At 32.8% G+C, this 72,089-nt stretch overlaps 2 protein-coding genes across 2 annotated transcripts; both read right to left on the bottom strand.

Annotated features, from left to right (window-relative positions):
- Positions 1–16,670: 16,670 nt before the first annotated feature.
- LOC146994078 (uncharacterized) lies at positions 16,671–23,148 on the bottom strand. The gene is made up of 2 exons (XM_085826811.1): positions 20,457–23,148; positions 16,671–19,975 (listed from the first exon to the last, which is right to left on the bottom strand). The coding sequence occupies exons 1-2, from the start codon at positions 20,607–20,609 to the stop codon at positions 18,779–18,781; spliced, it is 1,350 nt and encodes a 449-aa protein (XP_085682937.1). The 5' UTR covers positions 20,610–23,148; the 3' UTR covers positions 16,671–18,778.
- A 2,832-nt stretch (positions 23,149–25,980) lies between these two features.
- Positions 25,981–39,957, bottom strand: LOC146994077 (uncharacterized). The gene has a single exon (XM_085826810.1). It carries the CDS (start codon positions 38,546–38,548, stop codon positions 36,746–36,748), a length of 1,803 nt encoding a protein of 600 aa, XP_085682936.1. The 5' UTR covers positions 38,549–39,957; the 3' UTR covers positions 25,981–36,745.
- Between the last annotated feature and the right edge of the window lie 32,132 nt (positions 39,958–72,089).

Genomic DNA, 72,089 nt, shown 5'->3' with positions numbered 1-72,089 from the left:
TATATGTTCAGATATTTCCAAGTATATTACACAAACTTTTGCATACTAATTTTTAGTTTTTGGTTAAAAAAATAAGCTTTTATTTATTGAGAGACCTGATTGATTATATTAATTTACAGTACTGTTTATCTAATTCTTTTCTTCTAGATAAATTTTAGAAAAACTTCTCAGCATAATAATTCAAATTTATTTACAATTTATACGTCAGTGATTCAAACGCATAGTAATGTTGTTATAACAGATTTAATGCTAAGCTTTTTTTTTTAATTTAACTATTAATTTCTGCAAACATTTACGTGATTGCTTTAATTAACGAAAAATATTTCTAGCACACTTTAACACACTTTGATATGGAATAATTTTTTGCACTCTATTAAATTTTCCAGTCTAGTTCAGACATCTTGACTATTATTGATGTAATTTATTAAAAATATAATTTGTATGCTTTATAATTATTTAAATTATATTATTATCATAAATGAAAGATGTTTGTAATGCTAATATGTATGTTTACCAATACCTTTTATTTTCTTTGTTACCTCTAGCTTTTATTACTGTTATTCAAGTAATTAGCCTGCTTGTTAGATATTTTTTACTTGTTCTTGTAATATGTAAGTCTATTTATTTATTTCTATTTTCCTCTTGGCTACAATTGGCACGAAAAGTTAAATTGTAACCCTGTAGGCAGCAGGGGCGAAGAAATTGTGATTGGCGCAGTTGGACATGGATAAATAGAAGGGCTAGGTCATTCCTTTATTCGACTCCTCGCCGACGCGAGCCTCATGGAGGGGGGGAATCAGAAGTAATCTGATGTGTCTCTGTTGCACCTGCTCTGATTTCGCGCCTTTAAAACTGTAGTTTCATTTAGTTGCAAGACGGTCTTCTGGAGATCGCATATCCCAAATTAATTTTAATCATACATATTTGTTTTCTAATAATGCAAATATTTAAAATAATTTGTGTGTATATATATATATATAGTTTTAGTCAGTTTTCCTTTTAAATTCTATATTTAAAGTATCCTTTATGTAATATGACTTCTTGTGCTGTAGCAACGTGCCGTAACACTTATAGAAATACGAAAGGAAGAGATATTGTATTTCATGCTTTCCCAAAGGATAATTTGCTTTTGACGAAAGAATGGATACATAAATGTCGAAGACAAGATTCTATTAATGTGAAAAACGCAAGAATTTGCAGCGAACATTTTCTGTGCAGTGATTATAAAGATAACATGAGAAATCGCTTGCTTATATTGCCGCAAAAGAAACTGTTGAAATGCAATGCTGTGCCGAAAGTAAATTTATCATGTGCAGTAAACGAAATAACACCAAGAAATCGGAGATATTTGAAAAGAAAACTAATGCAGAATGCTTTTGAAAGACTACACGAATTCAGCCCAAAGAAAATTTATTTTGAGGCCGAGAACGAAATTGAAGCTGACAATAATAAATCAAATGTGAATGATTTTGAAATAATGACAATGCCCAATGTGACAATATCCCTGAGTGCCCTAAGTGTAAGGATAAACAAGAATGTATTGATAATTTGAAGAACAAAATAATATCCTTAGGAAATTGTAATAAAATATTGAAAAAAAAAAAGAAAAATTTTAGAGTGTTTGCTCAGCGACAAAGAAGGTGGAAGGTGGACGACATCTAGAAAGAAATTTGTATCGGAAATTCAGAAATTAAAATCCCAAACAGCGAAATTTAGGAAAAAAACAGAACAGATCGAAGAATTTGGAAAGACGTCTAAAGCATATTTTTACAAAGACGCAGATTAACGCATTGCTAGAAAAGAAGGAAAAAATCAGGTGGACTAATGAAGATATTTCACGTTGCATTGTCATAAGAGCTCTGTCATCTAAAAGCTACGAATTTTGGAAAGAAAAAATGGGAATTCCTTTACCTAGCACTAGCACATTAAAGAGATGGTGCGCTAAATTTTCATGTATTCCACGAATTCAGAGTGATGTTCTTGCTGTAATGAAGGAAAGATGCCAATATTTGAATTCTGTAGGAAAAATATGCGTTCTCAGTTTCGACGAAATGCACATAGATTCTAAACTCTGCTATGACTCTAAACTGGACCAAATTCTCGGTCCTTTTCAAAAAGTGCAGTTTGTTTAATCAGAGGTGTTTTTCAAATCAGAGGTTTGATGTTGCAGGTTATATTGCCTATCGTGTGCGAGACAAAGGCCCATCATTGGGAACAATATCTAAAAATAGTGCTGATGAACCAATATTTAATTCAGAATGGATTAAATTAGGAGGTTTGACTACACCTTCTCATTCATGGATGAATACAGTTTATGAGTTCGAAAACATATTTTGTGCAGTTCATGGTACAACTTACTATAAAGGGAAGCATGTGATTGGCTCTTTAATTAATAAACTGGAGAAACATTATCCTGAAGTTAACAGAGAAACAATGCGTTTATTTTGCAGAGTGAGAACTTTTATTAGAATACGTTTCTTAAATAGAAATGCATATAATTAAGACACAATAACACGCCGAATAAATACTAATTCAGAAGTCAAACAACAAAAATCAGCGTTAATTTACAAAATTTTCACAGGACTAGTTTCGATGGTTTTACCGAACCATCATCTTCAGCTGCAAAACCGCAAATGAACAAGATAGGAAATAATGTTTAGATAAGATAAGAAAGCCTGGACAAGAATAAGCAAGTGGCGCCATCTGTTGTCGAAACCAGAACTAAAACATAATTTCTCTAAAAGCCGAAGGCAAATTTGGATTGGAATTAGGATCGTTAACTAGAACAGAAAGATTTTTATGAATGTGAAATGCCTCTAGAAAATCCAGTTCTCCAATGGAAGATGTTTTTTGAATAATTTTGGCAGCAGAAAAATTGAAAGTGTGATTTTCGGACCAACAATGTTGAGCAAGAGAAGACTTCTGTGTTTCCTTTTTTCTAACATATGCCTCATGTTCTTTGACGCGAAATTTTAAGGCTCTCTTAGTTTGGCCAATGTAAATTAAACCGCACTGGCAAGGAATCCTATAAATACCCCAGGAATTCATATCCGAAATGGAGTCCTTGAGTATAGAAGTTGGAATTTTATTGATGGGAGAGTAAACAACCCGATAGTTAAATTTCTGCAAAATATGTGCAACTTTATAGCTAATTGATGGAAAGAAGGGAATGACAACAGAATTTTTATAATCTCCTAAAATAAGAGTGTGGCTTTTAGTGTGTTGAGATGAGAATTTTTTAACTGCTTGATTAATAATGTTGGATGAAAAGCCCCTGTCAATAGCTATTGCTTTTAAATAATTTAGTTCTTCATCAAGGGCTAGTTTGGAGGAGCAAACTTGAAGAGCACGGAAAACATAGGAATAAAATGAAGCTAACTTTTGTTTAGTCGGATGACATGATTTAAAGTGTGGTGGAAGGCAAACCGATGAAGGTTTACGGTAAACTGTAGTACTGAAGTTGGATGTGTTACGTGTGACCAGAATGTCGAGACACGGAAGAGAATTGCAAGTCTCAAGTTCAAAAGTGAACTGAATAGCAGGATCAATAGAATTCATTGTTGAAAGAACTCTATTTAAATCATCTTTATTACCTTCAAACAGGGTAAAAGTATCGTCTACGTAGCGGAACCATGCCGGGAAGTTTAGTTTCAAATAATTTTGATTCATAATAATGCATGTAGATATCAGCCAGGATGGGACTGAGGGGGCTTCCCATGGCTAATCCCTCAGTTTGCTTGTAATATTTATTTTGGAAAACAAAATGTGTTTGTTTTAAACAGAGTTGAGTGAGAGAAATTAGCTCATCAATTTCGATGCAAGAGAAATGAAATTCGCGAAGTCTGGTTTCTAGACATCTTAATGCACCCTCCACTGGGACATTGGTGAATAATGATTTTACATCAAAAGAAACCATGAGTAAATTACGAGGAGAAATGTTTTTAACCTTTTTTACAAACTCTATTGAATTTTTTATGGTGTAAATGTTATTGTCTAATAGAGTGGAAAATCTAGAAACTACTAATTCCACTCTATTAGACAATAACATTTACACCATAAAAAAGTCAATAGAGTTTGTAAAAAAGGTTAAAAACATTTCTCCTCGTAATTTACTCATGGTTTCTTTTGATGTAAAATCATTATTCACCAATGTCCCAGTGGAGGGTGCATTAAGATGTCTAGAAACCAGACTTTGCGGATGGTTTTCCTGATGCACCGGATGGTTGTACTCCAACTGCGCTAATGAAAATATCCCCCCCCGGGTGGAGCTATAGTCCAACTGCCAGGACTAAAGAGAAGGGCTAGCTCATAGAGCGTTTCCCCCTGAAACAGGCAGTGAGGAGTGATGACGTAGCAATGATGCCACTGAGCGCGGAGATGCAATTGACAACATAGAAATTAGTGTTTTAAATTTGAAGAACCAGCGTTTAAAATGAGCTGTGTGTGAAAGATAGCTATAATTTGGAAGAGAAAATGTTACTGCATTATGCATTTTACACTGAACATTACAAAATTTAATAGTACTTACTCAATTTTAAAATAATAGATAAAATGCGCTACTCTTAGCATAAAGTTCCTTTTTTTATTTGCAGGGATTTTTTTTTCTTTAAATGCCTGTTTGTTTCTAATCATTTCTTTATCTGCATGTTAACTAAGAGACTGTAAGATAACTATAATAACAGCTATTTAAAATTAATCGAAAAACAACCTTAAATTGGCATAGTTTTAAACATGTATGGTTATATATGGCAAAATTTCTGCTAATCTAAGTTTGAGTTTCAGCCTAATTGTAAATTTTACATTGGCATATTTTTCTCCCGATTCAATATAATAACATATATTTTTTTTAAATAATTTTGTAACTTAGGCTTACATCAATATTTCATTTAAATAAATACATGTAAGATTGTTATCTTAATTTAGACAAAACAACTTTACTCACAGTACCTAAAATAATTATTTCAAAAGTGGGGGTTAAGGGGGCAGGCCTTCTTATACCAATTTCTTTAATATTATACTTTATATATATATTATCTAGAATGCTAAGCTAGCACAAAATCGAATCAATAATAACAGAGGATACAATAAAAATAACTGTAATAATAACTTAGCAGAATTAGTTCTCATTTGAAATATGCTTTACGCTATTAACTTATAAAATGCCATCTAGAAATATTTCAAATCAATACATATTATGTATGCTTACTTGTACAGTCGCAATGCAACTACAAGTTGTTGAAACATTATTTATTGGCTGTCACATTCGAAGCAATCCATTTTTTTACCTTTTGTGTTGCTTTGCTTTGGGAAAAAACATATGCATTTCTATTTAAGAAACATATTCTAATAAACGTTCGCACTCTGCAAAATAAACGAATTGCTTCTCTGTTAACTTCAGGATAATGTTTCTCCAGTTTATTAATTAAAGAGCCAATTACATGCTTCCATTTATACTAAGTTGTACCATGAACTGCACAAAATATGTTTTCGAACTCATAAACTGTATTCATCCATGAATGAGAAGGTGTAGTCAAACCTCCTAATTTAATCCATTCTGAATTAAATATTGGTTCATCAGCACTATTTTTAGATATTGTTCCCAATGATGGGCCTTTGTCTCGCACACGATAGGCAATATAACCTGCAACATATGTTAATGCTTCTTTTTCGGCTGTCGAAATATGTCTGTCGGAATTCAATTCTAATTCCCAAGCCATAGGAGAAGGTTCCTCTATGAAATCCAAATCCAAATCATCAATAGTATTTAATGGAAAAGCATCTTCCTCCTCAGTTTTCAAAGCCCTTTCAAGTATTTCGGATGTTAAATATGAATCAATATTTCTGCTTTCTTTAGTCATGCATACTTTTGAAGATAAATATGGCAGCTTATTAGCGAGTATTAATTGCTTTAAGCGGCGTATAACTTCACTAGATGATGGATGGTCATTAAACGTACCAAGCTCTCGAATCTGACTAAAGAGACTTTCAAGTGCATCCTTAATTAATCTAGAGGTTAAAATATATTTGATACGATAATTTCAAATCCTGGTGTAGGCCAAAAAGAGAATTTATTGAAATTATTATTCCTTTCTGTAAAGGCAGTAAGTTGGCTTTTCCCGGAAGTCTTAATCCACCAATGACTTTCTTCATTAATTCCAAAGGGCCCACCAGCGGCCGAGCGGTAAAGTCGATGAACACTGGTAGTTCGGTCCGAGGTTCGAATCCCGCGAACGGGTTGGCTGCATGGGTGTTTTCGTGGTTTTCCCCATGTGTAACGTGTATACGAGCCAGTTTCTCTTAGAAAGTTCTCCACGAAGGCATCCCTCGCTTTAGGCAGATAGCCCTAGTGTGCTTTGCCATAATTAAATACACCACACCACATACACCACAGCATTAATTCCAAATTTTAATTTGTTATTCATGATGTTCATTTAATACAAATGCTGCTTTAAGTATTTTATCTGAAGGAGGGTATGTTTTGGTACTATTCATAATATCGAAAAAATTGTCGATTAACTCAAAGAAGTCGGATGCTTTTTTATTTCCTGTGAGGTGGAGTATACCTTTTGCTGTAGTTCTTGAAAATAATGTTTTCGCTGGAGCGACTTTTTGTCTCTCGTTTCCCTTGACCATTAAATAATTTGGTTTTAGTTTGTGACACAATTTAATTTCTCCTGAATCTTTATTTAAAACCTCTTTAATAATATCAATATTTAAAACAGTTACATCTTCTAAAACAAATCCTTTATCTAAAAAGTGGTTTCTCAGTAATTTGAGGCAATGCGCTAAATCTGCAAAATCCCATATTTTTTTCGTTTGGAATACTGGATTTGGAAACTGAGAACTATTAATCGAAATTTGTAACTCTTTCCACAAAGTAGTAGATCCTCCTAAATCAGACACTATTGCCTTCACTTCTACTCCAGATGATTGAATATGTCTTATGAGTGGAAAAAGAAGTTCTTTCTTCATTGGAATGTTAAAATCAAAAAATATTGGTTGTTTCCACTGCGAAATGAGACCTCTGATTGAAACAAACTGCACTTTTTGAAAAGGACCGAGAATTTGGTCCAGTTTAGAGTCATAGCAGAGTTTAGAATCTATGTGCATTTCGTCGAAACTGAGAACGCATATTTTTCCTACAGAATTCAAATATTGGCATCTTTCCTTCATTACAGCAAGAACATCACTCTGAATTCGTGGAATACATGAAAATTTAGCGCACCATCTCTTTAATGTGCTAGTGCTAGGTAAAGGAATTCCCATTTTTTCTTTCCAAAATTCGTAGCATTTAGATGACAGAGCTCTTATGACAATGCAACGTGAAATATCTTCACTATTCCACCTGATTTTTTCCTTCTTTTCTAGCAATGCGTTAATCTGCGTCTTTGTAAAAATATGCTTTAGACGTCTTTCCAAATTCTTTGATCTGTTCTGTTTTTTTCCTAAATTTCGCTGTTTGGGATTTTAATTTCTGAATTTCCGATACAAATTTCTTTCTAGATGTCGTCCACCTTCCACCTTCTTTGTCGCTGAGCAAACACTCTAAAATTTTTCTTTTTTTTTTTCAATATTTTATTACAATTTCCTAAGGATATTATTTTGTTCTTCAAATTATCAATACATTCTTGTTTATCCTTACACTTAGGGCACTCAGGGATATTGTCACATTGGGCATTGTCATTATTTCAAAATCATTCACATTTGATTTATTATTGTCAGCTTCAATTTCGTTCTCGGCCTCAAAATAAATTTTCTTTGGGCTGAATTCGTGTAGTCTTTCAAAAGCATTCTGCATTAGTTTTCTTTTCAAATATCTCCGATTTCTTGGTATTATTTCGTTTACTGCACACGATAAATTTACTTTCGGCACAGCATTGCATTTCAACAGTTTCTTTTGCGGCAATCCAAGCAAGCGATTTTTCATGTCATCTTTATAATCACTGCACAGAAAATGTTCGCTGCAAATTCTTGCGTTTTTCACATTAATAGAATCTTGTCTTCGACATTTATGTATCCATTCTTTCGTCAAAAGCAAATTATCCTTTGGGAAAGCATGAAATACAATATCTCTTCCTTTCGTATTTCTATAAGTGTTACGGCACGTTGCTACAGCACAAGAAGTCATATTACATAAAGGATACTTTAAATATAGAATTTAAAAGGAAAACTGACTAAAACTATATATATATATATATATATACACAAATTATTTTAAATATTTGCATTATTAGAAAACAGATATGTATGATTAAAATTAATTTGGGATATGCGATCTCCAGAAAATCGTCTTGCAACTAAATGAAACTACAGTTTTAAAGGCGCGAAATCAGAGCAGGTGCAACAGAGACACGTCAGATTACTTCTGATTCCCCCCCTCCATGAGGTTCGCGTCGGCGAGGAGTCGAATAAAGGAATGACCTAGCCCTTCTATTTATCCCTGTCCAACTGCGCCAATCACAATTTCTTCGCCCCTGCTGCCTACAGGGTTACAATTTAACTTTTCGTGCCAATTGTAGCCAAGAGGAAAATAAAAATAAATAAATAGAATTACATATTACAAGAACAAGTAAAAAATATCTAACAAGCAGGCTAATTACTTGAATAACAGTAATAAATGCTAGAGCTAACAAAGAAAATAAAAGGTATTGGTAAACATACATATTAGCATTACAAACATCTTTCATTTATGATAATAATATAATTTAAATAATTATAAAGCATACAAATTATATTTTTAATAAATTACATCAATAATAGTCAAGATGTCTGAACTAGACTGGAAAATTTAATAGAGTGCAAAAAATTATTCCATATCAAAGTGTGTTAAAGTGTGCTAGAAATATTTTTCGTTAATTAAAGCAATCATGTAAATGTTTGCAGAAATTAATAGTTAAATTAAAAAAAAAAAAGCTTAGCATTAAATCTATTATAACAACCTTACTATGCGTTTGGATCACTGACGTATAAATTGTAAATAAATTTGAATTATTATGCTAAGAAGTTTTTCTAAAATTTATCTAGAAGAAAAGAATTAGATAAACAGTACAGTAAATTAATATAATCAATCAGATCTCTCAATAAATAAAAGCTTATTTTTTTAACCAAAAACTAAAAATTAGGATGCAAAAGTTTGTGTAATATACTTGGAAATATCTGAACATATAATTAGTTCGAAACATACAATTAAATTAATAACAAGCTAATTAACAGTAACATTAAGCTTAATTTCATTCAATCTAAAACAAGCAATCGAACAGGAGCTCCACATAACTGAAGTTTTAATGCTATTTTACGTAGATTTCCGTATAAAATAAAAGTTGCAGTTGTGAAACAAGTGTATAATGTACTGATAGCGAACATGAATTAAAATACAGTGGTTAAAAATATAACAGCTTGTCAGAAGGTATGCAAAGTTGCCATGGCTAGAGAAATTGAATGATTATACAAAACTCATAAAGTTAAGCGCTACAATGTGAAAAGAAAATTCTGGAATAAACATGTTAAGGAAATTAGATGGAGAAATAATCCTTAATTTATTGATATTCATATAAACTCTATGCTTTTGGAAAAATGTTACATATAATTTGCACCGAGGTATCAATCACCGAAACTGAGTTAATTTCTTTCCTTATTTTTTCTTATTAGAGGGATTTGTAAAAAGATATGCTAAGGTAAAGGTAAAAATTTTTGCAATACTTTTAAAGAGTAAATTAAAAAAGTATTTTTACTTCATGAACTGAAATTTTTACGCTACATTTTTATACATTAAATAAGTACAAAAAAAAAAGAAAGAGCTGGGGGATCACTGGGACTAGAAACTCGGGTTGAACTACCAATGTTTAGTGACTTTCCAAGACCTTTCGAAATTAGGCTGAACAATATATCAAAGAAAATAGAAGATACAACACACGTAAGAACAAAAGTGGGCTGAATTAGAGATTTACATGTTTGGTGAATGAGCTAAAAATGGAAAGTTTAATATGGGAATATATTGCAATAATATTAGTGTGAATTTAGAACGACTTAAGAAGTCCAATTTTTAGATTTAATAAAGAATTTTTATAATTAAATTAGAACTGTTTACCTAAAATGGTATATTTGAAAGTTAAAACCATTCTGCTATCGAAGAAGATTTGTTAATATTTATCGAGACAAGAAACTTATTTAAGGTGAGCTACAAATCCGATATTTGATACGTTGATTATGTATCAGTTTTGCGTATGTCATTAATCTATCAATTTTACTATTCAAAACTGATGTATATATATATATATATATATATCAGCGACTAAAATCTACAACTTGAAAAGTTTTAATTCTTACAGAGAGTAAAAAAGATCTGGCTCGTCATTCCTTTAAGCATCATAAAACTTTAAAATGAGTGTAAAAGAAATTTATTTTTTAGCACACTCCAGACTTTAAATTAATATTTGTTTTACATGCACAGTTTTTACAATAATGATAAACGAAAATAAATGCTTGCAGTCTCACCAGAATGCCCCATTAATGGCGATAAACGACTTTTTGTAGCACCCAATTTTTCTGAAAAGAAATGGGGGACAGGAAACGCCGCGCAGTTGGTGCATTAGAAAAGAGGAGGACGGGGATTTTTGATCAAATTCGGCGCAGTTCGTACCCTACCCACCGGATACTAGGATCAAACCAAAAATTTGTGTGCTGTTAGACATGGTAATGCTCTCAAGTCTTAATTGTTCAAAATTCGACAAAATGCAATGGTATTGTATTTCATTTTTTAACTGCAGTATAAATATAAAAATTTTATTAAACCTGCTAGAAGGATACATATTTTGTAGTATTTAAACACATATTTAGTTATATGCATTATGTAATGGAAAGAGTAATTTGCATTAAACATTTCTTCATCTTTATAGTATTTTATATATATAACATTATGAACTGAGAAGTGTCAATAAATTTTAATAAATTAATATTTCCTGATGTCATAAAATAATGCTGTATGCAGTTAATAAAAGTGGATTTAAATGCTATAAGAATAAATTAAAAATATTTTGTTTCATTTTTGATTTTAATTGTCATAAATATAAATCATCTCCAACTTCCAGAATGTGATAGAGAAAATTTTGCAGTATTTCCTTCATGATTTATTTAATTTAATTAAATAAACCGAAGTCCTTGGTCATTGTTTACAATTACAGCAAGATATTTGAGAATTATTATAAATGAATTATACAAATAGATAATGCAAACTTCATGCATTGCAATGACAGTGAATCTTGTTTATGAAACAGAGATTGATTCTACTGCAGACCTTATCAGGCAATTAGCATCACTGCAGCAGAGACTTGCCGAATAGCTTTCAAAGTATATGGCATTCTCTTCTTTGTCATTGTGATGCATGTATTGCAGTTAGTAACAGTTCATCTGAACAATTCTGATAAATATCAAGCATTATTTCTTGTAAATATCTATGATTAAAATGGCATTTTATTCTTTGTGTTCTTTGCACTTAATATCTTTCTGTATTCATGTTTCACATTCCACAATACATTGTATTGCGAAAATTATTACTTAAGCCATGCTATATTTTACCTTAGAGGGTTGACTATAGAGGCAAAAAAAAATTAAATTCTATGTATATTAGGAATAGTATTTATATGATAGTTGAATATAGAGTTCATAAGTCATATACATAACTACCTATCAAAATGTTTTGCAATGAAATTTATTATCCTCCTTTTTACTAAATAAAAACAAAATGAGGCATTTAACACCTGTAAGCTATGTAAATAATGAGGCATAAAAAATTTGTAAAGCATGTAAATAATGAAACATGTAAAATCTGTTACTCATGTAAGAGCAATACAGTTATTCAACTAATATGTTTAACAATAATACTGATTCTAGATTAGCTAATTGCCCCACTTCTTGCAAAAAAAAAAAAAAAAAAAAAAAAAAACATATAATGCATAGGGCATTTTACAGAATTACAGCTAAACTCAAATTACATACTTTTTAATTACTTATTTAGTAATAGTTTGACTTATTTTATTGTGATTTTCATTTTTATTTTAATTTGATTTGGCTTGGTCTGCATGATTTGTTTATGGCAAAGTATGTGAGAGCTATTTGCATAAGCAGAAGCATGCTTTCATAGAGGACTTTCTAAAAGTAATTTACTCATATCCTCATTACACATGCAGCCAATCTGTTTACCTAGAATTGCAGTTAGGTCAAACTACCAGCTTTGAACAGATTTACTACTCAAGCACTGGTGGGCACATTTTTGTTATGATGGAATAAATTTTTGCATTGTATTTTTACATTTTTCTTTGAAACAGTTATGGACTTATTTTCTGCTTTTAAGCTGTGATATTGAGACTATTGTGGTGTCATTTTGCAAATGACTTGTATTCATACATGTGCCCCCAATAATATGTGTGTAATTAAAAACTTGCTCAATGCTTATTATGCCAAGTATTCAGTTTAAAAGTGTACCCTTCATAAAAATCATAATTGTACACATTCATAAGACATACCTTGTATATATCATACATTCAGGTTTCAGCCTTAGAAGGCCAGCGAGTGATGTTGTTCCATTTGAAAAGATTGATTGGAATGAGACTGTGCATAAATACTTCATAACAAGATAGATACTTCATTTACTGAAGAATATTACTGAATTATATAGATATTGAAACTATCAAAGTGGTAGTACAAGAATTGGATCAGAGTATAGAATCATTAATCAAGGGATACTATGTATGGCTCCATAGATTGATCTTTGCTTAAATTCACCTTTGAAAACTGCCAAAAATATTTAACAAAAAAAAAAGGGGGTAGAACTCTTAATGTTATGCAATGAAAAGAATGGGTTTTTATTTGTATAGCAGGCTACATTTCCTGACAATAGATAAATTAGTACACAAAGTAATGAAATCTTGCATCTTAAAAGGAAACCAGATACTTTTTCTGGTAGTAATGAAGAAAATCTGAAGGTATTCCTAAAGGCTTTCTAAAATTTCCAAAAGAAAACTTCCAAAAAATGCTACTAAATATGTAACTAGTAAAAAAAACGTTGTCATCTTGCTTCATCTAAACTCCAAGATAGCAGTCAGCCTTCTACAAGTAACCCAGATAAACCTAATAGCCAAACAGAATTTGTCACCTCAACCTAGTTCAGTTTCATGTATCAAATCTCAGAGAAGACGTGAATGTCATATTCTTTCTGGCATGTAGGCATTTGAATTCTGCTGAAGCAAAAGTTTCCTAGAGCAGCCGATGATAGAAAAAGATAAATACAAGACCATTGGCTAATGAGTTGCACTTTATTTTGCATACACAATCTTATGCTTTCAAATATATTTTCATTTCAGAGCACGTTTGCCAAAATGGGACCTTCATTTATTACTTGCTTAATTATTACTTATCATTTATTATTTTAAAAAATTGTATTTATTACATAATTTCAAAATTTTAGTGATCAGTTTATTAATTAAACTTACTTAATTTTTACAAAAGTAATTATTGAGATATCTCAGACTGTTATAAATCTCAATATATCATAAATTTTAAGCTATGTATATATCTGAAACTGTTAATAAGAAATTAGGCACATTCACATTATGTAACTAAATTCATTTCATAAACTTGGTATATTTTTAATATATTAGAGGTATTTTGAACTGTGAGTCATAATTGGTTTGGTTTAGTTGATTATTGCAAAGCAAACTAGGGTTCTCTTTCTAAGGAAAGGATGCCTTCGTAGAGGACTTTTTCGGGAAAACTAGCTCATATACATGGTACAGGTAGGGAAAACCATGAAAACATTGCAGCCAACCCAATTCTTCTGAAATCGAATAGGAACTGCCCGTATTCAGTGATTTTTTACCACTCAGCCACTGGTTACCTGTTAGTTATAAGACATGTGCTGTCATTTACACTGAGTAAAATAAATTCTGCTTTTTCATAATTAATGACACTTTTGTATGTCTTGCATTAAAATCGCATTTAAAATTCTTTTACCGTAAATGCAAAATTCAAGGAGGGGAAAAAACTATTTCTTTAAAAACATTGAGATTAATAGTTTTAGAAATTTTTATAATACCAAGAGTAGTGAATTACAAATTACAATGTTATATAGAGAAGGGAATGAAATTCTAAAATAAAATGCGTTATAGATAGATTGTACAGTATAGATTACCTTGTCTAAATAAAGAAACAAGAAGAAGAAAGTTCACAAGGCTTTCAACTTTACATGTCAGTATTGAAAAACATTCTACAAAAGGATGAGAAGTTTTACACTGAATTTTGGCTATGTGATTTAATGTTTTATTAATTATAAGCATATGCATTTCAAGTGCTATCTGCCTAGAACAAGATGCTTCTTAGCACCAAAACCATCGCAGCAGTTCAATTGAAAGCATCCTTAAATATTCCACAGATTTAAAGATGAAATTATATAACTTCTTCTAAAATTACATGCACAGTATGTAAAATTCAAAACAATTTAATGCCTTACTTTCAGATTTATAGGCATCTTTATCAAGAACTGCAAAAGAGGTTAATTTGATTGTCCTATCAATGGAAAACTGAAGTGTTATAGCAAATAAGAAAAGTATTGTAAATAATCTTTATTACAAAAAGAAGATAGAATTTATATAACTAAAAAGTATTTTTCATAAACAGCTGATGGACACTGAAGAAAAGATCTGTCTTAATATGGGAGAAATTGCACTTGTGTCCCTGGTATTTAATGAATAATAAGAGGAAAGTTAAGTATTTAGGTAGTGAAGGAATTATTTAATGTAGGAAAAACCAATTTATGAAATCAGCCTGTGAAAATGCTCTATTCTAGCTGTAAGATATATAGCACTCTATGTAAGATTTTATTAGAAAGACACACAAATAAAGGCCATTATTGGTTTTCGTGGTTTCCCCATGCGTAACGTAAATATGAACCATATTATCTTAATAAGTCCTCCATGAAAGCATCGTTCCTCTTAAGCAGATACTCCTTGTAAACATCGCCATATTCATAATTTAACCTACAATTTCAGTTCCATTTCTGTAACATATAAAACGACACACCAAAAAGGCGTTATCTGAATGAGACGAAAATCTGTAGATGGATTGAAAACGAAACTAGTATGATAGGAATTTAATTTTTTATTTAGGAAATACAGCTACAAAAGCAAAATAAATAATTCAATGGCCCACCTTTAGCCCTAATGCAAGCTCTAATCCGGTTAGGCATTGACTCGTAGAGTTGGCGGATGTGCTCCTGGAGGATTCCTTGGCATATACTTTCAAACTGGCAAGTTAGATCGGCGCCATCCAGGGAGAGTCGGACATGGCTCCTCAGAGCCCAAACGTGCTCAGTTGGGGAGAGATCTGGCGATCGCGCCGGCGAGGGAAGTGTTGGAGATGCACGAAAACAATTAGTAGAAAGGCATGCTGTGTGCATCCGAGCATTACCCTGCTGAAATGTAAGCCCAGAGATCCGTGAAGGAAGGGCAAAAATAAAGGGCTAGAATCACATCGAAGTGCTGCCGTGCTATAAGGGTGCCACACCAAACGAGGCCGGCTGTCAAATGAAATGGCACTCCATACAATAGCTCCTGGTTGTCTCGTTGACAGTATTCAGATCAGTATGCATTGCTGTTCTTAACGTCTCCAGACATGTCTTCGCTAGTTGTCGGAACTCACTGCGAAGCAGGACTCATCGCTGAAAGCAATTATATTCCAGTCTGTTAGATCGCAGGTCGAATACCTCCGGCACTGCTGCAAACATGCTTAACGGTATGCAATGATGATGGGTAGTGGGCGCAGTGCCTTCTGTGACTTCAGCCGCCGTTCCCAGAGTCTCATTATCACTTGTCATTGCACTGATGTTCCGGCTACACGTCAGATTAAAGCATCAGAGGCTGAGGTTGAGAGCGTGTTCGGACGATCACTTTGTCCTTGCGTTCTGTCGTCGCTTTTGCTCGACCGTTACATTCTTGACGCTCTCTACAACCATGGTTCACCCATTCCTGTCAATATCATAGGATGGTCGCATCGTTCGGATCCAAATATCTAGCTATTCTGCGGCCACCCTCATTCCTTAATAGCATGGGCGTAGCTAGAGGGGGGCAAGCGGGGACATCTGTCCCCGGGCGCAGCATCCAAGGGGCGCCAAATTGATATTACGAAATTTTAGAATTAAATGTTTTTCATCCTTGGCAAGCAGTAGGGGCGCGAAATCTTCAGTTGTCCCTGGGCGCTGAAAACCCTAGCTACGATTCTGCTTAGTAGTGACATCTGGTCATACTTTTGACGAACCCGTCTACGAGACATTGGTACAGTCGTAACCATCGAGACTCAAGGCCTCCGCACTACTTTATGACGTCACAGTCGTCGATCCTCTAAAAGCGAACATCGCCCGATAAGAACTGTGCTCCCTCCCGTATTTCCCTAAACTTTGTTTTTATATATATGTTTCATTCCGATGCTAGTCAAAGAATAAATTAGCAGTGATATTTCAATTGCAATAAATATTTTTATATTTTATGATTTCCAAATAAATTTTTGTGGCACTTGATGATTATTTCATAAACAAGAAAATTGAAAAATAACATGAGAATTACCTTAAGCAAACATAGAAGGAAAAGTAAAGGTTTAAACATAAATAAACAAACAAATTTCATTCAAAAAAGACTTTATTCAAAATTCCCTTTTTATTTTAAATAGATTAAATACAAATCATATACACAGATAATTAATCATAAATAAAATTCACTCATGTTGTTTAGGTTATGCATATTATTTATAAAAATGAACAAAAAAATTACTTGAATAAATATTTGAGGAAAAAAATAGCAAAGGCGAAAATGTACAGAATTTTTCCTAGGTTTAAGAATTTCCTTACTATTAAATTCTGAAAATGAAATAGCAATATTCATATGCATTACAATAGAATCAATATTCAGTTTGTAGAATCAAAATACTCAATATAGTCTTACATTTAAAATAATGTATGTGGATAAATTACATTATGAACAATTTGTAAAAAAATAAAAAAATCCACTGCAATTTTTACATTCAAAATAAATATTAATAATATTGTACTTTAACAAAATTAAATTATTTTGTTTTGTTTTTTGTCCACTGAATAAAAAATAAAGAATTATATTTCATCTTATTCTATTTTGTAAAGTTAATTGATTTAGAAAATGAGTGGCTCAAATCTAAGTATAACATAAAGGAGATGAATGAGTTGTAAAGGAAAAAAATAAATAAATAAATACACTAGTGCATTTTATTTTTCATAATCTGAAATATGCATCATGTTAATGTGGATAATTTTCTTCTTTTACTGCAATTTCTTTTATCATTTAAATTTTGCAAATGTGTGTCATTTTTCACTTTACAGTAATTATTTAACAATATATTTGTTGAAGACCAAAGGATCATATTTATTATTTTGTTGTTAGAGTGTCCCAATTCACAGTTTGTTTCTTCAAATAGATCTTCATTTAATATGATATTGCTTGTAATTGAAATAGCAACATTACGCTGATTTGATGAATTTAAGAAAAGGCATTCATATTCACTACACAGTTTTTTAATAACAATATAATTAACTAAGACAATATTTAAAACACTGTCATTGGGACAAGAAAGTCTACCCCTATCTAGATTTTTGAAGTAATCAAAGTATGCATGTTCAATTGTTTTGTCTCTTAACAATTTTTTTTCACAAAAATTGCATTTTAAGTGCTTTAACACAGCAAAAGCACTATATCCTGCAACATAAATTAGTACTGGAACAGATTTCTTACATGATTCAATATCAGAAAGGCTTACAGAGACATTGAAAGTTGAATCTGTAATAGAATTAAGATCTAAACTGTTAAAATCTGTCAAACTATTTAACGCAATGTCATCTGTTATTTTTGGAAATTTTAACAGAGACTGGATTCTTAATTTTGATTCAGCTTCGAACAGCTGTCTAATGCTTATATTATACTGACTGACTTCCTGATAATTGCCTATACAAACCAAATCGAGACTCCAAATTATCAGTCTGAAATTTGCCAGGCAATACGTAATTAAGATTTAGTTCAGAAGTACAATATGATGTTACTTCAAGCAATGAATAGGTACTTAATTTTAATGCAGAATGAGTTTCTTTACTGAAGATGCCTGTATCACAATTGAATTTTTCCCAACGCTCTAAACAATCTAAAAAATAATGTAAAAATATTTTTTTCTCATCATTTTCCGAATTTGTTAGCGGGTTTTGATATACATTGTTTAAACGCATGCCTTTGTTAGGCGATTTAACGTTAACTATATTCCACCATATTACAAATATTTTAATAAAATCAGATGTGTCTTGGAAATGTGCAATATTATTTTGTTTACCTATTTCTAAAAGGCCATTCTTTACATAATCACTGAAAACTTGTAACACAAGTTTAACATTTTGTTTCTCAAGATTGGAGGGATTTAATGCTTTATATGATAAATTAAAACCATATTTTACCAAGGAGTTAAATTCAAGTTTATGCATTTTTTTAAGTGCATTCCATGATGCTGTTTTCAAAGAGGTTTGATTAATATCATTAAATGATGGGAAATACATACATTTTTCACCTTTTTGATTGACCCAGTTGTTACGAACACATTTCAATAAGTGAACAGTATCAACTAAGTAAAAAAGAGGTCTAGAATTGCCACAGGTGGAGGATATACGATTCGTATTTGGGGAGGTGAAACAAATAATGACATACATTTTCTGTTAATAGAATTATTATCTGTTACGACACATATTACAAAAAAACCAATTTCTTCTAAACCAATAATAATTTTTTTTTACAATTTCATGTATTATTTCAGCATTTATTTTATTGGTTGGCAATATATGAATGACATCTTTGTATTTTGATAGCAAACTGCTAATCATAAATACATGGGCACTGTTTGCCAAATTTTTATTGTCATAAGACAAACCACAAATGTTACCGCTCTTATAATCTAAATGCTGTTTTAGATGTATCTCGTCAATCATCAAAATTACTTTTTTATCATTATCTTCCAAAAGATTAAATTTGTGTCTTACATACATTAAAAAATTGGAATTCAATGTTTCGGCATCTGGTTTCACATCATACGACAGGCAAATGCGACAAATTGTAGAGGGATGTGGTAATAAAATATTTTTACTATTACGAACAAAATTATACGCATGTGGAGCCATGTTAAAAAAGAGAGCAGAAAATATCATCAGGTCAGAAGAATACCTGAGACCAATCTTATTTAAAAAACACAATGATAATTGCTCTTCAATAAATTTTAGTTCCAGTTTTAAAATTTCATTACCATCACATTTTATCATTTTTTTTAGTAAATAGATAACAGTTTTCATAATATCTGTTGCATCGCTTTTCTTTACACATACACTTTTAATTAAAGCTTCAAAAATGTTGTTAAGGGTGTCTATGTGGCTTATATTTAAAGGAAAAGAGTACGTACCTAATTTATATACTTGAGTCTCATATATGTATGCACTTGTAGAAAGTTTATCATCTATTACAAGTGAACATTCTATCACTGGAGCTGTATCTGTTATAATTTTTGCAAAAATTATCTGGTCAGTTTTTCTAAAAACAGTCCACACTGAAGTGTCAATATATTCTATTTTTGCATGTAAATCATCCAGCGAGGAAAACATTCTTCTAGAGTCATAGTTCTTTTGTTCTGCAGCACTCTTCTGTAAAGCCAATTTCAAATAATCCTCCTCATGACGTTTCCTTCTCTCATCTGGACCTTCCCTTGGTGTCTTGGAATTCGATGATAAATATCCTGGCAAATTGGGAAATTTAGATGGCACTCTCCCTTTTATTAGCCTTGGATTTTTATAGGGAACTGTTATTCGACAACCTGTTCGCTGATCGAAGGCGCTATTGTTGTATTCAAAATCACAGCCATTAAAATGTAGTTCACAAACCTATGGGAAAATACAAAAATTATTTATTAATTTAATATTAAAAAACATGTTTAATGTGATATTTTGTTAAATGTAAAATAACATAGATATGCCTGAAGAATTTTCGTTATTCGCAGATTGGAAGTTTTATTCACATAGTAGCAAAATATAATTAATTGAATTTGTTTTAATACGACTAAAACATATTGTTAAGTAGGAACAGCTTCCGTATAGGTCATTTTTTCCTTGGTAACCAAATATGGTCGCTCACACTACACACAGCGAGAAACATACAAATTATTTTTAGTAGTATATATGTAAATTATATAGTCATTTTTAATTCCATTTAAAGTTAAATTAGCAATTATTACACCAGATGTAAAATTACATCTGGTGTAATTATACACATCATATAAAAATTCATATAAAATGAAAATATACATGAAACCTGATAATATTTAGATTTAGATAAATAATGGAATGTTATAAATAATTAACATACCTTACTATGAGGAGTAACCACAAAATTATCTCTTCGTATGGCGCGTAGCCATTTAGCTGAATCTTGCTTATTCTTCGGAAATCCAAATACTCGAACTTTTGGGCCACTTTTATAATTTCCTTTACACCCGGGAACGCAACAAGGATGAGGCATTCTTCACAACTGTTTGGAAGCTTAGCTTATATACGATTTTTAATTAATTACCAGTCCTGGAACAAAATAACAACCGAACCAAGGCGCCCGAACACAAATGAAGCAAGTTAACGCCGCGCGAAAACATGTTTGGAGTCTCGGCGGTTATATCGAGCTGTGTGACGTCACGAGCTTTCAGGGGAGGGAGTGCAGAGGCCTTCAGTCTCGATGGTTACGGTACAGTCCACCTAGATCGACGGACCCATATTCGCATGGAAGTTATGCATTATCAGTGGAATATCTTCCGTTTTATGTACCATCCGTCCATAGCTTAGTTGGCAGAGCAGTGGAGTGTAGAGGTGTTGATACAGCTTTCCATTTCATCTGTATGCTCAGCTGGAGCTCCATAGCTTGTCAATCATTCAACACTAAATGTTAATCATTTCCATATTTCGTCATAAGGTATAGCCATACGCAATTTCTATTTGGATAACTTTTCAATGAGTCGATTTCTTTGTTATAGGCTGTTTGTGTACCTGTATGTACGTACGATAGATTTCAATTTATTTGCAACAGTACTTTTTTGTCAGCTGATAACATTACGCTACTGCCTATTAAAATTGCAACATCATGAAGGCGACATGCAGCAAATGTCAAATTTGCATGAACCCCAAGTACTGCATCCTGGATATAAGAACAATAAGCATTCCAGCTCATGCGCGCAAAGCGTGTATGAGTAATACCATCTGCATTGCATATAAACGGGGGAAAAAATTGAACAACAGCTTTTTAATTTAGAAATCGTATTTAAGCGTTAGTTGCTCGGATTAAGATTATATTACCTCCCCTATAAAAAGAAGAAACTCTTACTAGTATGCATTGGAATTCGACCACGGCAAGATCGTGGATTATTTGGACTACGATTCATTCTTCCGCGACATTGCTGCCCGTGTTGGTTGGGATCCCATGACTAAAGCCGTTATCACATTAGCTGTTTGTTGCCGGGTCAAAACGTTTGTAGCAACAGTTCTGAGAAACGACCTTTGGCGAAATAAGGTTACCATCTTCACTTGGCAAACAGGCTGAAAGCCAAACAAGAATCAGTTATCGCTCAGATTGGCGAAAGTGACGTTTCCTTTCAAGTGACATTCGCTTCTTCGTGTTGTTTTGAATCGCTCACACGCTTTTCGTTTTAAACTTTATTGTTAGTAATAGAAGATAATAGAAAGGTGATTGCTATCAAGTTAATCACTTTGATCTCCACTCTGGCACTTCATGTAACAGATAAACACACTTCTGGTTATAGCAATCAATTACATCAGTAATAGCCAAATTCTGTATACACTCTAAGAATAGTTTAAAAACATGTGCTGGATAAGTCTATTTATCACACATTGCTTATGTGTATTTTCTGTTGTCTGCATTTCAATGAAAATTTAATGGCTCACTGGAAAATTTGTGACCTGGTGAAAGCATTTTCTGACTAACTTTATGGCTCATAATTACTGTTTTGTCCATTCAAATGACAAAAATCTATATGGCTGATATTTACCTCCTCACAGCCAGCAGATACTATTCAGCAAAATGAAGATCAAATAAAGCATATGAATACATGAGCAGTCAAACATGTGCGAGTTGTTTACTGTCCCATAGAACACTCGGTAATATACCTAAAACACATTAATTATACCAACTCTAGAAATTAGGTGTTCACATCATGAGTTTGTTTTATGGTTTGATTTATTGAGAATACAGCAAAGCACACTAGGGCTATCTGCCTAAGGGAAGGGATGCCTTCGGGGAGGACTTTCTAAGGGAAACTGGCTCGTCTACACGTTACACATGGGAAAAACCACGAAAGCGTCCATGCAGCCAGCCCGTTCACGGGATTCGAACCTCGAACCGAACTACCAGTGTTCAGCGACTTTACCGCTCGGCCGCTGGTGGGCTCAGTTGGTTTTATATGATTACCGCCAGGAGGGATCCCTTTGTAGAAGATTTTTTAAAACTGGCTCGTATACCAGTTACAAATGGGGCAAACCAAGGAAACGTCATGTAGCCAGCCTGTTCGCGGCATTCTAACCTGAGACAGAACTACCAGTGTTCAACGACGCTTCGGCCACTAGTAGGCCCGTGCACTTAATTGGAAAGTGCAATTCATTATGTAAACAGACATGAAGGTGATAATCAGTTGAGCGCTGTTTTAAGTAATCAAATGTTACAAATGCACAGCTGTTACATTTCTTCTTATTTATTAGTCATGTTTTTATTACGTAGATCATACGTATGATATAATTATGAATTAACCCAATAACAAAATGTGTACACTCTTTAGTACTCAAATACTCATCAATTATTTTTCAACTGATTATTACATACCCATAATAATTTGCAAAGAACTGATAACTATAGTTGCTGCCAATTACATAATCGTTATCTGAATTAAAAGTAACTTCAAATAAACTTCTTGGCAATGTTCATTTTTGTATTCATACATACATATATATATATACACATCTAATAAGTCATATATTTACATACAGATAGAGAGATGCGATGTTTTAGAAGTTATTAATATATATTTATTAGTATTAATGTAATGAATAAGATTTATATTAATGAATGTATATACAAATGTTTTTCATCATGCATAATAATAAATCCATAAATTTTCAATGTTTCAATATGTAGCATTTCCAATAAAAGTATAGTTTCTAATGTATTTATAATTCAACTAACATGAAATAACATAATTAATAACATGAAAATAATAGACAAATTTAATGAGTATTCTCATTATTACATAAGCTATGCTTTTCCTTTTTATGCATCTTTTATGCTGTTTAAAATGTGTCACTGATTATACAGTTAACAATTTAAAAGATGAGTAATTAGGAGAAAAGCCGCACATATACAAACGGATTTTAAAAAATTATTCAACTTAAATTTAAGAAATAAAATTCTATTATATAACAGTGTTATAATACACGATCAGCACGAAATACGACTAATTTGGCGAACTTTTGGCTACGAACAATTTGTAAACAAATCCGAAATGCAAGAACGTCGTAAAATAATGTCAACTCTGAAATTTCCATGATTATATATTTAATGAATATATACACATTTAAAAAATGACTCAGGCAGTTGTATTACAACAAAACAGCAATAATTAAATCGGCATCTATTTCCACCGTCCATCACTTCACAGTGAGAGCCATCGCCATATTGAAAGTTACCCGTGATCCTTCAGAAGCTGACCTTTCGTCTGATTGGTTGAACGTTCGAGAAACACGTCTCCAGCCGGAACATTTTGGGAAAAGTTTTAAAATGTTGCTCGTAGCCGGGACACGTTCCTCCTAGCTAGACGAAACATTTCACGGAAGCCTGCCGCTTAAAGCCGTGGTACTAGAATCTCGTTTCTCGGAATTGTCCCGGGTAAGCGCGAGCGTCTATAGATGTGATAACAGCATAAGGAGAATATGAGATCAACGGGTTCATATTGAACGCCGTGCAAAATCTAAGCGGCCTTGTGGCGTTAAAACCCGAGAGAATGTTGCGGGCAGTGAGATGACGTCTGCAGCACTACGGAAATCAGCACGGTGACCACTGCTGCTGCTTCCAATGACGCTACAACAGAAACAGGTGAAACCGACGACACTGGACACAGGAGTGCACCATGTCGTGATTCAGACGAAACCCATTCTGTGTACAGATACGAACGCATTCGTGTGCGGAGGCACAGAGAAGAATGACGTTGCCAACTCACATTCGTGAAAATCATATGAGCCCAGAACCTGTCGTGCTGTATGAGGTGCCATTTCGCCTTCATCCTGGTTACGTCTAGTTCCCATAACTGGTAATGTGGGCAAACGTCTTTAGATTTGATGTGTTAACGCCCGTGGCTGTGCTCTGTCTTCAACGCTTGCGTGACGCCATCTTTCAACAAAATGATACACGACCTTATGTTGCCTGTGCTGTCCTGAAGTTCCTTGAGACAGAATATGTTCGAGTGTTGTCCTGATCAGCACATTCTCTAGATCTCTCACTCATCTTATTATGGGTTGCCGTGAGATTGCCATGCCGTCACTGGCCAGAAAATAGAATTGAAGCTGCATGGAATGAAGTACCTGTGTTTACCATTCGAGCTTAGTTCGATTAGATGCTCAGCCGGATTACAAATGTTGCTGCTGCCGGAGGTGTTAGCTTTATGTACTGAATTGCGCATGTTATTAACCACATACCACTTGTTAATTTAATCATATCTTCCCTCATTACATTAATAAATACGACGTCTGCAGCACCACGGAGAGTGACCACTGTTGCTGCTTCCCATTACGCTACAAAAAGAGACAAGTGCACCTACAATAGACGTCATCGACGACAATGGACACAGGAGTGCACCGTATCGTGATTCAAACGAAACCTATTCTGCGTACAGCATGAGAACGAACGCATCCGTGTGGGAAGGCATAGAGGAAAATGAATGTTGCCAGCTTGCATTCGTGAAAGTCATACGGGCTCAGCACCTGGCGTGTTGGCATGAAATGCCACTCCACCTTCATCCTGGTCACCTCTTGTTCCCATAACCGGTAATGTGGGCAAAGGTCGTTACATTTGTGATGTCTTAATGCCCGTGCCCTGTCTTCAAGGCCTGCTTGACGCCATCTTTCAACAAGATGATGCACGAATTTATGCTGGCTGTGCTGCCCTGAAGTTCTTTTAGACAGAATGTTTCCGAGTGTGGCCCTGATCAGCACATTCTCCAGGCCTCTCCCTCATTGAGAACATCTTAAATTTATAATATCTTCACATTATAAGCCACCATGTGCATGGATGTTTCTCAGCTTATAATGTGAAGCTATTATAAATTTACAGTCATCCATGCTTTCTTCATGCGTGAAGCAAGCGAGCACTCAAAATACAAGGCCAGCCGAAATTCTCTCGAGAAGCTGTTAGTAGAGGAATTGAAAGTTGGGAGACACTCGGAACAGCCGCAGGGCCACCTTCCATTAAAAACTGAGATGCAGCTTACTAGTTAACAAGACTCAGCAGTACACAATGTACTTTCGGGAATGGACGGGTGCTTACCAATTAACTTAACCTACAACTGCCTTTTCCAGCTGGGATGTTATGAATGAAACTTTTACATGATAGAATATGTGAAAAGATTTATTTCCATAAAATTACAGTTTTTAAACTTAATAGTCCTCAAATAATATTAAAAATGATTATTAATGGAAACATAGTGAGATATACCTAAATTTATTTACAACCTCTCCTGTATTCCCGAAAATTCTTAGAAATGCTGTTAGTACGGGAAGTTTTCAAAGCTAAAAATGAAGAGCAACATAAATAAATGTATAGTGGGGGGGAGGATAATCATAAATGATTTATATAGTTTTTTTTTTTTTTTTTTTTTTTTTTTGCTCAGTACAAAATCTTAATTCAAAGTGAATTAGTTTCGACATTGTTTGACTGATTGATAAATAGCACTCTAAAATAATATTGGCTGGTTAAGTTTCAAATTACAAAACATCACCAGTATTATGTAGACAGACTAGACAGACATTACTAGAAATGTGTATGTAGGAAGTCACTTGACAAGGATTAATAGAGGAATGATGCAGTCCAGAGAGGTTTATTATAAGCAGTTACTATTTTTAGTACAGAAACTGAAAATACCTAAATTAAAATGATGAGTCAAGTGCAAAACAAATTTAAATTAGAATCTTGATTTACATAGTTTTTATCTATCAATCTCTAGATATACACTTAACAATATACAAAAAACATTAAAAAATTAATATTCTATTTTCTGAGGTATTTTTTAAATATATATGCGGAAAAAGACTTTAATAGCTATAGTTTAGATTTCAGACACAAACTCTCTGCCTAAAGAGATGGATTTATTAACTTATGGAAAAGTATGCTAGTGTAGTATATTCCTTGATAGAATAATGCTGTTAAGGAGGACTTTCTGACGGAAACTGTCTTGTACTCATGTTATGCAAGGAAGAATCTATGAAAACATGCATGCAGCCAATCTGTTCCCAGGGAATTGAACTTGGACTGAACTATCAGTGCTCAGCTGTCTTACCTGCTGGGCTGTGAAGGAAAAAAGATGCTTTCATGGATAACTTTCTACGAAGAACTGCCTCTGTTCATGTTATATATAGGGAAAACCACGGAAGCATCCATGGAGCGAATTTGTTCACCATAATTTGGAGTTTTTCTAACTATCAATGTTCAGCAGTCTTACCCACCAGATTCCATGGTAGGCTGTATGTATTACAGATACAGTTGTTAATCACATTTATGGATTTTATGCTATATCAGTGTGTTTCCTATGTTTCATTCCTTTCCAGTGTGTATGATTTCAAACATGAAAGCAAGATTTCAATATGCAAGCAATAAAAATTTTTTAATACATAGCACTAATGCTGTTATATAAGGAAATAATGCAAAGATTATACAAAATTCCGGAAAAAAAAAAAAAAAAATTCATATGGCAGTAAACTATGTAACACATTTCACATGTGACAATGTATTGTTTTCAGAAATTGTTTAAAGAATCTATCTCGTAATAAAAAATTTTTCAATTTGTGTGAAAACTGTCACTAAATTTAGTTTGGTAATGATACAAGATTTTCAATGTATTTTGATAATATAGAACTTTGTTATTCTGCATGTGATAGGATACAAAATCAAAATGTTCATGTTATGTTTGAAGGCATGACACTCACACATACAGGCAATAGTTAAAAGAGGCAGAAAAATAGGTGATAACTCCTTATTAATACCATAGACTTGAGCCAACGTTATATGACAAAACTGTTGTTAATAGATATTTTTTTACTAAATTAGGTTAGATTATTTATATTGCACAGTACATGAGGGTTATCTGCAGAAGGGAGAGTACTTTTGTAGAGAACTTTCTTAAGGTGAGCTGGCTTGTATTACGTTAAACATGTCCAAAACCACAAAAACTCAGCCAGCCCATTTACAAGGATTTGAAGCATCCATATTTAGGGATTTCGCCACTGGTGGATGTTTGTTTATTGTATGGAAGACGCAAACATCTACAGAATTCAGGTATGCTTGAGATTTCAGTCTCTATAGGGGTATACTGATAATCAGAGTTAGGTCAGATTAATTTATTAAAGTAAAACACATGAGAATATCTGCTCAAGAAGACATATATCTTCGTGGAGGACTTTCTAGAGGAAACTGGTTTGTATTTATGTTTCATATGGAAAGCCATCTAAACACTCATGCAGTCAGCTTGCTCATTGGGATTTGAACACGAGTCAAATTAACAATATTCAGCTTTCTTATTCACTTGGTCGCTGGTGGGCTACTTACAAAAACTACAAGAAGTAGGTATGAAATGTCAAAATTTGTATTTCAGCTTTTTATCAGAATTAGTATTTTTATCTCGTACTCTTGCAGGGCAGTGATATTTTTGAATAAAGACTAATCAAAACTATATCAATGTCCCTTTTTCAACTGACCATTTTTGTTAAAATATTTTACTTACTTAAGCATTTTTTAAAATTTTAATTGATGATTATTTAATTATATAGATATAAAATATAAAAAGAACTGCCATCTTATTCATTTAAACTTTTATATAATAAATTATGAAAAGTAAAATAACATGATTTCTTAAACAATTCAAAATTAATTTTCAAGATGGTTTTAATATATAAATACCAAAGGAATATTCATTAGACAAAATTATTTCTTTCACAGTTGAAAAAAAAAAGTTTTTTATTTTTATATTTTATTCATATACTTCATTGTTGAATTGATAAACAATTTAATTGCATTAAACTGTCACATATCTGTAACTTGATAAAAGTTTAGCACAAATTCAGTATGTATTTTAAAGTACTTCACATTTTCTGTTTCTTTCTGATTAAAAAAAAAAAAAAAACTGTATTAAAAATGTGTAAGTTTATATTTAATACAGTAGACAATAAACTGAAACCATAAAAACAAAACATTCAAAAAGGTGACATATTTTTTCTTTAAATAACAACAAATTAAAATTGTTAAATAATATATGGCTATTTCACAAAATACTTTATATGCGAATGTACTGTACATTATTTACAAGAATGATATCATTAACATGCAATAGTGACATCTGCCACATTCAAAACATCAGATGCCCTCCAATATTTTAAATCGAGTCCTTTATAACTTTACCAACATCATTATACTTAGAAAATAAAGCTGGTTAATTTTAACACCATTAAATGCTACAATGTATTACATGTTACAAATATAGATTACTGATTTCAAGAGAAGTTAAAATTTACTGTATTATCATGATTGTTATTAGTGATACTTTGATCCAGTATTTATGGTGTCACATACAGTGAATGTATACTCATAATTAAACAAGTTAATAATCATTACTGAATATCCAGTAATGTAATTTCATCACTGTATATAACAGGTAACAACTGCTAATGCCTAATTGAAACTTATATATTTTATGAAATTGATCTCCATTAGCTAAAATCTTTTTCAAAATATATTTTACTTGATGAAACATTCACTTCCCAGTGTCGAAAAAATTAACATTCATACATATTAATAATCCTTAGAAAAAACCCTTTAGCCAGGTATATATTTCATAGCAGCCATCCTTTGAATGCTTTTGTGAGGTAAACATTCAACTTGATTTGAAAAATATGTTACTTTAAAAAAAAATTTCTTTCCTCTCCTATCTTGATATATCTTCTACAACAGGGGTTTTCAACCAAGGGGGCTTCAGGGGGAAGAACATGGTCAGCCTTTTATTTATATGTTAAGTATTTAGTTTTAGTTCATGAATATCAAAATCTACTTTTGTTTAAGTTTTGGCACTTATCAACATTTTCTTCACTTTTGTTGTTTAATTTATAAAACAAGTTGAAACATAGTCTGAATTTAAATAAATGTATATGCATTTTTCAAGAGTTGGAGAGGGAGGAAGGATTTTCTAGGAATGGTGAAAGAGAAGCATGGGGCAGAATAGGTTGTTTTATAATTTTTAATACATCTATGTTATAGTATTTATTATAATTAAAGCCACACCTTTCAGATACTTTTATAATTGATGAATCAAAGTAATATCCTTTTAATCTTCATTCAAAAACACATTATCATCATAAATATTCATCTAAAATATGTACGTAGGAAGTATTTTTGTGTTTTTTTTGCGAAAGGGAAGGCCATAAAGTACTGTACTTCCTTTGTATTCTCAGATTAGTCATGCTACTGTAACATTTATGTTCTCAAAACCTGTGCACTATATTATCATTTTCCAGGTTACAACTTTAGTTTGACTAAAAAGAAAAATAAATTCACAAATGTTTTTTTGTGCAGAACTTATGTTCACAAAATGTTGTTGAAGTTCACAAAATGTTGAGTAGATACTCAAAATTAAGAAGAGTTGAAAACAGTAAAAATTATACTATGCAACCAACTCCAGAAACCACCTATTGGTTTTAATGATCTTTTGCACATGTTGGTTCATAAAGACTGGGCAAGTTTCACGAAGATTTAAGAATATTTGCATAGGCAGTTATATTCCTGTATTAGCTAATTCTGTTTCAAAGTCATCAGACATCATGTCAGTAAGAACTGCATGTTACAATTCAGAAATATTTAATAAACACAATTAGGTGTTTATCATGTTTCAAAATTAGCAAAGCTTTTCAATAAAAAAGAAATATTTTAAGTAAATTGTCAAGGGTTTCTTATTTCAACAATAATGCTTACTTACACGAACAAAGAAATATCGGGATCGAGTTCAGAAATGTATGTATGCATTTATGTATGCATGTATGTGTTCACCGTATGCATAAGTACAAATATATGTGTGCCTACAAATACACATATAAGCACATACATACCAACACTTGTTCATACATTTCTGAATCCAGTCCCTTGACAATAGAACAGTACCAAAATAACTGTTACTGCTTTTGGTCAGTATCCGAGGAGGCATATTCCTTGGATGTACAAATTGTAAACTTTTCTATACTTTACTTTTTATAGCTAATAAATAAAGCTTTTCCTTCAGATTTTCAATTTTTCTTTTTCGGTTATAATTAAAAACAGATTTTAATAGCAATAAACTGAAAATAAGAGAAGCGACGTACTGCTGTTTACAATAATGTAAAAATAAAGCAGTAATTTGAAAATACACAACTATGGATTTTTACTTGACTCTTTAGCTATACAATCTTCTCATGGTAATGGTAAAAAGCATGGAAAAAAAATGAGGGGAATGAGACTGTAAGCTGTCAAACTATTGGGATTATAGAAAAGTATAGTTAGTTTTTTGCAATTGCATGGGCCTTCAGCCCACTTCAGGATCAATATAGGGATCAAACCTCACTACTGCATCACATAACAACGAATTCGTTGGAAATTTGGATCATTAGATATGTTTTGTATTTCCTAATGCAAATCACAGTACAGATATTTATAGGGCATTCAGTACGATTTCAGGTACATTATGAATGCAGGTGCTACCAGGATAAAAACATTTATCTTTTCTGCTACACTGATGACCACTACACAGTTCAAGAGTAATATCAACATGGTAGTTACAGATATGGCACTGTTTGATTTTTGTTTTTACTTATCAGAGATTAGCAAATAAGGCATAGTTTGAAATTATTATACACACAATGCGATTTCAAAAAATTTAATTAGTAATTATTAAAAATACACACAAATTCTGTTTCAAATGACAATTATGTTTCAAAAGCAAAACAACGTGAGTTGCTTATTATATGAGTAAATTACAACGTGAGAAAATTGTGAATTCCAATTCTCAGTTTGGTCATGCTTGATCTGTACATAAAGTATATGGCATAAAATTATAAAAAAATAACTTCTAATAAACAGTATATTCTTAATTTGTTTTAAGAATATGTTCTGAGAATTATTCAGATTTTTGAAGTTTTCAAAAAACAACACTTTTTTTTTTTTTTTTTTTTCACTTTCATACAATATATAAATTGCTATTTCAGTGTCGATGAAGTATCAGATTTTCAATACTCAGCTACATAAATTTCTATCCATAAAAATTGTTTTCTTACTTTTTCATCATTAACTAATAACAGATTTTATTTTATATATAAAAAATGCACTCAGATATATATGTTCTGCTTTACCACTCAGAAATAATACTTAAGTGAATTTTATGGCATGGGCTATACTTTCACATCATTTTGAGTTTATTAACTTTCTTTAGAATATAGTCACTTTTACCTGGTTGCATGTGTAGTCTCCCTTTTATTTTTTGTTTATTATCTCTGTCTTTAAAATATATTGAACTCACATTCTCTACATAAATTATATATTCTTTATGAAAATTAATATTTAGACAAAATAATGCATAAGACAATTAGCATTATATAATATTACAGAATTAATTGTAGAATGGCTACTATGTGGAAGGCTATCAAATACTGCATTTTTAAAGTAAATAAAAGAAGCATATTTCTATCGTAGTTATATGAGAACTGAATAATATGAGATTATAGTATAGTTACACGAGAATATCTGAAATAATATTTTCACAAGCCTACACATAATGATTCAATACTTGGGTTTTCAAAGCAGAAAAAGTTGTAAAATAATACACATCCAGAAATAAGTGTAAAAAGTAGCTAGTTATCTGATACATATGTAGACCATATGAGCAGGAATGTGATATATTAATACATATATAAAATCGGATCGAAAAGAAATTGCCCTGCGTTTTCGCAATAGACACACATTACTCGACTTTTAATGCTAATTTAGCAACATAACAGAACAAAATTAGCAGATACCAAGCAAATATAAACACATCTTAATCCCGTTTTTCCCCATGTATTTTCCTTTTCTCCCTAGCACCTATTCCCCACATGATATTTACTTCCGTTGGCATAATGAAATGTCGCCCATATTCTTAAAGGAGCCAAGTTGGTGCAACCAAGGCTGTTCTCCGAACCTTATCCCAAATTTGAGATCTTTCGACATTACATAACACAGCTGGAAAAAGGTAACCAAAACTAATATTAAGAAATCGCAGCTTTTTTCTTTAATTGCACCTATTCTGGTATAGAAACCTCTGACGAGCTAATTACATCATTATTATTCTGCTAGCTTCTTTCTACATTGCTAATATCTTCCTGCATCTCTTGTTTAAAATCCCAGCATCATTCTTTTTAAAAAAACCAATGTGCATAAGAAATTATCGTAATTGTATGAATAAAAGGTATTATGAGGAATTATTCTAATATGCCTGGCAATCTGAAAATAAAGATTATAATTGGCTGAACTTAGTTTACTATCAACTTCTTCCTCACCCTACCACTCAGCTATCTCGACTGTGCTTCGAACGTATTACACATATAGTTATATTTTCTAACTAAACGGTATAACTTTATATTAATAAACAATTACTTACTAATTTATTAATAAATGTTTTGTAATCAATGGGATCCTGATTATACTGATCAATTGCATATTCGAATACCGGCACTTCAGGCAATCCCTCGATCATCACTAATACCATTTAATATTTTCTTGTTCCCCCCAAGGCATGAATACTTTTTTCACTGGAAATTCATAGTCTAGACAAATACTAAGGAACTTCCGCAGAACTTAATTTAAAGACCACTGGTATAATCTAATGCTAGAACTTTTCATTGACAATACTCTAAATTAAAATTCTTTTAAAAGAGAAAAAAAAGAAAATTTAGTTTTTGTATTTATACTTGTTCATGACGATTGGAAATACATAATACATTTTTCATGACAAGCACAAAGAATGCCATTTCTATATGTAATGGCACAATAATTCGTAACTACATGCGATACAGACTTGACCTCAGATATTGAGGTTTCCTAGCTATACAGACTATTGCTTACTGTAAAGGTTAAGTAAAAGTTGTTTCCAATATATATTCAAACACACCTCTGTGAACATAACACATACGTTTCTTCAACATTTATCACCTTGAATGACTTGTTACATACATAACTCATAAGATTAGTGTCTTAAAATATCCACATTTAAAGCCTCTTTATGAAATCGAATGAATATTTACGTAACACACACACAAATTTTCTCTCCAGTATAAATAACCATATGCCTGTTTAAATTGCCGTTTTCAATAAACATTGTCTTACATACTTCACACATATAAGGATCCTCTCCTGTGTGAATATGCACGTCCTTCCTTATATTAGTTTTCTGATTAAACGATTTCTTACGTACCTCACACATACACGGTTTTTCACCTGTGTGAATATGCATATGCTTGTTCAAATGATCTTTTTGATTTAATGATATCTTACATATTTCACATATATAAGGTTTCTCGTATATACAGTCAAAAGTCGTTAAGCCGGACTTGTCGGGACTTCCGCAATTCCGGATTATAGATCATCAGTTTAAATCTAGTAAGATGGCATGCAGAAATTATAAAATTAAAAATATGAAACCATAATTTATGAAATAAAGAACAATTATGATCTAAAAGGGTATCAAAATTTACAAAAACAAAAGCTTAATATTTATTTGTTTACTTTATTAAACATTTCTCTCAATGCAAGTTGTTTAAGTTTGCTTCGTTTCATGTGATAATACTTTCACTTTAATTATATAAACAGACATAATTTCTTTTTCAGTTACAAAGTTCCACTTTTCAAGTTCTATAATTGCTGTGTCGAGAGGAATTTGATTTAAATCCTATCAAAGACGGAATACATCGAGATGAAATACTACATTTAGTAAGGAATTATAAGCCAAATAAAATGAAAATATCTGACCTGAAGATAAGGATAGTGCTGACAGATCAACAACAAATTCATTGCGTGCCAATGCGTTTTCCCCCTCCCCCCGCCGCAGAGCAGCGTGAAATTGATAAACAGACTTCGGAATGGTTAGGTCATTTTTTGCAGCACTTCCTTTTTTGTTCATTGGACTTCAAAACACACTTTCGCTTTGTAGATCCTTGACATATTAGTAAATATATATCGGAAATTCTATTTGACATAATCGAAAGTTCAAGCTTACTTTTTTAAAATTGCTCTAACAGTCTGCAAAAAGTAATAAGCCGGATCCAATTCGAAGATTAAGGAACAACGCAATCTGCAACGTTAACTGAATTAGATAATTTTAGCTTAGCTTTTACCGTTCGTTATACATTAAATGCGCATGCGTAAACGTATTTTGTGCATGCGCAAATGCATATTCGCAGCCGTAAAGCTTTTACGCGCATATACTTCACATATGTAAGGTTTCTCACCAGTGTGAGTAAACATATGCTTCTTTAAAGTACCCTTTTCACTAAACGTCTTCTTAAATACTTCACACATATAAGGCTTCTCTCCTGTGTGAATACGCATATGCATGTTTAATGAGGTTTCTGATTAAATGATTTTACATACTTGACACATGTAAGGTTTCTGACCAGTGTGAATACGCCTCTGCTTCTTTACCCTAAATGCCTTCTTACATACTTCACACATATAACGTTCCTCACTTCTGTGAATATGTATATGCATATTTAAATGAGCTTTTTAATTAAATGATTTCTTACATTCTTCACACACATAACCTTGTGAATACGTGTATGCATGTTCAAACTACCGTTTTCACTAAACTTTTTCTTACCTACTTAACACATATAAAGCTTCGGTTAATCTTTGGATTATGGTAACTTGGCAACTTTTTGGCGACCAACCCTGCTACAGCAACCTGCTAGTTTTTGTTTGGACGCCATTTTGTTTTCACAAAGTAAAGGCATGTTTTTTTTTTTACTTTTACTCAAAATTTTTTTTCCAACAAACTGTTAGCCGAATTACGCTTATGCTAGAACTTTTATGGAACAAAAGTGCTTAATCAGGACTTAGCTTAGGTGCAAAATTGCGAGGAAGTGCAGAATCGCAAACTGCTTGTCGCATTTTTCAGAATTGCACATACACGGTATCATCCATGTACACGTCGACCTATTTTCACTTAAAAAAACATCCCAGAATTGCACAAAAATGGCATTGCGCACACTCTTGACTTTATACATGTACATTGCTAAAGTTCTAGCTAGTAACCTTTATCGCCTTACCAAAATGTCGCCAAACTACCTGTTAACATATTCCAAAGATTATCCAAAGCTTCTTACCTTTGTGAATACGCATATGCAGGTTGAGCTTTTTGATTAAATGATTTCTTACATCCTTCACACATATAAGATTTCTCTCCTGTGTGAATATACATATGTATGTTTAAATGAGTTTTTTGATTAAATAATTTCCAACATACTTTACACATGAAAGGTTTCTCATCGGTGTGAGTATGCATATGCTTGTTCAAATGATCTTTTTGATTAAACGATTTCTTACTTACTTCATATAAAAAGTTTCTCACCAGTATGAATAACTATATGCTTGTTCAAATTACGCTTTTCACTAAATACCTTCTTACATACTTCACACATATAAGGTTTGTCTCCTGTGTGAATACCCATATGTATGTTTAAAGAAATTTTTTTGATTATATGACTTTTTACATACTCCACACGTATAAGGTTTCTCACCAGTGTGAATACACATAGGCTTCTTTAAAGTATCCTTTTTACTTAGACTTTTTACATACACTCATCTGTGTCAATATGCATATGCTTGTTCAATTTACACTTTACACTTAACGTGTTCTGACATAATTTACAGGAATAAGTTGTCTCTCCTGTGTGAATATGCATATGTATGTTTAAAAAAGTTTCTTCATTAAATGATTTCTTACAAACTCCACATATATAAGGTTTCTCACCAGTGTGACTACGCATATGCTTCTTTAAGTACCTTTTTCACTAAACATCTTCTTACATATTTCACACATATAAAGTTTATCACTTCTGTGAATATGCATATGCATGTTAAAAAGGCTTGTTCAAATGATCTTTTTCATTAAATGATTTCTGACATACTTCACACGTATAAGGTTTCTCACCAGTATGAATACGCATATACTTCTTTAAAGAACCCTTTTCACTAAACGTCTTCTTACATACTTCACACATATATGGCTTCTCTCCTGTGTGAATATGCATATGTATGTTTAAATAAGCCTGTTGGTTAAATGACTTATTACATACTTAACACATATAAGGTTTCTCACCAGTGTGTCTATGCATGTGCTTCTTTAAATTATCCTTTTCACTAAATGACTTATTACATACTTCACACATATAAGGTTTCTCACCAGTGTGTCTATGCATGTGCTTCTTTAAATAAGCCTGTTGGTTAAATGACTTATTACATACTTCACACATGTAAGGTTTCTCACCAGTGTATCTATGCATGTGGTTCTTTAAATTACCCTTTTGACTAAATGACTTATTACATACTTCACACATATAAGGCTTCTCTCCTGTGTGAATAAGCATATGCCTGTTTAAAGTGCCCTTATAATTAAAGATCTTCTTACATACTTCACATACGTAAGGTTTCTCACCTGTGTGAATAAGCATATGCCTGATTAATCTGCCCTTATGATTAAAGGTCTTCTTACATACTTCACATATGTAAGATTTCTCACCTGTGTGAATAAGGATATGCTTCTTTAAAGTACCCTTTTCACTAAACGTCTTCTTACATACTTCACACATATAAGGCTTCTCTCCTGTGTGAATACGCATATGCACGTTTAAATAAGCCTTTTGATTAAATGACTTATTACATACTTCACATATGTAAGGTTTCTCACCTGTGTGAATACGCATATGCATGTTTAAAGTGCCCTTACGATTAAAGGTCTTCTTACATACTTCACAGATATAAGGCTTCTCTCCTGTGTGAATACGCATATGTATGCTTAAAAAAGCTTTTTTATTAAATGACTTATTACATACTTCACACATATAAGGCTTCTTACCTGTGTGAATATGCATATGCATGTTTAAATAAGCCTTTTGATTAAATGACTTATTACATACTTCACATATGTAAGGTTTCTTACCTGTGTGAATACGCATATGCATGTTTAAAGTGCCCTTATGATTAAATGTCTTCTTACATACTTCACACATATAAGGCTTCTCTCCTGTGTGAATACGCATATGCATGTTTAAATTAGCTTTTTGATTAAATGACTTATTACATACTTCACACATATAAGGCTTCTCTCCTGTGTGAATAAGCATATGCCTTTTTAGAGTGCCCTTCAGACGAAACGTCTTCTTACATACTTCACACATATAAGGCTTCTCACCTGTGTGAATATGCATATGCATGTTTAAATAAGCCTTTTGATTAAATGACTTATTACATACTTCACATATGTAAGGTTTCTTACCTGTGTGAATACGCATATGCATGTTTAAAGTGCCCTTTTGACTAAACATCTTCTTACATAGTTCACATATGTAAGGTTTCTCACCTGTGTGAATACGCATATGAAAGTTTAAAAAAGCTTTTTGATTAAATGACTTATTACATACTTCACACATATAAGGTTTCTCAACAGTGTGTATATGCATATGCATGTTTAAATAAGCTTTTTTATTAAAGGACTTATTACATACTTCACACATATAAGGTTTCTCACCTGTGTGAATAAGTACATGATTGTTTAAACTACACTTTTGACTAAACATCTTATTACATTCTTGACACATATAAGGTTTCTCTCCTCTGTGAATGCGCATATGTACGTTTAAATGAGCTTTTCGAGTAAATGATTTCTGACATACTTCACATATACAAAGCTTCTCACTAGTGTGAATAAGCATATGCTTCTTTAAAGTATTCTTTTCATTAAACATCTTCTTACATACTTGACACATATAAGGTTTCTCTAAAGCATGACTTTGCATATGCATGTTTAAATAAGGTTTGCGATTAAATGACTTCTTACATACTTGACAAGTATCAGGTTTCTCACCAGTGTGAATAAGCATATGCTTCTTTAAACTACTATTTTCAATAAGTGTTTTTTAACATTCTTCACACATGCAAGGTTTTTCTCCTGTTTGAATATACATATACATGTTTGAATGAGGTTTTCAATTAAACGATTTCTTAGATATATTGCACATTAATTTAGTTTCCTAGGTGAATAAACATATTCATATTTAAATGAACTTTTCCTTTAAATGATTTTTGATTGATTTAAAGAAAAGATACTTCACACCTTGATGCTTCTCTCCTGTGTGAATAAGCATGTGCTTATTTAAGCTATAGTTTTATTTGAATGACTGATTAAATTCCTCATACACATGAAATCTGTCCTTTCTATTGGTATCCATAAGCTATTACATATTGCTTCTTCCAAAAGATGGGTTGCAAACATCTAGATAGGAAGGTTCTTCTTAATACTAAGAACTATATGCTTGTTTCATAAATCAGGATGATGTTTATGCTTTGAATACATGCAAAATAGGGTAATTAACTGAATTTCACCCCAAACTATTTCTGGATATTGCACAATTATTTTCAGTGGCTTCCGTAATTACACACGTAATTATCTTGATCAAAATATTATTACATATTGTTCATGAGACTTATCTAACGTATTGTATAAGCTTGTATTGATTTCCAGGAAAACTTCAGTAAAAATCAATTTGTTACATTACACAGAAATACGATTTCTACTCAAGAATATTTACGTAATTGGGTGTTAATTTAAGCAATTCATCATATATGCCTTATTATTATGACATGAGGTTTTGATTCTTCTACATTTCTTAGTTAGTGCTTAACAGTTGCTTATAAATGCTGAATAACGAGCACATTTCACGGCACTGCGAAATCCAGATTCCACATTGCTAAGTGTATGACCAGGGAGAAACAAAACTTCATTTTATTTGCAATTTGCAACACATACAGCTCATTTATTACTTTACATGGCAGTGTGTCACACAGATAAAATAAAAATTCCTTGTTCGCTTCGTTCACGTAAATATTCGTTCGGTTCTCAATTTACGAGTTTTCTTCGACTTGTACCAAAGAAGGTTCATGTTCATGTGACACACTATCACTACAATCTCAAATCACAACCAGATCTTTCTGATGTTTGCCGCCTGGTGAAGTCCAATGAAAAGAGTGGGTGGGGAACGAAGATCCTGAATACTGAGCCGAAATATTTGTCGCCATTTTTGTCCACGTAACTTTAGCGAATTTGATGGCCAGAGGGTAAAATGCTACTATCCGATCATTCACTTTTTTACGCAAACATTTCTTTTCATCTAGTACATTAACGGATATGGAATTTTGTTTTCCTAAGCTTTGTGTTTTCGAGAAATTAGTTTACAAATGACATAAAAAATTAAGATCAAATATACTGACATCTTGTAATAAAGCTTTGACTTGAGATTACGATACGTACGAAGTAAAGGCGTCAAGTTTCCTGGCAGTTAAAGATTTTGGAATAACTAATGTATATGCTATGTGAACACATCACAAAAAGTAGTTTAATTGTTTGCGTATGAAATACCTACAATTGCTTACATTTGTTTTGGGACTCTTGTAATTGTTATTTGCATAGATATTGAAAGATTGTTTTCAACTGTGTTTTCCTTTGTTTGAACCCCTGATTGTTGCAAAATGAATATCATCAAAATATTCCTTGGAATAAAATAATTTATTCAAAATATGTCGATAATCAACTCACATAACAGTTTGGAAACTCGAAAATTTTGTTAAGATGTGGCAGACATGTTGCTGGCCTTAATATTTTATGTTAAATGAAAATACATCACAATTAACGTGTGTATTTGGAACTCAGTACTTGTCTGGCAAATATATATTAACATTTTCTTCTCTGAAATGAGCATGGAAATATGCTACAAACTAAAGACAAATTCCATTAAAAATTTAATTATTCATATATTGATGTAATATTATTTATTATTTGAAATTTCTTTGAGGCCTCTTTTTGAGAAAGCAAATGCCTGTGGGTTATGATAAATTCTAAGTTTTTCTAAAAGCACAATATAAAAAAACAAAACTTTTAAAATATCATTTAAAAAAAAGCCAAAATTTGATTGTTAAGGCGGGTGCTTTTAATCTTACTGTTGTTGTTAAGGCTGGTGCTTTTAATGCTATCATATGACTGTTGAAACTTAAGTGTCAAATCTGCATATTGTAAAATCCGTCTTCCTCCTCCCAAAATAATAATAATAATAATAACAATAAAAACAGATTTTTAGTTGCATAAAATAAACTCTTGGTAATTTCTCTGCTAAGGAACCACATGCAAATTTAAACTTTCATATTTATATGTTTCCTAAAATGTTCCATGATAAAAATCACCATGGTCTAAAAATCCTTTTTTGCTTCATTTCATAAATTAGAACTGTAAGGATGTGTAACTGTGAATTTATAAAGCAAAATCAAGTTTTTGTTACTGCTTTTATAATATTTTTATAATTTATCTAACTATAAGTAATATAATCTTGATATAATCTAAGATTATGGAATATACGGCACATAACTTACAGTTCTTAAGTCTTGTAAATCTCACAATCTAATAACTGTGTATGAATAACCATCATTGAGTATCATTACCTATATTCATAGCATATTAACATAACTGCCGACTTTTTATTTCAAATTTTATGAAAATTTCTTACATTACTTAGACATTTAGTCTAACAGAAATCTGAATGTTTTGTAATAAAAGTAGGACTATAATTTATGTATAAAAATTTTAATATATAGCAAGTACTTAATTACCGATTTCAACATCTTTGAATGTAATTATAATTTATAGTCTTTGCAATCATACATTGTAACTTAAATTTAGCTAGACATTAAGTGAATTATTGCTAACTAACAAACGGAACTGAGAAGGATGTAAAAGATCCTTTGCTGAAACTTAATGAGAACCGAAGGCACACTTTATACTCAGACAAACTTTATACACTTACAACTCAGCCAACCACTTGTGGCAACATAAATTTATAATGTATTTCTTCCGCCTTCTTAGAGTGCCTTCGTGGTGTAGTGGTCTGCACGCTCGGCGCGTATTCGAGAGGTCCGTGGTTCGATTCCTGGTGAGGGCATGGCTCATTTTTCAAGTCTCCTGCTTCCAAAAAATACGAATGTTTCTACAGTGGCGCCCGAACTACGGCGCCACTGTAGAAATGCCCGACCGCATCTGGCATGAGGGACTTATTTACAAGGTGATTTCCTTTGACTTCAGTAGAGAAATCATTGAAATTATTTACTCTTTTATCAAAAACGGGAAATTCCTTGTCTCCGTTGGTAAAGATTTTTCAAGTCACAGAAATATCAATGCAGCCGTGCCGTTTTGGGGCCTATAATTTCTCTTTTTTATGTGGCCGATCTTCCCAGAGATCACATATATTACAACTATTTTCTTGGCTGCTACGCGGATGACACCGCGTTAGCAGCAAAGTCCATGAATTCTGAAAAGGCCATTTAGAACTTACAAATCTTGATGCCACAACTTGAAAGCTGGTGTATAAATGGCATGTGGAAATAAATGCCCAGAAGTCCCAACTTCTTTTGATCAAAAAGAACTCACACTAGGACACTGGTAAAGGCCAAATGCAGCTTTTTAATGTAAGCATCCAGATGGTTAAAAGTGTCACGTATCAAGGCATTGTCTTTAACAGAAAGCTCACTTGGTCCGAGCACATCAAGAAAATTAGCAGGACTACGGGAATTATGAACAGTCTCACGCCTTTACTTGGAAACTTCTCAAAATTGGACCTTTATAAGAAAAGGCATATATACACTGCAATTATTTGCCCGGTGTTTACCTATGATTCACCGGCTTGGGCAGCGTATTCAGAAAATGATGTTGACAATTACTTTCAGCGCATGAATGACAACTTCTTTAGCAAAGCTCTCTCTTGCTCCCACCTTCAAAACTTCGATTGTTTTGATTATACGATCCTCGCTGAAGATGAAAATACTCGTCCATATGCAGCTCACCTCACCAGGGACACTAACTTTCAAATTGTGCCTCACGCTAACTTACTATATCTCAATACTATGTGCTTCAATTGTAATTCTTATTGGATTTTTATTTTATGTTTTATATTGCAATTTTAAATTACTTATTTCTCTTTCCTCGCTTTTATAAATATCATGTATCTTGTTTTCACTTTATTGTATTACGTACTTTTACGGGTTCTTGTATTTTCTTTGCTCCTCGGTCTGATCATCTCTCCTTTCCCGCCCGCTCTGTTACTGGCTGGTTCATAGCTTCGCGGCTATTAGTCGCTCCCCTCTTACACTTCTTAAACACTTTTGACCTTCTTATTGGCTACGCTGTAATGATGAGTACACGTCTTGCGCCTTTTGGTATATTTTCATTGAGCCGGATAAGTTGTGCTCTGCACGTTATCCCGGCAATACTTGCACAGATTAGATTAGATTTTTAGCATGCCTTCGTGGTGTAGTGGTCTGCATGCTCGGCGAATATTCCAGAGGTCCGTGGTTCGATTCCCGGCGAGAGCATGGCTCATTTTTTTCAAGTCTCCTGCTTCCAAAAAATCCTAATGTTTCTACAACTTAAGGTAACAGTAAGTTCAAATGTAAAGTTTAAATTCAAATAAACTAGTAGCCAAAAGCTACACAAATCCGTTTAATGCGGTGTTAGCTCAAAACTTAACTGGCACGGAATTCAACAATCAGCAATTATAATGCGAGACCAAAGACCAATCGTATCTTATCTAGCAAGCTAGTAGCATGGCCTCGAGTGGCAAAACATGTTTTGTTTTACAAACTAAAAACCTCTCCTTAAATATACGCGAACGAAGTATGCATTCTGGTGGGAAAACGGAAGGGAAAAGTGACAGTAAAGATTCGAAACTTAAAATAACTGTGTTGGCAACCGCCGTTGATTCTTCTAGCGTATGCGCATGATAAGCAAGTTCTCTGCTGCGTAATACTTTTCTAGGCAGTTAGCCAAAGTCAATGGTGAGTATCGCATGTGAGCGAGAAGTGCTAAGCGCTGTGTAATACCATGTTTCTACTCTGCTGTTCAACGTCTTCATAACTTAAATAAATGTTTGTCATGTATATGGAAGACGTCATTTTATTCTTCATAGGTTATGGGCCCAGAAAGCGCTTAACTGTGCAGTCCAACCACCATTGTTAAATTCTTTCGGCAAGCCAGGCTGCGTCGACTGAAATGAAAATGACGACGACTAATACAGTGTCAATTGAAAAGCTAAACAAGGACAACTTTGACACGTCAAGTTGCAAGAGGAAACAATACTGATTAAAAATTATCATTGGGACTATGTAGCTGGGAAAATTCCGAAACCAGAACCTGGTGATGAAGAATTTGCTAAATGGAAAACTACTGACCAAAAAGCACGAGCGGATATAATCCTATCCATCTTACCCAGTGAACTTCCACAAGTAAAGAATTGTGTAACATCTCACGAAGTGTGGAGTAAATTACATTCTATTTACGAATCGAAGGGACCAGCTAGAAAGGGCACAATTCTAAAAAAATTGCTTTTTACAAAAATGAGTGAATGTAAACAAATGACTGATCGTCTAAATGCTTTTTTCATTCTTGTGGACAAACTGAAAGAAATGGAAATAAACATTGAGGATGATTTGCTTACAATATTGCTTTTATATGCTCTTATGAACTCTCATGAAAGCTTTCGAATAGCCATCGAATCTCGTGATCAACTGTCTCCTCCAGAAATGCTGAAAATTAAACTGTTGGAAGAAGCTAACGCTCGCAAAAATTAAGATTCATCGTTTTCTGAACCACAACAGTAGCATGAAAATGGGCGTCCTGCATCAGGAGGGTCAGAGGGTCAGGGGGCGTGGTCAATGACGTCACACAGAGGGCGGGGCCAAAGGCAACGTCATCACACTAGGAGGCGGGGTCACGAGTGGAGTTGAGTTGTTGGTAGATTGCTGGTTGAGTTGTAGACCTCCTGCTTTTCATTTAAAGTTAGTTTTTTTAAATTGGCAACGGGAAATATTTTCTGCATCTTAATTTTGATGAAATGTCGATGCTGCCCTCTCTTGACGAAAAAGTGAATTATATGTTTTAGAAATATATTTTTTAAGTCTGGTGTTAAAATTATTCATTGCGCGACTCTGAAAACAATGTAAAAGAAACAAATAATAAAAAAAAAGACTTTCCTTTAATGAAACTACAAGATATTTTTTTTATTACTCAATTTTATTCTGATACTTTTATTCTTTCTAGTTTTCCATGAAACTTTAACTTATTTCTCAGGTTTTCTGTTTATAGTAACATATTTATTTACTGTCATATTTTTTTAATACTTAACGTTTCTAATTTGTAATATTTTATTTAATTTCCACATACTAGTTTTTTTTCATACCTTTCATACCATTTCAGCATACCCTGATTTTTAACTTATATATTATATTTCACAAACGTTCCCGCACATGCTGTTTATTTGTTACACTACTTAATTTTAGATGTAATTTCACACTTTCTTTTAACGTTATAATGTTCAATATATTCTGAATTTTAACTTCATTTACTTTTTTAAAACATTCTAGTATTTTATACACACTTCAACTTAGTAGTTTAAAATTCTATTTAAAAAGAAACGTTTATTTTTCGTAATCTTAGTTCTTTTACTAAATTTTCTACAAAATTACTAATTTCTTTCACATGTTCAACAATATCTTCCTTACATTACCGAATATTTTTTTTTTTAAACTTAAGTCTATAACTGTTAATTGCTTCTCTTACGTTCATGATTTCCCTTCTGTGTTTATATTTCTTAATTCTAGTTTAATTTATTTATTATAACGTTTTTCTTTCTGTCTCATCACTCGTAATTCCAACATTTTATCCCTTTTTATTCATTTTAACGATATGGATTGTTTTCATTTACTCCATATTCAAATATTTCCTTGCAATTTTTAAAATACTTGTTATTCTCCGATCATAATAGATCATTTACAGGTTTTACTCAGAAATTTCCATTCACAACTTTACAGTTTAATACCATTTATATCTAAATGTATTCCTTTCTCACATAGTTTTATGGTCTTCAAAGTGTCTAACATCATGTTCAGTTTTAAATCCCGATTACCTGCAAGTGTGTTGATAATTTTCATTTCTAATTTTACAACCACGTTCAGTGTTTCATCCACACATACCAAAATATTTCTTACATCTTCTGATATTTAGTCTATGTCATATTTCAGTACTTCAAATGAATTTACACTGCTCACACTATTATTTTGTCATGTTTTAGAGACACTGACTATACAAATTTTACTATTTTTCCTACACTAATTGCATCTATGTCAGCACTCATGATAAACTAGCAATTGTTTTGCATCACATGCATAAAGAAATTCTTAAAACCAACTTTTTCAATATCGTACTCAAATTACTGTTTTCCAGATGGCAATTGCCAGTATTCTTTAGTTTTACTCTGTTACATCCTTTAAAATTTTAACATCTTACTTTTAATTCTAACATACATCTTTTGAACAGTTTTTTCTTTTAATGATAGCCTTACCTTATCTGTTCAAATTAATTCTTTAGTCACCTTCTTTACTACCTTTCAGTACCTTCATAATTCACTATGCAAACGCAATGTCTTTCACTGACATTCTGTTTGATAATACTACAAGTTTCCTTAATTGACAAAAAGCGAATTATTTCTCATTTCAAAATAGAACTACTATATTTTTGCACAAACATTACCTTCATCCATTCAAACATACTGTTATAAGAATGATTTTAGTTAAATTTAGCAGACAAATAAACACATTTTGTGCTAAATAGGCATAAACATTTAGATTCAGAATATTTCTTTTTAATTCGATGTAAGACTTGAATTTCATTCATGATACGGATTGTCTCTTGATTTTTTTTTGTTTACCTTACACTAATAGAAAATTTTTATTTTACAAGTTCAGCTTTTAACGAAATAGAAATAAAAACTACGATACACCTGGTGTTTTTAAGAAAAGGAACTTAGGATAATTTCTGGAAATGTTAATGCTTTTAGAGTTTTCTTTCAATAACGTTGATTTTCATTACTTTACTAATTTCAATAATTCTCTTATTAGCTAATATGAATGAAACATTGTCAAAAATGTGACACAGTATAACTCTTACGAACATACGTACCTTTACCAGCATACAGATATTACCGATTGAAATGAAGAAAGATACAGATATTTTACTCCAATCTACATTAAATTAAAAAAAAAAATATTTAAACTTTCATACATTCCAAAGAACAAACGAAAACTGAATAGATATTGTTATGTTTGTATATATGAGATAAAATTTTTATGAATGGTATTTAAAGTAATGCTCAGAACTTCATAAAAGCGAACATTCACTATGTTATTACACATATCATCAGTTATTTACATAATTCAATGTAATATTAATCATTACATGTACTATATACATATATATTTAAAGTTTAATTGTCTTACAATTGAATAATTAACTATTGAGAGAAAGAGGTTCCTTTCTTGCACTATTTAATTCACATGGAACAAATTTTCCCATCAACCACATTGAACCGCGTTTATTAAATTCTCCAAAGCTCTTTTATTTCTGCATTTTCACACTCACGACACATTTTAAATGTAACTATTGATTACCATTTCAAACACCGATATCATAACTCAGTGTAACACTACACCATAACTCATTTTTTCTCTACTAACTACAATTTTATATGTTCAAGAAGTACATCTAAGACATGATTATCTATGTTCTAGAAAATCAATTCAATTGCGAACATACTATTAAGACTTGCGATTTTAGAAGACTTGCATGTATTAACGATGTCAACATTTTTTCGTTTTTGTAAGATTCGCATCAAATCATGTCGCATTCGAATGTGGTATAAGAGATCACTTTTTCTTTTAAACACTTGTAAACAATGGATTCAATTTATAAGAAGAGAAGTATCATGCTGTTTCAAAACATCATCATCAGCATATTTCTGTTTCTTTTGACACCGGCAACATTTAAAAAAATAGTTTCGTGAGATAGTCTTCAAATTTTGTTTTACTTGAAAAAATGTCCGAACTTTCAATACGATGTAAAGTTTCATATTGTTTTAAATTCTCATGCTCACTAAATATTTTTTATCATGATTTACTCTTAAAAGTAACTTTATAAGTTTTCATATCCTTTTTACGTGAAAAGAACTTGTGATTATTCACTACAGAATTCTAAGACGAGAAGCTTCGCGACTTTTCAAACTATAAACTTAAATTTCTTAGGACATACACTACATCTGATGTTTCTTTCATGAGATTTCAAACATCTCTTCAGATTACTCGTATTCAAGAAACCTCGCAAATATATCACATAAGTTCAGCGAATAATCGCTTCATAAACTCTTAAATCTTCAACACGAGTGAATCACTTGAAGCATATACTGCATTGTAAACATATAATACTTAAAAAAATTGTTATAAAAAATAAAAATACATTTATTTTCACCAAGAAGCTTTTCTATTTAAATACATTTATTTATTTCCAAAGAACAAGTTTCTGTATTATACATAAAACATACTTAAGAATTTTCTTTCCTTAGTTAATATCAAATTAACAGCAATATCCATTTACTGACATTTGATATACATGTTTGCTTTAAAATTAAAACTAAAATTTCAATATATTTCTATTAAAAAAAACATAAGGAAAAAAATATTCATAACATCAACCAAACACAGAAATTTAAATAGAATAGCTGTACTTATATTAATGCATTTTTATAATCTTCATAACATTTCGATTCAAAAAACCTATCACAAAATAAATGAACAATTTTTTTCTGCCTTAAAGAATCTCTTATATTTTTAAAATTAATACATAAAAATATATCTTCACCAATATATTTAATTCTGTCATCAACACTTATTATAATGCAATCATGTCTTGTTTGTGAAGGGTGATTTACAATGCAACCTTCGCATTTAAATAGTTTTTTAATCACTGAATTTAATTCAGTTTTGATAGAGTTTATGAGTTCTTTAAAAAGTTCATCATCATCACTTGCCATATCCGAACAATTGTTTTTACATTTGATTTGCAACGGTAAAATAATTTCAAAAATACTTTTATATAAAGTATTAGATACATCAGGAATAATTTCTTTCAATTTTTTTAAAATATCACAGTTTACCTTTAGGTATGTAGGTTTTAGTTTAAAAGAATTTAATCTTGTTTAAAAACTTGTTGAAAAATACACTAACCTTCTTTGTTGAAAAGTACCAACTCATTATTGCAAATGATGCTGGTACTCGTATACACAAGATTAAATTCATATATTTTTGAGGAAAATTCTTGCCATGTTGCAGGAGTTATAACAACACCGCGTGTAGTAGGGTATAATATTTTATTTTGTTCCACACATTCACGTAGATGAATGTTCATTCTGTTTTCAAACTGATTTATGGACACAAAATATCCCCAACCAAGAGTTCACTGTGCAATCAACTTCGAACTTTCTTTTTTTCTGTTCTCGATTATTCGGCATGAAGATATTTTCAGGAACAGATTTCATATAGTGGGCAAACCAGTCATCCTCTGGAAGTTCATCCTCATTATCTTCCAAGCGTCGTTTTTTAATTTTCGAAATTTTTATGTTTCGGAATGTGATACTAATTCTAGGATCTTTGACGTCAGGTTGAGAGGGTATTCCGTGCATCCAAAATTGATTCGTTGGTGGTTTCATTACAAGGAGAGTTCCATGAGTTAAGTCCAAGCTTCGACATGTGAAATTTCGCCTGGTAAATACCCTTTGACGTTTTGCACCTAAACTGATGATAGGTATATTACTTTCATGTTCGAGACAAGTTTCATTGTCTTTATGAATTGAAATTTTAGCACCTCCATCAGGATAATAGTTCAATAAAGCAAAATTATATTTTTTGCCAGTTATCGTTTCAATATAATCTTTTACATTTAGAAGAGTTTGAGTCCATGGTTCTGCACAAATGCTCGTTCCAGAGAATTCGTAACTAAGTCCTTCATCACCAAAACCGAGTACTTTTCTTCGTGGAACATACTGAGTCCCATTAATTTCAATACTAATATTTTTAAAATCATAATTTAATAGTTCGTCTAACAAACGATTAGCTTCATTTCGTGAATAAAATTCTTCGTATAATTCCACATTTAACTCTGTATCACATATATTCCTCATATTCGCTTTTGAATCTAACGACAATTCTGAATGATATAGAAATACGTAGCATTCTTAAAAAGCAAAAATTATCTAAAAGATACATTAGCGAAATGATTTCATCACTCTGATACAATAGCATTCATGTCTTGTTTGCGAAGCCGGTCTATCGGGCGTCATATGTGTAAAAATAATCTTTTGTTATAGGTTTTTCAGTGATTATCAGAGTTTTCCATTAATCTATCTTATCATGATAACGCAATATACATATGACGCAAACAAGACATGAATGCTATTGTATCAGAGTGAAGAAATCATTTCGTTAATGTATTTTTTAGATAATTTTTGCTTTTTAAGAATGCTACGTATTTCTATATCATTCAGAATTGTCGTTAGATTCAAAAGCGAATATGAGGAATATATGTGATACAGAGTTAAATGTGGAATTATAGGAAGAATTTTATTCACGAAATGAAGCTAATCGTTTGTTAGACGAACTATTAAATTATGATTTTAAAAATATTAGTATTGAAATTAATGGGACTCAGTATGTTCCACGAAGAAAAGTACTCGGTTTTGGTGATGAAGGACTTAGTTACGAATTCTCTGGAACGAGCATTTGTGCAGAACCATGGACTCAAACTCTTCTAAATGTAAAAGATTATATTGAAACGATAACTGGCAAAAAATATAATTTTGCTTTATTGAACTACATCAGGATGGAGGTGCTAAAATTTCAATTCATAAAGACAATGAAACTTGTCTCGAACCTGAAAGTAATATACCTATCATCAGTTTAGGTGCAAAACGTCAAAGGGTATTTACCAGGCGAAATTTCACATGTCGAAGCTTGGACTTAACTCATGGAACTCTCCTTGTAATGAAACCACCAACGAATCAATTTTGGATGCACGGAATACCCTCTCAACCTGACGTCAAAGATCCTAGAATTAGTATCACATTCCGAAACATAAAAATTTCGAAAATTAAAAAACGACGCTTGGAAGATAATGAGGATGAACTTCCAGAGGATGACTGGTTTGCCCACTATATGAAATCTGTTCCTGAAAATATCTTCATGCCGAATAATCGAGAACAGAAAAAAAGAAAGTTCGAAGTTGATTGCACAGTGAACTCTTGGTTGGGGATATTTTGTGTCCATAAATCAGTTTGAAAACAGAATGAACATTCATCTACGTGAATGTGTGGAACAAAATAAAATATTATACCCTACTACACGCGGTGTTGTTATAACTCCTGCAACATGGCAAGAATTTTCCTCAAAAATATATGAATTTAATCTTGTGTATACGAGTACCAGCATCATTTGCAATAATGAGTTGGTACTTTTCAACAAAGAAGGTTAGTGTATTTTTCAACAAGTTTTTAAACAAGATTAAATTCTTTTAAACTAAAACCTACATACCTAAAGGTAAACTGTGATATTTTAAAAAAATTGAAAGAAATTATTCCTGATATGTCTAATACTTTATATAAAAGTATTTTTGAAATTATTTTACCGTTGCAAATCAAATGTAAAAACAATTGTTCGGATATGGCAAGTGATGATGATGAACTTTTTAAAGAACTCATAAACTCTATCAAAACTGAATTAAATTCAGTGATTAAAAAACTATTTAAATGCGAAGGTTGCATTGTAAATCACCCTTCACAAACAAGACATGATTGCATTATAATAAGTGTTGATGACAGAATTAAATATATTGGTGAAGATATATTTTTATGTATTAATTTTAAAAATATAAGAGATTCTTTAAGGCAGAAAAAAATTGTTCATTTATTTTGTGATAGGTTTTTTGAATCGAAATGTTATGAAGATTATAAAAATGCATTAATATAAGTACAGCTATTCTATTTAAATTTCTGTGTTTGGTTGATGTTATGAATATTTTTTTCCTTATGTTTTTTTTAATAGAAATATATTGAAATTTTAGTTTTAATTTTAAAGCAAACATGTATATCAAATGTCAGTAAATGGATATTGCTGTTAATTTGATATTAACTAAGGAAAGAAAATTCTTAAGTATGTTTTATGTATAATACAGAAACTTGTTCTTTGGAAATAAATAAATGTATTTAAATAGAAAAGCTTCTTGGTGAAAATAAATGTATTTTTATTTTTTATAACAATTTTTTTAAGTATTATATGTTTACAATGCAGTATATGCTTCAAGTGATTCACTCGTGTTGAAGATTTAAGAGTTTATGAAGCGATTATTCGCTGAACTTATGTGATATATTTGCGAGGTTTCTTGAATACGAGTAATCTGAAGAGATGTTTGAAATCTCATGAAAGAAACATCAGATGTAGTGTATGTCCTAAGAAATTTAAGTTTATAGTTTGAAAAGTCGCGAAGCTTCTCGTCTTAGAATTCTGTAGTGAATAATCACAAGTTCTTTTCACGTAAAAAGGGTATGAAAACTTATAAAGTTACTTTTAAGAGTAAATCATGATAAAAAATATTTAGTGAGCATGAGAATTTAAAACAATATGAAACTTTACATCGTATTGAAAGTTCGGACATTTTTTCAAGTAAAACAAAATTTGAAGACTATCTCACGAAACTATTTTTTTAAATGTTGCCGGTGTCAAAAGAAACAGAAATATGCTGATGATGATGTTTTGAAACAGCATGATACTTCTCTTCTTATAAATTGAATCCATTGTTTACAAGTGTTTAAAAGAAAAAGTGATCTCTTATACCACATTCGAATGCGACATGATTTGATGCGAATCTTACAAAAACGAAAAAATGTTGACATCGTTAATACATGCAAGTCTTCTAAAATCGCAAGTCTTAATAGTATGTTCGCAATTGAATTGATTTTCTAGAACATAGATAATCATGTCTTAGATGTACTTCTTGAACATATAAAATTGTAGTTAGTAGGGAAAAAATGAGTTATGGTGTAGTGTTACACTGAGTTATGATATCGGTGTTTGAAATGGTAATCAATAGTTACATTTAAAATGTGTCGTGAGTGTGAAAATGCAGAAATAAAAGAGCTTTGGAGAATTTAATAAACGCGGTTCAATGTGGTTGATGGGAAAATTTGTTCCATGTGAATTAAATAGTGCAAGAAAGGAACCTCTTTCTCTCAATAGTTAATTATTCAATTGTAAGACAATTAAACTTTAAATATATATGTATATAGTACATGTAATGATTAATATTACATTGAATTATGTAAATAACTGATGATATGTGTAATAACATAGTGAATGTTCGCTTTTATGAAGTTCTGAGCATTACTTTAAATACCATTCATAAAAATTTTATCTCATATATACAAACATAACAATATCTATTCAGTTTTCGTTTGTTCTTTGGAATGTATGAAAGTTTAAATATTTTTTTTTTAATTTAATGTAGATTGGAGTAAAATATCTGTATCTTTCTTCATTTCAATCGGTAATATCTGTATGCTGGTAAAGGTACGTATGTTCGTAAGAGTTATACTGTGTCACATTTTTGACAATGTTTCATTCATATTAGCTAATAAGAGAATTATTGAAATTAGTAAAGTAATGAAAATCAACGTTATTGAAAGAAAACTCTAAAAGCATTAACATTTCCAGAAATTATCCTAAGTTCCTTTTCTTAAAAACACCAGGTGTATCGTAGTTTTTATTTCTATTTCGTTAAAAGCTGAACTTGTAAAATAAAAATTTTCTATTAGTGTAAGGTAAACAAAAAAAATCAAGAGACAATCCGTATCATGAATGAAATTCAAGTCTTACATCGAATTAAAAAGAAATATTCTGAATCTAAATGTTTATGCCTATTTAGCACAAAATGTGTTTATTTGTCTGCTAAATTTAACTAAAATCATTCTTATAACAGTATGTTTGAATGGATGAAGGTAATGTTTGTGCAAAAATATAGTAGTTCTATTTTGAAATGAGAAATAATTCGCTTTTTGTCAATTAAGGAAACTTGTAGTATTATCAAACAGAATGTCAGTGAAAGACATTGCGTTTGCATAGTGAATTATGAAGGTACTGAAAGGTAGTAAAGAAGGTGACTAAAGAATTAATTTGAACAGATAAGGTATAGCTATCATTAAAAGAAAAAATTGTTCAAAAGATGTATGTTAGAATTAAAAGTAAGATGTTAAAATTTAAAAAGATGTAACACAGTAAAACTAAAGAATACTGGTAATTGCCATCTGGAAAACAGTAATTTGAGTACAATATTGAAAAAGTTGGTTTTAAGAATTTCTTTATGCATGTGATGCAAAACAATTGCTAGTTTATCATGAGTGCTGACATAGATGCAATTAGTGTAGGAAAAATAGTAAAATTTGTATAGTCAGTGTCTCTAAAACATGACAAAATAATAGTGTGAGCAGTGTAAATTCATTTGAAGTACTGAAATATGACATAGACTAAATATCAGAAGATGTAAGAAATATTTTGGTATGTGTGGATGAAACACTGAACGTGGTTGTAAAATTAGAAATGAAAATTATCAACACACTTACAGGTAATCGGGATTTAAAACTGAATATGATGTTAGACACTTTGAAGACCATAAAACTATGTGAGAAAGGAATACATTTAGATATAAATGGTATTAAACTGTAAAGTTGTGAATGGAAATTTCTGAGTAAAACCTGTAAATGATCTATTATGATCGGAGAATAAAACAAGTATTTTAAAAATTGCAAGGAAATATTTGAATATGGAGCAAATGAAAACAATCCATATCGTTAAAATGAATAAAAAGGGATAAAATGTTGGAATTACGAGTGATGAGACAGAAAGAAAAACGTTATAATGAATAAGTTAAACTAGAATTAAGAAATATAAACACAGAAGGGAAATCATGAACGTAAGAGAAGCAATTAACAGTTATAGACTTAAGTTTAAAAAAAAATATTCGGTAATGTAAGGAAGATATTGTTGAACATGTGAAAGAAATTAGTAATTTTGTATAAAATTTAGTAAAAGAACTAAGATTACGAAAAATAAACGTTTCTTTTTAAATAGAATTTTAAACTACTAAATTAAAGTGTGTATAAAATACTAGAATGTTTTAAAAAAGTAAATGAAGTTAAAATTCAGAATATATTGAACATTATAACGTTAAAAGAAAGTGTGAAATTACATCTAAAATTAAGTAGTGTAACAAATAAACAGCATGTGCGGGAACGTTTGTGAAATATAATATATAAGTTAAAAATCAGGGTATGCTGAAATGGTATGAAAGGTATGAAAAAAAACTAGTATGTGGAAATTAAATAAAATATTACAAATTAGAAACGTTAAGTATTAAAAAAATATGACAGTAAATATATATGTTACTATGAACAGAAAACCTGAGAAATAAGTTAAAGTTTCATGGAAAACTAGAAAGAATAAAAGTATCAGAATAAAACTGAGTAATAAAAAAAAAAAAAATATCTTGTAGTTTCATTAAAGGAAAGTCTTTTTTTTTATTATTTGTTTCTTTTACATTGTTTTCAGAGTCGCGCAATGAATAATTTTAACACCAGATTTAAAAAATATATTTCTAAAACATATAATTCACTTTTTCGTCAAGAGAGGGCAGCATCGACATTTCATCAAAATTAAGATGCAGAAAATATTTCCCGTTGCCAATTTAAAAAAACTAACTTTAAATGAAAAGCAGGAGGTCTACAACTCAACCAGCAATCTACCAACAACTCAACTCCACTCGTGACCCCGCCTCCTAGTGTGATGACGTTGCCTTTGGCCCCGCCCTCTGTGTGGCGTCATTGACCACGCCCCCTGGCCCTCTGACCCTCCTGATGCAGAACGCCCATTTTCATGCTACTCACAACATGCGTTCTATTCAAAAGATCGGAAGTATACTCAACAACCGGTTCCTAAACCTAAACCAGATATCTCTGCAAACCGAAGACAGTATCCAGTTAACTACAGATGCAACTTCTGCCATATCTATGGACATAGAGCATCGGAATGTAGGAAGAAAGGTAAAAAAAAACTAAAAGCAAACGCCTCAGTGAAACTGCGATGTCTGCAGAAAATCAGAATTCCTTGGAGCAAGAAAAAGCCGTATCATGCACAAATAGTAACTCTAAAGACATTTTTTGTCTGGATAGTGGTGCAACATCGCATATGTGTAACAGCAAGGAACTGTTTCAGGAAATTCGCAAGGTAGGTGATACTTATGTTAAATTAGCTGCTGATAAAATAGTTAAAGCTATCGGAAACCTCTTTTGTTAAATTTAAAAGTCGTATAGGTTCTAAAACCGAAAATATCAGACTCAAAAATGCATTACGTGTACCTGATTTGAAAAATAATTTAATCTCAGTGTCTCAAGTAACTTCAAATAATTTTTCAGTAATTTTCAAAGAAAAATGTGCTCAAATAATTAATTCTAATAACGAAACAGTAATTTTAGCTAAACGCGAAAATGATTTTTATTTTGTCATGCCAATATTTAAATCTGTATCAATTGCTAAAGAAATAGATCAGTGGCATATAAGATTTGGCCATTTAAATGAAAATGATCTTAAAAAACTTCAAATAAATAACATGGTTAGAGGTCTTTCTTTTTCTCAAAATGACTCTCTTTCTACTTTTAAGGTATGCATTCAGGGTAAACAAACCGCACCCTTCCCGAAGAATCTGAATATACTCGTAGAAGTACTGAATTGTTAAATCTAACTCATTCTGATTTGTGTGGTCCCATGAGAACCGAATCAATAGGTGGATCATTTTATTTCGCAACATTTATCGATGATAAATCTCGATATGTTCGTGTTTATTTTCTGAAATCTAAGGATGAGGTTAAAGAAGCTTTCAGAAATTTTAAAGCATCTTTTGAAAATAAATTTAACTCTAAAATCAGAAGCATGCGAACCGATAACGGGCTAGAATATTTAGGGAAAGACTTTAATAAAGTTCTTAATGATGCGGGAACAAAACACGAAATGAGCACTCCTTATACGTCAGCCCAGAATGGCGTCGCGGAAAGATAAAATCGCACTTTAGTTTTAATGGCGGAAGGTTTGCCAGGAAGGCCTAAAAAGGAATATCACTATACAGTTGTGAATAAAAATGAAGAAACTCAAAATGTTGTTGAGGAAAGCATTAATCCTACGGTGCAAGAAGCATTAAATGGACCATATGGCTGAAAATTGGCATAATGCCATGCTGTTAGAATATAGCTCGCTTGTTCAAGGAAAGGCTTGAGAATTAGTAAAAGGACCTGAAAACAAGAAAGTTATTGGTAGTAAATGGGTTCATTAATTAAAATATAATAACGATGGCACTATCGAAAAATACAAAGCTAGGCTAGTTGCTAAAGGATGCGCTCAAATCCCTGATCTCGATTTCACTGAAAACCTTTGCCCTTTTGCTAGATTAAGTTCCATAAGAATAGTTTTAGCGTACGCTGCAGAACACAGTCTCAAAGGTTACTAATTAGATTTTGTAATGGCCTATGTAAATGGAAATTTAGATGAAGAAATCTACATGGAAATTCCCGAAGGTTTTCGCGATGAAACTAATTCAGATAAAGTGTATCTTTTAAAGAGATCATTATACGGTCTTAAACAGTTAGGACGTCAGTGGTACAAAAAGTTGGATGAAAAATTAAAATATATGAAATTTAAATTTCTTAATTCAGATAATTACGTACGAAATCGCTGACATGAAAAATGTTCCATTTAGAAATCTAATCGGATCACTAATGTACCTTTAAGCAGCTACTAGGCCAGATATCACATACGCCGTGAATTTCTTAAGTCAATTTAACAACAATCCCGGAAAAGAACATTGGCATGCTGTGAAAAGAATACTTCGATATCTAAAGGGAACCAAAGATCAAGAACTAATTTATACGAACGAAAACAGGAAAACCACTCATCGCCTTTGTGGATGCAGACTGGGCATCAAATGTCGATGATCGAAAATCCTACACAGGTGTTGTATATATATTAAGTGGTTCAGCCATAACCTGGGAATCATGAAAACAACGTAGTGTAGCTCTATCCTCAACGGAGGCGGAATATATGGCTTTGTCTGAGGCCGCCAAAGAAACCGTCTACCTACGTCGTTTCCTGAAGGAGCTGGGTTAAAACATAGAAAACCCAACAACAATATACTGCGACAATCAAGGGGCTCAGAAAATTACAAAGAACTCGGTGTTTCACTCCCGTACAAAGCACATAGACATTCGTCATCATTTTGTGTGTGAAGTATATGAACGCGGTGAATTAGATGTGCAGTACATACCTACCAGTGAAATGGGAGCTGATGTGTTAACCAAATCCCTGACTCCTGTTAAACATCAAAACTGTTGTACAATTATAGGATTGAATACTGTTTAATATGCATTTTGTTTTACTTTTCAGGAATAGGAGAATCAACGTCGAAAGGGGGTATGTTGGCAACCGCCGTTGATTCGCCTAGCGCATGCGCATGATAAGCAAGTTCTCTGCTGCGTAATACTTTTCTAGGCAGTTAGCCAAAGTCAATGGTGAGTATCGCATGTGAGCGAGAAGTGCTAAGCGCTGTGTAATATCATGTTTCTACTCTGCTCTTCAACGTCTTCATAGCTTAAATAAATGTTTGTCATGTACATGGAAGACGTCATTTCATTCTTCAAACTGTTTACTTTAAATAAGGGAATTTTACATTACATACTTGGTTTCTCTGATTACTTATCCACTACATGAAATAGTGTACAGTACAATGTCCAAAATTCGGACGTCCAATATCCGGAATGATCAAAACCATCAAATTTCGTAGGCTTTACACATGCGCATTTTATTCCGCCCTCCGCGAAATAATAAAACATCTGGAGAGTCCCGATTCTTAATTTGACTTCGACACTAAATGAAATACCTTGTTATTGAAGACAATAATTTTAGCATAAATTTGTACGATAAGTAATTTGGCTCCGGTTGTGTCCACAGGTCTTTTTTAACTTTTCATTCTCAATCCTGGACCTTCTTGGGCCTCCCTTGTAGTTGTTGCTGTTGGAAACTGTGTCATCGACGTTACCTGTGTGTATTGAGTTCCTCTGCATCGTCGGATCTCAATGGTGGGAGGTGATGTTCCATCTAAACTCCGGACTAACCGCGCCACCACATCTAAATTCCGGACTATCAGCACCATTACATCTAAACTCGAGAATAATCCTACGTAAGAACGTAGTTAGAACTCTGAACCCGAACTCGAATGACCGTTAGATGGAGAGCGGGTAATTTTTATGTAACCTAATAATTGTATGTAAAATATATAAATGTATCTAAATATAATCTGTTTACGTCATACAGAAGTGTCCCTCTTCATGCAAAAGCTTCGAATTTAGATATTTCATCGAATAAGAATTTAGAATGGAACAAACTCGGCTCCCGGTTGAAAGAAAAGGTAAGAGATCTCTTTTTACCTTTTAGAATTCTATTGAGAGATTCAACAGCATTACTGGATTGGATTCCCCCGGTTGAAGATTGCTGGCTCTGCTTCCTCTTTTGTGTTGGAGGACCCCAGCTGTGCTCTTGAGCTGGCGGGCTTCTCTCCTCACTTTCAGGATCCTGTAATAAATCCTGTAAAACTTTAAAATCATTACGGCTGTAGTACGGCTTTATTTGGTCAGTATTTGCAACCGGTTGTTGGCCATTTTCGGCCTTTAAATAAAACGTGGCTTGTCTTATTTTTTCTCCCTTCAAACCTGGGCTCAAACTTCGCAGCTCTGTTTTCGGGTGCAGATGATAACGAGTATTTCAACTTAAGAACTTTCTGTCCCACTTTATAATTCCAAGTCCCTTCTATTTCTATCATAATAGACTTTTTGCTTTTGTCTTGCTATATCAGAGCTTTTAATTGCTTCGTCGATAATTCTCTCTATGTCTTTTAACTTGAATTCTTCTTGTCTCTGTTGTACAAAGAACAACTTATCCAAAGGCGTTATGATTTTTCTTCCTAAAAATAACTCCGAGGGGGTCTTCTGCGTCCTATCATGCTTTGCGGTTCTTAAGGCAAAACCTAACTCATTGACACAGCTATCCCAGCGGTCATGAAACTTTTTCACATATTCCCTATTAATTTTTACAATATTCTTATTTACGCGTGCCGCTATATTCGACTGCGGTCTATATGGTACCATTTTTAGATGGCGTATGCTAAGTCCTGTACACAAATTTTTAAATGTACTGCTAACAAACTGTTTTCCGTTATCTGATATTACTTTTAGTGGGGCCCCGTATTTAAAAATATATTTATTTAAGAACGAATCTGCGACTATTTTAGCTGAAGCTCGTTTAAGAGGGACTATTTCTACCCATTTTGAAAAATGGTCAACAATTGTTAATAGATATCTGTTTTTACTTATTTTTGTCCTAGGGTAGGATACAAGCAAATATATGCCTAGTATTTCATTTGGAAAAGTGGTCTTTATGTTTTTAAATACCCAGCCGGGCTGTAATTAACATTGTTTATTAACTGGCACGTATGGCACGACTTAACATACGCCGTAACAATTCTTTGTAATTGCGGAAGATAAACCGCTTCGCGTACCCTCTTTAGTGTTTTTCGTATTCCGAAATGTTCAGCAGATGGTAGATCGTGCAACTCCTCTAAGATCGGTATTCCTGATTTTCATTTGTTACCTTTGTATAAAATAACAATTTGTCGATTATTTCGTAATGCTGCGCCCTATTGCTATTATCGAGCCGTTAAATCTATATGCTCAAACTTTTCAGGGTCTTCCAGGTATACGTAAATATCTTTAAATTCTGGGTCCTTTTTCAGTTCTTCAACTATTGTATCACGAGACTCAATAACTCTTGAGGTGAGCATAGCACACTTGATTGTGTTTCCCTCTTCATCAATTTTTATTCGTGAAGGGGCATCGGCGACTACGTTTTCTTTTCCAGGTGTTTGTTTTATGATTAAATTGAATTCCTGTGATTTTAAAGTCCACCGTATCAGGCGAGGCGATAAATTACAAGCGACCCAGTGCCGCATGATCTGAGTAGACCATTATCGGTGAACTTCCGAAGTAGACACGAAACTTCTGAACTGCTAATAAGACAGCGAGCGTTTCTCGCTTAGTGGCGGAATAGTTCCTCTGGGTAGCATTCAAGGTTTTCTGGAAAGAAAGCTATAGGTTACCCATTTTGGGACAGCACCGCCCCAATTGCATAATCGGATGCATCCGCTGAAAGCTCTAGACCTTGTTCGCCTTCTGGGACTTTAAGGACTGGGGCATTCTTTAGTTGTTCAAAACCGTTGTTCGACTCGGCTGTCCAAGAAAATCTACTTTTCTTTCTTTTTAGCACTAAAAGAGGCTCAACTATTTTCGCAAAATACTTTATAAACATTCTATAATATGAACATAAGCCCAGAAATGAAGACAATTTTTAGCCGTATTTAGGGAAGGATAACTTTTAATTGACTTTATTTTTGAGTCATCAGTCTCTATGCCCTTATTAGAAATTTTTTATCCTAACTGTCACAATTCCTTTGCAGCGAACTTGCATTTTCTTCCATTTATTTTGAAACCGGCCTCGTTAAGTACGGCAAAAACTTCTTCCAAATGTTTTTGTTATAAAATTAACAAACAGAGTGATGGCTAATTAAATTTTTGACTTTATTAACAAAACAAAAAAAAAATTAAAGAGAACTTATGTACGCTTTATTGTTTACATGACAACTTTTAGAATGACAAAAATAATAGTGATACCAGATGCATAAAAAGTAATAAAACAATAAAGCCACTGGAACTGCACATAATATTAATTAAATGCTCGATTCTCAACAGCCTCCTTCGAGCATGAAAAATAATCACTGTTCATATTACTTGTTGACTTATTTTACACCAATCAACTTTTTCTGGAAATGAAACTGAGGTGCTGGAAGCGCCTTCGTCAGAATGTCTGGTCGTTGTTTATTACTTCTGACATAGCCTAATTGAAAACGTCCCGTCGAGACCTCATCTTGCGCAAACTTGTACCTTTGGTCAGTGTGCTTTGTGCGTGCGTGGAACATTGGATTTTTGATGTATTTGACAGTACCGATTATCGCAAACGCAGAAATCTTAAAGGACAATTAACAAGGATTGCGTATGCTGTAACAGCAGCAGAAAAAAAAATGAACTGGATATCGCGCAGCTACAAGCTCATTTGGATAGGGTGGTAAATATTCATGAAAAGTTCGAAGTGCTGAAAAACGACTATTACAGAATACTCAAGGATGATGAATTTGAAGAAGTGAAAGCTTTGCTGGCTCAGGTGGATGAGGATATTCAAAAATTAGAGGTAAGTCTAAAAACCTCTATTAATAAACTTAAAAATAACAGCTACGAATGTGTAACAAATAAAAATGCTGACAGCCCTACACACGAATGTTATTCTGTATGTAATGATAAGTTTAAAAGGGCTATAGTAAAACTGCCAAAAATTCCACTTCCGAATTTTAGCGGAAAATTTGAAGAATGGAATTTGTTTAAGACTCAGTTTAATAGTTTAATCCAAGAGAATCCAGAACTTTCCGAAAATGAAAAGCTCCATTACTTACGCGCGGCTTTAAAAGGAGAAGCTAAATCATTAGAAACACCAGACGATAACTTTTCTTCACTTTTTAAAGCTTTGGAACAAAGATACGAGAATAAAAGAATAATTGTAGATTGTCATATTAAAAGTATTCTAAAAATACCATCAATAAAACATGAATCTGCTAAACAGCTTCGCAACATGTTGGACAATATTAAGAAAAATCCTAGATCGTTAAAACTCTTAGATTTCGCCAGAGATAAACTATCGAATGTTTTATTATTAAATGTTATTCTTGATAAATTAGACCGTGAAACAGGAAAACAGTATGAACTTACACTAAAGGATAAGGAAGTGCCCGATTTTGATACATTTTTGGAATTCTTAGAGAGAAGATATCAAATTTTAAATAGTATCAATGCTAATATTCCATCTAAATTTAACTCGGAACGACCCAAGTCTCTTTTGGTAAAATCTAATAAATCGCCTAAATTGTGTATCGGTTGTAAATCTCAATCTCATGCATTGTATCACTGCGATAAATTCAAACAGATGAAATTATCTGAACGAGTGAGTTTGGTGAAAAAACATCGCCTTTGCAATAATTGTCTGAGCGAATTTCATTTATTATCTCAGTGTAAATCGAATAGTGTTTTTTATATTTGTAACAAAAAATCCGATCATCATACATTGTTGCATGCATATTTGTCGCCGCTGACAGGTCCAGACATCACGGGGGCGACAGAGCTTCAGGAACCAAATAAGCAAAACATAAACGCGTCAAGGTCAATGGATTCGCATTCGCCAGGAAATGCTCGTATTTCTTTCTTCTCAAACGGAAATAGTAAAAGTATTTTGATAAATACTGTAATAATTTATGTCAAAGATGCTGCTGGTGAAAACAAACCATTGAGGGCTATTCTAGATTTGGCTTCTGAAAGTTCATTTATGACAAGAGCAGCAGAAGCGCATGGTTTGAAGAAAGAAAAATTAAACGTTCCGATAAGTGGACTAAATGACACATCGCTAAATATTACAGAAAAGGTTTCAGCTTATCTGTCGAATGAAAGTAATGATTCACACTGGAAAATTGACTTATTGATTGTGCCTAACATAACTAGTTTCACACCCCCAAAAGAATTAATGTTTCGAATTTTTACATTCCAAGGAAAATAAAACTTGCTGACCCATTATTTTTCGTTCCTCAAAAGGTCGATGTTCTTTTGAGTGCTGAATTATTCTTCTCAGTTTTGGGAGATGATAAAATAAAATTGGGAGACAATTTGTTCTTGCAATCAAGCAGCTTTGGCTACCTTGTTTCGGGTATTATTTCAGACAATAATTTGTGTTATACACCAAAACACTTGTCGCGCCACTATCGAACTCCATGAGAGGTAAGTTTCTCTGTTACGGAATGGCAACGAGAGAGATTGTTGTTCTAAAGATGGATGATCGAACTGCGTTGTAACGATCATTTTTGAGGAGGTTACGTACTGTAAAATGAACTTATTACACTGTGCTAAATAGTATTAAAATGCTACATATTAAAAGATCTTTCATCTGATCTAAATTTTAACAAACCGCTCATTATTTTCTCTTAAACTCACAACGTTCACGACATTTCTGGCGCCTCCGGGTGGGCGTGTTTGTTGGAAACATGTTGGATGAAAGAATAGATAGGGTAAGTTGATTACCTTATACTTCCGTTTTGAAGTTATTGATTATTGTTTTACTGAAGTTTAAAATACTTTTCTTGCCTAATTTTTATCTGAATATTTTAAACTTAAGACAAAATGGAAGTGATGAAAAGAAAAAAAACTGCGCAAGATTCAGCTTTTACTAAAGCATATAAAAGACTAGATGATCTTTTAAATGATGATAATGTTGATTATGAAGAAGCAGAAATGTGCTTTTGTTTGTTCAAAAAAAAGGCAGAAACATTAGAATTGACGCAAAATGCTTATTTAGATACTGTAACTGATGATAAAGAATTCGAAACAGAATTTGAAATAACAGAGGACTATCGAGAGAAAGCTGTTAGGATACAGTTAAAATCGGAACGATTTCTAGATAATATTAAGAGTAAATTAAACGAAATCCAAAATACATCGTCAGAGAGTAGTCAGAAATTAGTTACTGATGAAAATACATGTAAAACTTTGTGCCAACGCCTACCGAAAGTAGAATTTTATAAGTTCGCAGTGATTTAAAAAATTGGCTTACGTTTTGGAATCAGTTTAAAAACATACATGAAAATAATAACTTGACGAATGCAGACAAATTCCATTATTTGATACAATCAACAAAAATTAAATCAGAAGCTAGAGATATTGTAGAATCTTTTCCGGTGACGAACCAAAATTATCCTTTGGCTATAGAAAGACTTACTGAGAGATATGGCCGTAAAGAACTTTTAATTGATTTTTATGTTCGAGAGTTAATAAAACTTGTTTTGGATAACGCAGCGAAAAAGAAGCAAGATTCTTTGAGTAGTTTGTATAACAATCTTTCAACACAACTTAGAGCCCTGAGCAGTCTTGGTGTAACGACTGATCAGTGTGGAACAATTTTATATCCTCTTGTGGAAAGTGCTATTCCTATTCACGTATTGCGATCGTTTGAAAGACAACGAAAAATTACTGAATCTGAACGAAACATTTCGAGTCTTGATGCAATAATTGAATTTCTGAAAAGCGAAGTTCAGTCAGAAGAAAAAATAAAATTAAGCAGAGCGGATATTTTTTCCAAGTCTGATCGTAAGCACTTGGCAACTAGCCAAAATATTCCTTCCGCGTCGGATTTGATGAATCATGAAGCAATACCTTCTTGTTCGTTTTGTTTAAAAGATCATGAAACGCGTAATTGTAAAAAGGCGTTTTATATTCCGTTAGATGAAAAAATGTCTGCGGTAAAAAAGAAAGGTTTATGCAGAATATGCTTGGTTAAAGGTCACCTCAGTAACCAGTGTCGATCAAGTGTTAAGTGTCAGATTTGTTCAAAAAGGCATTTGAAATTTTTTTGTCCTAGTCTTGAATGTAATAAGTCTAGTGAAATGCATAACCAGGAAAATGATGAGAAAAAAGAGAAAACAATCGATTCTTTGCATTCGCATGCTACGAATGAAGTTTTCCTTCAGACCCTAGTTGTAAACATAGAGGGTAAGAATAAAAGGCGTAAAGTTAGATTAATGATTGATACGGGTAGCTCAAAAAGTTATGTTTTAAAGTCTGCCGCAGAAGAAATGGGTTTTGACTTGCAATGGGAGGAAGAATTTAGTCACTCTTTATTTGGTGGAAAGAAAACTGAAATTTATAAACATCAATGTTACAAGATTTATTCGAGTAGCCTTGATGGTAAATATTCGTGTAAATTAGATGCTGTAGACCATGATGTTATTTGTAATGATATTTCAAGCATAAGATACGGTTCTTGGATTCGCGAATTAGGAAATAAGGGAATACGCTTAACTGATACCCAAGGGAATCCAGGCCCTATTGAAGTACTGTTAGGGGCAGACGTTGCAGGGAAGTTATTTACCTGCAAACGAGAAGAACTAAGAACAGGTTTAGTGGCTATAGAAACAAAATTGGGTTGGACTTTGATGGGTAAAGTACCTCAATCCGAACATCAGCACAATGTAAATATGACTATAGTTTCTATGTTATCTCAAGAAGACCTGCCTATTTCATCGTTGTGGAACTTAGAATTATTGGGTATCCGAGATCCTGTTGAACAAAAAACTAAAGAAGAGTCAAGAAGAGCTATTATGGTTCATTTGCAAGAAACGGTTCGTCAATTAGAAAATGGTAGATACGAGGTTGATATGCCTTGGAAGATTGAGCATGCAGTCTTACCTGACAATTATGACCTATCTTTGAAAAGACTCGAATCTACTACGAAGAAGTTGGAAAAAATCGGATATCGTGAAAGGTATCATCAAGTCTTTAATGAATGGCTGCAGGAAGGAGTGATTGAAGAAGCTCCCCAAAAGGAGTTGTCTTTACCCGTTGTTCATTACCTCCCACATCGTCCAGTCATTAAGGAAACGTCCTCACTATCTTCCATGAAAATTAGACCCGTTTTTGATGCTTCGGCAAAGCTTTCTAATCAGCCATCTCTAAATGATTGCTTAGAGACTGGAATTAATTTGATTGAAACTATTCCGTCTATTCTAGCAAGATTTCGCTTACATGAAATTGGTGTGATTTCAGACATCAGAAGAGCTTTTTTACAGATATCTCTAAATGAAAGAGATCGAGATTTTTTACGATTTCTTTGGTATGGTGATGATGGTAGAGTGAAGACATTTCGTCACACCCGTGTGGTATTTGGCATTATTTGTAGTCCATTTTTGATGGCGGTTATTGACCATCATTTATCCAAAGAATCGTGGAAAGAAAACTATTCTGAAGAATTTCTTAAAAAATTACAAGATAGTTTTTATGTCGATAATTGCGTAACTAGTGTACAAAATAATGACGAACTAGAAATATTCATCGAATCTGCAACTAATGTAATGAAAGAAGGAATGTTTGATCTCAGAGGATGGGAAAGTTCTGGCATTCCTGCATTTTCAGAAAGTGCAACATCACCTGTATTAGGACTGATTTGGGACAAACATTTAGATACCTTAGAAATAGACACCGAATTTTTGAAATTTGATGAAAGAGACAAGGTAACTAAAAGGAAAATACTTTCACTAGTTAGTCGAGTATTTGATCCCATAGGTTTCCTTGCTCCTGTTATGATTCAGCCTAAGATTTTGCTGCAGGCCGCTTGGAAGAGCAAAGAATCATGGGATGATGAAGTGAATGATGAAATAAAGAAGAAATTTTTAAAATGGGAAAAACAACTGAAATACTTCAAAATTATAAAAATTCCAAGATGGTTAGGTGTGACGAAGGAATCCAATTTAAGTATCCATACTTTTTGTCGATGCCAGTAAGACAGCTTATGCGGCATGTATTTTCTTAAGAAGTGAATCCAGTATGGGTTCTGTGACTGTTCAATTACTCCAAGCCAAATCACGAATAACTCCAACGGAGACTATTACTATACCACGTCTTGAATTAATGGCCGCTACCATAGGAGCTAGGCTGTTTAGTTCTGTGAAGCAAGCTCTGAAACTTCCCAACCTCAAGACTTACTTTTGGACAGATTCTTCCACAGTTCTTGTGTGGATAACTCGTCGAGAACAGTGGTCGGTATTCGTTACAAACAGAATAAGTGAAATTAGAAAATTGACAACTCCGGAAGATTGGTTCCATATTTCAACTGACCAGAATCCAGCAGACATTTTATCAAGAGGTTTTGGACCTAGCCAACTTGAGAAACGCAAGTGGTGGCAAGGGCCAGCCTGGTTAAAAAAAACCGAAGGAGCAGTGGCCAAAGTCAGCTGTAAATATTAACGAAAAAGAGGTAGAGATAGAGAAACGAAAGTCAGTCATCTCTGCTAGTAACACAGAGCTAGAGTCAATTCCATTACAGTTAGCCAGAAGATTCTCTAGATTTTCAAACATGATTAGGGTTATGGATTGGATACTGCGTTTTCAACCAAAGGCCAAGGACTTAAGAAAATGTAAGGAACTTCAAAATGAAGAATTGTTAAATGCACAAAGGACTATTTTCCGTGTAATACAAAAGGAATGTTACTCCAATGAAGAAACACGAAAAAATTTGAAAGGTCTTCTAATATTTGAAGATGAAGAAGAAATTTTATGGCTGAAGTCCAGATTGATAAATGAGGAAGAATCGAAAGATTTTATTTCTCCAATAATTCTACCATCGAAACACCTGGCAGTGAGAAGATTTATAGCCCAAGAACATATTGCTAACAAGCATGCTGGGACATTAACTCTACTTACTGTTTTACGGGAAAGATTTTGGATAGTGAAAGGGAAAAGAACTGTCCGGAGTGTTATCAAAGAATGCTTAACATGTAAAAGGCAAAAGGTAAAACATCTTGAGGTACCTTTTCCGCCTCTTCCAAAAGACCGAACAGAAGTAGCAGCAGTTTTTCAAGTATCAGGTGTAGATATAGCTGGACCTCTGTTGACTAAATCTAAACAAAAGGTGTGGATAGTACTTTTTACTTGCGCCGTATTTAGAGCTGTCCATCTTGAGCTAATACCTTCACTGAGTACCAATGACTTCATCCAAGCTATGCGTAGGTTTATAGCCAAAAGAGGACGAATTTCTGTGATGTATTCAGACAATGGTACTAATTTTACAGGACTAAATAATGCTCTGAAACAATTAGATTGGACTACAATTGAAACTGAATTTAGAGTCAACGAAATTTGTTGGAAGTTTAACCCACCCTCCTCTCCATGGTGGGGAGGCTTCTGGGAACGCTTGATTGGGATTTTGAAAGACCTTTTGAGAAAAAATCTTGGACGCTCCTGTTTGTCTTACGAGGAATTGCAGACTCTCGTCTGTGAATGCGAATCTATCATGAATAGCAGACCGTTAACTTACATATCCGAGGAACAAGATCTGAAGACCTTGACCCCCTCAATGTTTCTTCAGGACATTCCATTAAATGATGTTCCTGATTTGGATCAAATTGAAAAGACTAGTATTGTTTTGAGATGGAGATATATTCAAAAGGTTCGTGAAAATCTAAAACGAAGGTTTAAAAGGGAGTATCTGGGTTTCCTTCATTCTTCAGTTAACAAAAGAGAAGATAAAATAAATGTAGGTGACATAGGGTTAATTGGTACAGATGATAAAAAAAGGCTCCATTGGCTGCTAGGGAGAGTACTGAAACTCTTTCCAGGAAAAGATGGAATCATCAGACTTGTGAAACTGCGAACTGAAAAGGGAAACATATTAAGACCAATCCAACGACTGTATCCTTTGGAATTGACCCCAAATTACGAGCAAGTCGTATCGGAACCTCAGAAGGTTCCGGAAGTGGTAGCTGAAAATCCTGAGCTTAATACTGACTCTAATGAAACTGTTCGCGTGTCTCGCTCAGGACAAAAAGTAAAACCAGTTAAAAGACTGGATTTATAAACTTCTAAACAAACTTTTGAACTTTCTGTCTTTGAACTCTAAAATATTGATTTCTATTTGCATTCTAATATTTTGAAATATTTCTATTATTATTATGTACGTTATTGTTATTTCAAAATTGTATGTATGTATTATCATTATATTACTGTTTTGAGTTTGTATCCCCAAACTCAATGTGGGGAGAATGTCGCGCCACTATCGAACTCCATGAGAGGTAAGTTTCTCTGTTACGAAATGGCTACGAGAGAGATTGTTGTTCTAAAGATGGATGATCGAACTGCGTTGTAACGATCATTTTTCAGGATGTCGCGTACTGTAAAATGAACTTATTACACTGTGCTAAATAGTATTAAAATGCTATATATTAAAAGATCTTTCATCTGATCTAAATTTTAACAAACCACTCATTATTTTCTCTTAAACTCACAATGTTCACGACAACACTGTTTCTTGTCTAAAAATTTAGAAACTCTCAATAAAACCCTCACAAGCTTCTGGGAAATCGAAGAAGTAGAACCACGCAAAACTTGTAATGACGAATTAAATTATTGCAATGAACACGCGAAAACACATTACAGGAAACCAGACGGTAGATATGTGGTTCAAATGCCACTCAAGCCAGAATCTTCGGAAACAATGTTAGGAAATTCTAAAGAAATTGCATTGAAAAGACTAGATCAGTTGTGGACACGCTTGGAACGGGATCCTACTTTGAAAACACTTTACGTAGAATTTCTTAATGAATATGAAAATTTGCATCATATGGAGAAGGTGAAAGAAGATATACTTGATGACGGGTATTATCTACCACACCACGGCGTACTGCGTCCCACCAACAAAACAACTAAACTACGCGTGGTCTTAAACGCGAGTTCGAAAACGTCTAGCGGGCAATCCTTAAATGATTTATTGTGCAAAGGAGGATTGCTTCAAGAAGACCTCTTCTCGATTCTAACTAAGCTTCAAAAAATCGTATGGAAAGACAGTAAATTCGCACCGGTTAAAGTTTACCAGTTACGAACTGTAACGTATGGAACCGCGTCTGCCCCATACTTAGCCACTAAAGTTTTACAACAACTTGCCCTAGATGAGGGAAAGGACTTTCCTTTAGCTTCAAGAACAGTCCTTCAAGATTTCTACATGGACGATTGCCTTTCTGGTTCTTCAGATATCAACGAGTTAGAAAAACTGATGTTAGAGTTTAAGGCAGCTTCTCTAAAGGGGAGGAATGACTTAGCACAAGTGGTGCAGTAACAAGGCACCAACTACCGAACTGAAGGAGTTCACGCTTGATCGAAATTCTGAAGAAATAATAGTTAAAACGCTAGGAATGTTTTGGAATAGTTTAAGCGATTCCTTTACATATAAAATAAGCATAAGCGCAAATTCTGATTTCACGAAAAGAGATGTACTATCTCAAATAGCACGCATCTATGATCCACTCGGACTCTTGGGTCCTGTTATTGTTAAAGCAAAAATCTTTATGCAACAGTTATGGTTGCTTAAGCTAGACTGGAATAAAACACTACTTCCACTTGTTGCCGAAAAGTGGGAAAACTTCATTAAAACACTACCACATTTGGAACACAATCATGTACCAAGATGCTTTTTAAAAACCAATACCAATTTGGTAGTACTCCAAGGTTTTTCAGACGCATCTTCAAAGGCTTACGGTGCAGTGATATACATCCAAACTGTGACCAGCACCGGTGAAGTAAACAGTACACTTCTCTGCAGCAAAACACGTGTTGCTCCTACAAAATGCATTACAATTCCACGTCTGGAGCTTTGTTCATGCCTTCTTCTCGCAAAATTAACGGAAAAGGTCCTAACAGCTGTTAAACTTCAAATAGACTCTGTGAAATTGTAGTCTGATTCTACAATAGCATTAGCATGGATCAAGACTCCTTCAAATCTGCTTAAGACGTTTGTAGGCAACCGAGTATCACAAATCCAGCAGATACCTAAAGACTTCGAATGGCATCATATACTTCAGAGTTCAATCCAGCACACATGATCTCCAGAGGACTAGAAGTTAAAGCACTTGCCGCTTGTGAACTTGTAAGGATCTTAAGTTTTACTAACGTTTATTTTATTTTAAATCTTTACTATCACTTCTTATTTTCTACTTCCGGCCAGAATTATAAGCGTTAAAGTATTTATGCAAAGTTTGTCTGGCGAACGTCAAGCATTTAAGTTGTGGCTTTTTGCCAAGCCAGAGAGAGGAAGCAGTTAGTTGAAGCAGGCCGCTTACCTTAGAAGTTTACTCAGTTGCTGGTTGCCGTCCAGGCCAGAGGTTTTAATCCTCTTGATAATTTTTTAAACGTATTGTAGTGTTCACAGTTCTCTGTACTACATACGCTTCCTGTTAATATAAGGCCAATCTTCCACGTTTATTATTTTAAAGTTAAATTATAGTTCTATTTTTTATATTTTTACGTTAGACCCCAAGTAGCGGGTCTGTGTATTCCGAAGTACGGAAGTTATTGTAAATAGAGAAAAATAAAGGGTTTTGTATACCCTTCTTGTGTATCCTGTTTACTTCCCACAGTTTTGAACATAGCTTTAGTAAGCTCTCTGTTCCGAGTCAGGTCCTTGCATGTTCCCGAAGAAGGTAAGACGGAACTTTGAACCTGATAGTGGCGACCAACGAAGAAGAATAACCATGGCCGAGTTTCAAGAAGAACCTGTGCTGCCTGCAGAAACGGCTCAGAATTCAGAAATGCCAGCTGCCGCCCTGGAAGGATTTGGTTACATCGTCCAGACCATGCGCGCTTCGATGAAACCAGAAGCAACATTTAATGGAAACTC

Source organism: Stegodyphus dumicola, chromosome 11, assembly GCF_044657685.1.
Source record: "Stegodyphus dumicola isolate Sdum_Otavi_A_Nest chromosome 11, ASM4465768v1".
In the NCBI taxonomy this organism is placed as follows: domain Eukaryota; kingdom Metazoa; phylum Arthropoda; class Arachnida; order Araneae; family Eresidae; genus Stegodyphus; species Stegodyphus dumicola.
Note: the sequence above shows the minus strand (reverse complement) of the source record. Positions and strands in the feature narration are given on the sequence as shown.

What these genes read in the sequence shown, in the direction of transcription:
- LOC146994077 (XM_085826810.1), bottom strand. Translation starts at nt 38,548, where the DNA reads ATGCTTATTCACACTGGTGAGAAACCTGATACTTGTCAAGTATGTAAG.
- LOC146994078 (XM_085826811.1), bottom strand. Translation starts at nt 20,609, where the DNA reads ATGCCTCATCCTTGTTGCGTTCCCGGGTGTAAAGGAAATTATAAAAGT. An exon ending in TGGTTACTCCTCATAGTAAG is followed by an intron (nt 19,976 to 20,456) that starts GTATGTTAATTA and finishes ATTTTCCCATAG; the next exon opens with GTTTGTGAACTACATTTTAA.